The sequence below is a fragment of the Alnus glutinosa genome, chromosome 3 (genome assembly GCF_958979055.1).
Source record: "Alnus glutinosa chromosome 3, dhAlnGlut1.1, whole genome shotgun sequence".
NCBI classification, from domain to species: domain Eukaryota; kingdom Viridiplantae; phylum Streptophyta; class Magnoliopsida; order Fagales; family Betulaceae; genus Alnus; species Alnus glutinosa.
The window spans coordinates 25,738,613-25,810,701 of NC_084888.1; the positions used below are offsets into that span (position 1 = coordinate 25,738,613).

General features: G+C 36.4%; 6 protein-coding genes across 6 annotated transcripts; 1 reads left to right on the forward strand and 5 right to left on the reverse strand.

Annotated features, from left to right (window-relative positions):
* The first annotated feature begins 1,342 nt into the window (after positions 1-1,342).
* On the forward strand, positions 1,343-4,801 carry LOC133862535 (uncharacterized). Its single transcript, XM_062298367.1, has 7 exons — positions 1,343-1,535; positions 2,155-2,270; positions 2,356-2,474; positions 2,564-2,726; positions 2,816-3,042; positions 3,139-3,460; positions 3,541-4,801. The coding sequence occupies exons 1-7, from the start codon at positions 1,386-1,388 to the stop codon at positions 4,631-4,633; spliced, it is 2,190 nt and encodes a 729-aa protein (XP_062154351.1). The 5' UTR covers positions 1,343-1,385; the 3' UTR covers positions 4,634-4,801.
* A 1,411-nt stretch (positions 4,802-6,212) lies between these two features.
* Positions 6,213-9,485, reverse strand: LOC133862603 (pentatricopeptide repeat-containing protein At1g15510, chloroplastic). The gene has a single exon (XM_062298444.1). It carries the CDS (start codon positions 9,436-9,438, stop codon positions 6,799-6,801), a length of 2,640 nt encoding a protein of 879 aa, XP_062154428.1. The 5' UTR covers positions 9,439-9,485; the 3' UTR covers positions 6,213-6,798.
* Positions 9,486-12,142: 2,657 nt separating this feature from the next.
* Positions 12,143-15,284, reverse strand: LOC133862651 (root phototropism protein 3). Its single transcript, XM_062298496.1, has 2 exons — positions 14,442-15,284; positions 12,143-12,812 (listed from the first exon to the last, which is right to left on the reverse strand). The coding sequence occupies exons 1-2, from the start codon at positions 15,216-15,218 to the stop codon at positions 12,267-12,269; spliced, it is 1,323 nt and encodes a 440-aa protein (XP_062154480.1). The 5' UTR covers positions 15,219-15,284; the 3' UTR covers positions 12,143-12,266.
* A 1,576-nt stretch (positions 15,285-16,860) lies between these two features.
* Positions 16,861-23,101, reverse strand: LOC133862811 (plastidic ATP/ADP-transporter). Its single transcript, XM_062298684.1, has 5 exons — positions 22,061-23,101; positions 19,578-19,832; positions 18,249-18,392; positions 17,820-18,167; positions 16,861-17,507 (listed from the first exon to the last, which is right to left on the reverse strand). Exons 1-5 carry the CDS (start codon positions 22,823-22,825, stop codon positions 17,142-17,144), a joined length of 1,878 nt encoding a protein of 625 aa, XP_062154668.1. The 5' UTR covers positions 22,826-23,101; the 3' UTR covers positions 16,861-17,141.
* A 15,993-nt stretch (positions 23,102-39,094) lies between these two features.
* LOC133864011 (caffeoylshikimate esterase) lies at positions 39,095-40,251 on the reverse strand. The gene has a single exon (XM_062300193.1). The coding sequence runs from the start codon at positions 40,153-40,155 to the stop codon at positions 39,187-39,189; it is 969 nt and encodes a 322-aa protein (XP_062156177.1). The 5' UTR covers positions 40,156-40,251; the 3' UTR covers positions 39,095-39,186.
* Positions 40,252-61,595: 21,344 nt separating this feature from the next.
* On the reverse strand, positions 61,596-67,091 carry LOC133863816 (uncharacterized). The gene is made up of 7 exons (XM_062299924.1): positions 66,482-67,091; positions 65,421-65,728; positions 64,412-65,146; positions 63,710-63,838; positions 63,387-63,590; positions 62,221-62,421; positions 61,596-61,943 (listed from the first exon to the last, which is right to left on the reverse strand). The coding sequence occupies exons 1-7, from the start codon at positions 66,738-66,740 to the stop codon at positions 61,821-61,823; spliced, it is 1,959 nt and encodes a 652-aa protein (XP_062155908.1). The 5' UTR covers positions 66,741-67,091; the 3' UTR covers positions 61,596-61,820.
* Positions 67,092-72,089: the final 4,998 nt, after the last annotated feature.

Consider the following 72,089-nt stretch of genomic DNA (forward strand, 5'->3'; position numbering starts at 1 on the left):
TCTATGTTCAAACTACAATGATGAAAGATATGCCCCCTTTCTAATTTGCTTGTAATTGTTTTCAAATTCTCACTCTACAGTCCAAACAACCTTTGACCAGTTGGCCTCTCACTTTTGAAGCCTCAAATACTCATATATATGGCTCCTTTATGTAGAATGACAGCTAGAAAATGCTCATTTTTATTTTGAACGGTCCAATCAGCCGGAAAATGAAAAAGGCATTTCAAGGATCCAATATATAATTTGTCAATCATTTCAAGGACGATTCACCATATACATATAATAATAAAATAAAATAAAAATTATCATTCAATCTATAGACAGATTTAATAGTAAATTTAGATATCTCTTATACAAAAATAAACAAAAGATATGTAGAAAAATAAAAATAAATATTTCTCTAAAGAAGATTCATAACTCCCACCATACTTCTATTGATTAGTGTAATAGTTTAAAGGATATATAAAAAAACAAAACATAATAAATGGTGAACAATTTGGTTACAGACAAATTGATCAAAAGGAATTGGCTATAGGTTCGGCGAAGGTGGGGAATAAAGAAATAAATTTGTTCAAAACCTTTGAACGCTTTTGATACATTTTAAGAGGCCTACACCTCACAAAAATTGTTTTTTTGAAACCGTCTTGTGAGTTGTGACTCGTAAGTCTTGAAGTAAGGTTAAAATTCTAGTTCATATGTTACTAAAATCGAATACTTTTCATGTATACTTTGTACGTTTCAATATCATATGGGCATTCGTATACAAACATGTATATGTATGCACATAATTAACCTTGAATAATTTGATTTTTGTGAGACCTCAACTCTTTTCATTTCGGTGGATAAGATATAGTCGTATCAAGGACGGAACCAAAAACTGTTATGACAGGAGTCGGTGGTTAAAAAAATTTGTTGCTAAAGACCAATAGGCAAATTATTATTTTTTTTTTAATAAAACCTTACAATTTTTCTTTTTACTTAAAATAATTTTTGTTTTTAAGAATTAAAAAGGTCATGACCTATTCTAGCCCCATTCCTCTGTCCCCTCCTATCATGTACCAATCATAATTCAGGATAAAAATAAAAATCGAAAAATAAATAAGTAAAAACTGCTTTAGTATCTTTTCTAATCAAGACGTTTTCTTAAGAAGATTGATGATTACAATTCTTCAAACGAAAAAAAAAAAAAAAAAAAAAAAAGAAAAGATGATTGATTACAATGGCCCACGCTATCTAGCCGTTGCACCCACACCACCGTTTGCCCACGTGGCACATAGTTTGAAAATTGCCAGCATTTAAAAACCAAAGTCGACCGTTAGATTCTTTCTCAGCGTAACCAAAAGCCCTCTGCATCCAGGCTTTCTCCAAAGAAGAAGTTGGAAACAATGGATGCATTCACCGAAGAAGAAATGGCAGTCAGCGAGAGCGTCGGATACCCAAAAGCCTACGCGAAGCTCTGCCGCGACCGCCGTGTCAGTCCCTACAGTCATGGCCCTCCTTTCACTTACACCCCTTACAGTCTGGAGCAAGATGAGGTAAGAAAAAACTACCCTCTTTGATTCTCTGATTGCTTGCCTAGAAAAATAAAATGCAAGAGAAAATTGAATTCTGGGTTTTGTAATTTCTGCCTCGTGGTTTTCAGAAAATAGGAATGCTCAACATAAGCAAGCCAGCTTAATTCTGAGATACTGAAAATATTAATGTTTTCCATTTGAATCCTTTTCTCTGCAAACAAACAGAGAATTTACTGGTATTTTTAGTACTATTTTCGGATCTGGACATAAGATCATTATAATTCATCAATTCCGCTAGAAATTCAAACTTTTGAGATCTTACAGTAAACGAATTATGGGATTCTCATGAGTCAAACAATTTTGGGTCTAGAATGTTCAATGAATTACGGGTTTTTCATAGAATTCTGGATTTTGTTTTTCTCTCTTATAATTCTTAAACAATTATGGGTTTTGAGATATGCAATGTATACAAATTATGGGTTCCTCATGAATTAAACTAGTTTGGATCAGATTTTGGGTCTAGAATGTTGAATGAATTATGGGTTTTTCATAAAATTCTAGTATTTTTTTTTTAAAAAAAAAATATTCTCTTATAATTCTTATTTTATGCTGGTCTTTGTGACATCTTTTCGTATTGCAGGCCTTGAGGGCAAGGGATTTGGATCAGATGTTCCCAATTATTGACCCGAAAGCTAAACCAACAGCGAAGCCCAAGATCTTTGTCAGTCTCCTGTGGAAGCAGCTCAACCACCTTGGGTACCGCTTGGAGTTTACATATGAACTCATTTACAAAAATTCAATTATGGGGTTTCTGATTTTCGTTCTTTTTCTTCAATTTCAGGAATGCTGGCTTTGACCCTACAGTGATTCGAGTCGATCCGTATGGCAATGTTCTCTACTATCATGCTGATTTGGCTTCTCCTCTCGCTTGGGATATTGATCATTGGTTTCCTTGCTCAAGTATATAACTTGATTACTATTATACCTGTGTCTCTCTCTGTTTTCTCTCTGTCTCTCATATTTATTGGTCTATTTGGCTAAAAATGCAGGGGGAGGGCTAACTGTTCCAAGCAATCTGAGAATATTACAGCGTCAAGTCTGCAAGAATAAGCATAATAAGCTGGAGTTTTTGATCCCATGGTGGGAATTTCAACTGGGTATCTCTGTAAACCAGTTCTTGTCCATTTTCGCCTCCAAAAACTCAGATTTGAGGTGGGTCTGTTTCATTATTTTCCTTTCCAGGCATTTTAATTTTATAACAACCAAGGTGGATAATAATTTTCTTATTTCATACTTAGCAGGCACAGAACATTTTCATTTTTGTTTTCTGAAGGTGAAAATGAAGAATTGAATGCTTCGCAGACAGTAGATTCACATTCTTTTCCACAACATTTCATCGAATCCAAAGAGAGAATTGGCCTTGCTCCTGCCGCGATTGTTGTATCTAGAAGGGAACATTATGACACATTATCAGCCTTGAAACCACTGGATTACAATAGGCATCTAAGGCCACAGTCCCCTGCAATTGGTAAGTAGAAGAATGTCAAATAGGTGACCTGTTTCAGTTGTATATGAAGAGAATTCCACTCCTAACAACCCCCCCATATTCATTTGATTGTGATAGCTGCAAGAAAAGTAAAGCCTAATGTCTTGAAAGAAAATGAAAACCCGGACTTTGTTACGAACCCATACCAAGCAATTGTCATGGCTAGAGATTCCTTGAAACAAAGAGAAGAAGCTGTAAAGATGCAGACAGAAGTACAAAAGCTAGATGACGAAGTAAATGAACTGAAGCAAAAGAATGAGGAGGAAAAGCTCGCCATTCAAGACCTGGAATTGGTGCTGATAAAACGCAGGAGAAGGGCAGAAAAGTGTAGGCGACTAGCAGAGGCACAACATTCATATAGGACCATGCTAGAGAAGATGATTCGAGATGCAATGCACCAGTAAGATCCATTAAAAAAACATCTCTAATGTGCAAAGATTGTTGCTTTCAAATTCTCATATCTGAATTTGTTCCTTGTAGGAGTGTCATTTATAAGGAGCAGGTGAGACTGAATCAGGCTGCAAGTAACGCACTCATGGCAAGACTTGAAGCACAGAAAGCAATTTGCGATGCCGCAGAGAAAGAACTTCACAGGAAATATAGACAAAGAGATGAGATTGAGTTGCAGATCAGGCCTGACTGGGAGCAAGCAAGGAAGAGATCAAGAATGGATGATACCTTTTTTGAAGAGAGGGACAGTAGAACCGTTCTTTGTTTACCAGGAATCAAGCCACCAAGGACGCCTTTACACAAAGAACTGAGAGTGTTCCTAGAGGAGGAACAAAGGGCATCTGAAGCTGGTTTATCTCTTGAAGAAAAGGAAATTGAGGAGGAACTGAAAGTACCTGCAAAAAATATTATCAAGGAGAAGCCTGAAGAACGTAACGGATTAATTGTTGCCTTGGAGGATGAAAACACACTTGAGGATAAACTTCAGAAACTTGAAATAGGAGAAGGGAAGAAATTTATCATTCAATTCCCAGCTCCTCGAGAGCCAGAAATAGAGGAAGATGAAGAGAGCAGGAAGCAGCGTGGTAAAGGGAATGTAGAGAAATGGCTACAAATGCTGTTAGAGAATACTCAAGAGGAGCTGGATCCTCAAAATATGAATGAGAGCAAGACTGATGATATGATCAGAAAACTGAATCAAAAGTACCCACAAAAGGAGGTAAAGATTTCCAATCCTCCAGAATCTGTAGAGAAGGATGGTGGTGTCAAGAGGATAGAAGAAATCGTTGAGATAGAAGAAGCTAGAGACGGAGTACAGAAAGAAGAGAGCAATGTGGGTGGTATTGTTGAGGGAATTGGAAGTAGTAGCTTTGAGGTGAGGAGGGAGAGAAGGGACCATAATAATGGAAAGGAAAGAAAGCTTGTGAGGTCCGAGAGTGCCAGGGCCTTTGGGCGAATTCCGTCCTCTCCATCTCTGATCTTGGGTATGAGGAAGGGAGTGGACTGCATAGGCAAGAAGCCGATGGTAAGTGGTGATGATGATGATAGTGATGGAGAGCATGCTGCTCGGAACAGTTTCATCAAGTCATCCATAAGGACGATCAAGAAGGCAGTGAAAATATGAAACTCCACTTGGCATAATGCATATGTTTCTGTGTCTTTTTCTTAATTTATTAATTTTTTTTTTAAAAAAAGAGTGTTAGGGATTGCTCCTCAAGCTGAATAATTGTGTGTAGGTATTCGATTGTTATTTATTTGTCTATAAGAATGGATGTGGCTAGATATTTGATAACAGCTTGTTGTTCTACTACATAAATCAAGTTTCGCTTTCTTTGATGAATGATATAGTCAGTTTAAGATTGCATCGAGAAATGTAGCTTTTAAAACTAAAAAAGAGTTTTATCTTCATTTTTAAGTCTTTTTAAAAAGTGATTTTTGGCTATTTTTAGAGTAAAAAAGTCATAAAAGTACTTTCATAATTTTATCAGCTTTTTGTTTGACACGGCTTTTCAAGTATTAAAAGTACTTTTTAAGCTTTTTTGCGCAATTTCAAACAGGCTATTAGTAAAAGGTTTCCTAACTTCCAAAAACTCATTTACCGTCAGCCTCCCCCCTTGGTCACTTTTTATTATTATTATTATTATTTTTTATTTTATGAGCAAGAACAAATACAAACAAACAACATTGTTACAAAAATAAAAGAAAACTCAATTTTGACAGTGATTCAACCACATCTTCAGAGAGGATCCTCGAAGGTGAAGAAGGTAATGCTGTTAAGCTGCTAGCGAAGTTGGTTATAGCGGCCCAAGGTAGACGTTGTAAATATCAACGAAAGAAACCCATTTTAACTTAACTCCTCACTAACTTATTGGGGAGCTGAGAGAGAGTGAGAGGTAATTGTATAGTGGCAGAAGAGACATCATTTGGGACGGTGAGGCAGAGAACCACAAAGACCGGATATTTTTGAGGTCCAAATTCGAATATGAAATTTCTGGTAGGCTAAAACGGCTTTACAAAGATACCGTGATGAAGAAGATTAAAACAAGCAGCAGTACATGTGTGCTCCACAACGACGCGAGGGAGGGGGTCGAACAATGGTTGAGCGGCGGCTGGCGATGGAGGAGGTGCGTGCGGGTGGTGGAGGTTGTGGATTTTCAATAAACCCAACCTCTAATAACCGGGAATAAAAAAAAAAAAAAAAAAAAAAAAAAAAAAAAAAAAAAAAAAAAAAAGCTAGAAAAATTAAAGGAGAAGAAAAAAGAAAGTAACAACAGGAGACGGTGAATAGGAAAACATGAGAGGTTGTAGTGGGGTCTGGGGAGAGGCTTGCTTTTAAGAGAGAGAGAGAGAGCACCCGTCGGCAGACCCTATAATACACAGATTTACACTGTAAGGTAATGTGTGAGCTTGATAAGTATCTAAGCATTTTCGTTCTCCTGGAATTTCTCAACTGCTAGATTTGTCACAACTGTTCCTTCTAGCATATGCATATGGCTACACGTCTGCACAAAACAAGACACATTGCATAAAACAGATCACGGAAATAGGAGAAATAATTGGTAAGAACGACCTGGTGATCTTCAAAATCATGTAAATAAGGCTAACAAGTCATGTCTTGGTTGTACAGAAAATGCGTGAAGGTGAGAGGAACCGTTTGTTTACTAAAGACAACAGAGAATTGTTCCAATATCAATGCCCTGGCACTCTTTAGCGTTGATTACTTTCTTCTGACGACATGGATATCATGAGATGACAAATTTGGGAGGAAGAAGTATATTGATATTATATCACATCAATAATTTAACAAAACCATATACATTCAACAGTCAGTGAGCCCTTTCACAAGGGTGTTTTTTTTTTTTTTTTGTCTGTTGGACATTTACAGGGAACTACATCTATCAAATCCCAAATCCCGAGAATAAACCCACAGTTTAGCAACAACCATCATCAAGATAACAATGCCCTGAGGAGCAGGAGTTAACAAAATTTTCATTGGCAGCTTCCCTCAAAATTCCTATATCAGTTCTCCTGATCTGAAAAGCAGCAGCTTCTTTATTCAGTCGACCACCACTTGGAAACATATGTGTATGATGTTCAAGCTTTTCTTGAAATGCAAATTCTCATGGTCTATTCTATCTTTTCCTCCCAAGGCACCTTTAAGGATTTAAAGGGCCAATTCATGATCATGATCCTTTAGGCCCATTAAAGACTTGAGTGCAACCATCCTGAAGTCTGTCATTCCCTTTTTTATCACTAGTTAACACAAAATTAGAAATTCCTTCAGCACTCTTATATATCAGGCTTTCCCCAATAACCTTCATCTCCACAAGTACAGATGCCATCCTTGAAATGGTGGAACCGTTCAGTATCCCTAACAGATATCTCCCTGCGAACAACCTTAGAGATAAATTTGACAGTATTGTGACAGCTCTGGCACATGTATAGATTCTTGGTCACCAAAATAGGCACCCCAGGGGCAGTGTTAATGAGCCCAAATGCAATGGCCAGTCTCTCACTGTGCCCACAAAAAATATCAGCTTTTGAAGCTTCAACTTCATCCATAGAACTCTTTTCTGGCCCACTAAAACCGACTGCCTTCATTTTCACATAAAATCCCTCCAAGACTGCTTTTAATTCCTTTATTTGAGGGTGGAAATCATCATCACTAAGGAAAGCATGAACTTTTCCCTTTACCTCCACCCAACTGCACCCAGGATCTACAGTAAGCCCTGTCTGTCCCATCATCCTTCTCACTTTTGCAACTTCATCCCATTTACCACTGTCAGAATAGAGATTACATAGGAGAATATAATACCCAGCACTAGTTGTATTCGTTTCGAAGATATGATGTGCGGCGAGTTCGCCAAGCTCAACTTGGCGGTGGATCTTACATGCATTCAGCAAGGCTCCCCATATGGCTGGATCAGGTTCAATAGGCATTTTCTGAATGAACTCATGGGCATCCTCCAATTGCCCAGCACGGCCAAGCAAATCAACAATGCATGCATAATGCTTCAGATTAGGGGTGATATGGTACTGATATTGCATGCTATGGAAATACTCCAAACCTTCTGTCACCAAACCAGATCTACTACAAGCACACAACAGCGAAATAAATGTAATATCATCTGGACTAACCAGTTCCCCCACCATTCTTTGGAATAGTTCCACAGCATGTGCTCCTTGCCCCCGCTCGGCATACCCTGTCAGCAGAATATTCCATGCTGCAACATCTTTTTTGTGTCCATTAAATTGGTTCCATGCAGGTCCCATTCTTCCACACCTTACATACATGTCCAAAAGTGCGTTGGGTATAAAACCGTCAAACCCTACTCCAGTCCTCAATGCATGGGCATGAATCTCTTTTCCACACATCAAAGCTCCTATTCTACCACATGCAGATAGAACAGAAATTAAGGTCACCGAATTTGGCTTTAAATTGGGTTTCATTTGGCGGAAGAAAATCAAAGCCTCAAAGCTCCTATTGTTGACTCGGAGCCCGACAATGATTGAAGTCCAAGATATCACATTCTTGTCCGGAATAGAGTGAAAAACATCTAAAGCTTTGTCAATGCATTTACACTTGGAATACATATCAATGAGCGTGTTAGCAACTAAAGGATATGAGATGAGCCCTGTCCTGTTAGCAAGCTCATGAAGTTTAACACCCATATCTAAATGGCCTAAACAAGCGCAAGCAGATAGAACACTAGCTATAGTGATCTCATCAGGCTGGACATCCTCTAGCTCCATCAATTTGTAAGTTTCCACGGCTTTAGCAGGTAGCATGTTATTCTCATAACTTGAAATCATCGCCGTCCATGACACTACATCTTTATATTCCATTATAGAAAAAACTTTTTCCGCAACCTCCCATTGCCCAACAGTTGAGTACATCTGAATTAAAGAATTATGCACTGAAACATCGGCTCCAAACTCTGTTCTCATAACATAACCATGGACTTCCCTGGCTAATCTCACGTCACCAAGAAGCTGACAGGCAGAGATCACACTAGTCATGGTCTTCAAATCTGGATCAATAGAAAGTTCACGCATCAAAAGAAACAATCTTAACCCTTCCAAACACTCTCCATTCTCAAAATACCCAGAAATTATCGCATTCCACGAAATCCTATCTCTTCTCGGCATTCTATCAAACACCAACCGTGCAGTTAGAACATCCCCGCATTTCACATACATAGTAATCAAAGCATTAACCACGTCGACATCCGACTCAAACCCAAATCTTAACACATGCACGTGAACCTCCCTCCCCCTCGCCAAGTCTGGCACGCCCCCACAAGTCCTCAACACACAAGGAAAAGTATACACATCCGGCTGAATACCAACCCACAACATTCTGTGATACAAATTCAATGCCTCGTCGAAAAACCCCGCCTTGGCATACCCACCCACCAACACATTCCAAGAAAACACATCCCTCTCCTCCATCCTCCCAAACACATACCAAGCATTACCCAAATCACCAAACCTCACAAACATACTCAATAAAGCATTGCCAAGTCTAACACTTAATCGGGTCATCGAATTCGAAACGTGTGAGTACACTCTAGCCCCCTCATCATACGCTCTCTTCCACTCGCTTAGCCTTAATAAAGCAACATAAGCATCTTCTTCTACAAAAATTTGAAGCTCTCGCATTGAGTCTAGGAGCTTTAGAGCTTGTTCTAAGTTTCCAGTAAGGCATAGTTGACATATATCTGAATTTGGGTTGTGGGTGGTGACAGAGGAGGAGGAGAGGGAGGTGTTGAGGACTGAGACTTCTTGGGTTCTTTTGAAGGAGAGGTGGTGGTGGGCTTGGAGGTTCTGAGAGAAGCTGAGGAGTTTGGGGTTGTGGGTTTTGGGAATTTGATGATTAGAATAGTCTGGGCGGAGAGGGACCGGAGAGGTTTTTGCAAAAGCAGCCATTTTTGGAGGTGCAGAAGCAGAGCATGGTTTCTCAGAGGTTTTGGCTTTGGTTGAGGTTTAACGGTTAGGACGTACTGAAGTTGATGAATGATGATAAAGCCAAACGTTGTCGTTTCAGCTTTTTCTCCCTTTTTAAATTCTGAATTTTGCGTTTTCGAACTAATGTTTTCGAACTAATGACGTCCGTTTCATGAGGTGTAGTCTCCAATCGATTGAGCTTCCCCTTTGAAACATTTTGCGTTCTATCTATACTATTATGTGTAGCACATTTTTAATGAAAAAAATATTTTTCCTATTCCAATTTAATGCTCCGTTTATTTTGACATAAAATATTTTTTTCGTTGTAAAATATTTTCAACGAAATCATTTTTTTTCTGAAAATATTTTTTAACGTTTGGCTCATACGAAAAATCGCCAACAACGTCAAAAACCGTCGTCGTTGGAATCCGGCCAGTTTCACCAGAATCTGGTCTAATTTGGCCGGAATGCTACAGAAATTTTTAGATTTCGACCCTACTGAAAATTATTTTCGTTGACCATTATTTTCGCTCCCATCAAACACCGAAAAATGCTGAAAACATTTTTTAAAAAATATTTTACACCAAAACTAACGTTAATGAAAAAAAAATATTATATATATATATATATATATATATAAAATAATCTTATGATGCTAAGACTTCAAAAAGAATCAAAGCATCTATAACTAATAACTATAATTAACCAGCAAGACAATAATTATTTGAATGAAAAAATTAGCCTAAACTCACCAATGTATAGGGAAGTACACCTTAACCCCCAAGTTAATATATTTCACATCTTATCATGTTTGGATTTATAGGAAAACATTTTCTTTCGAATAAACGGCAATTAACCTATTGGTTTAACGGTATTATCTAGACAACAAATTAAAGCATTTTTATAACCGCTGCAAGAGTAATTCTATACACCACCGTTTTATTTTCTTTCCATCGTTCAAAAGTTAATGTAGCGTAATTTTTTCAATTAAAAAGTTCATTTTCATGTCCTAAATGTTATAAAAGACCACGCTACATCAACTTTTGGAAGACGTAAGGGGAATAAAAGGGTGAGTAGTATAGAATTACTCTTGCTCAACAAATATGGTTTATATTGGATCTGGTTTAGGTCCGATAGAAATAACAACAGGGCATCTCCAATTTAAAAATATACGGTCCACATTTAACTTTAATATTTTAACGACGTTGTGTAGAGCTAACAGAGTGTTTTGTGCAAACATTTACCCATCTCAAGGGGAAGGGAGAAACGCATCCATCCATGCCCCCGTCTTCTACAAGAATTTCACTATTATCTTTATAACTTTTCATTTTTTTCTCTCTATTTTTCTATTCAAGTCTTATTTAAAATTAAATTCCTATTATTTTCTCCAATTTCATTATTTTCCAACAATTCAATGTTCAATGCCTTAAAATCATTTCATAGCTGATTAGTGAAAAAAAAAAAAAAAAAAAAAAAAAAAAAAAAAAAAAAAAAAGAAAAGAAAAGAAAAGAAAAAAAATGAACTTATTTAAAATGAATTTCCTATCATTTTCTCAAAATTCATTATTTTCCAACAACTCAATGTTCAAGTCCTTAAAAATTAAAATCATCTCATAGCTAATTAGTGATAAAAATAAATAAATGAATTAAAAATATCATTCTTAAACTACTATCACATTGTCAATGTTCTTCTAAAAACTACCAATTGCTCTCGGTGCCACCCCGCCCCCAAAGACCAAAAATACCCTTCATAATTTTTATTTTTATTTTTTTTTAAAAAAAAAAAACTAAACTAAACTAAAAATTCTTAATAAAAAAAAAAAAAAAAAATCAAGGGGGTGTTGGCCGAGCCACTCTTTTTTCTTTTTTCTTTTTTTAGTTTTTTTTTTTTTCGAATTTATTAAGATATTTTTTTTCTGATTGAAATTTTTTTATGGTCATTTTGTCTTTTTGCTGGCCTTGGTGGGACATTAATATTTGTTAGTAGTTTAGAAGAGACATTGACACAATTGATAGTTTGGGAGAGACATTGACAATGGGGTGATAGTTTGAGAGAGATATGTATACTTTACCAAAAAGGTTAGTTATCAAAAACTCACTCAATCACTTTGTATTAATTTGTTTTATTTGATTTCATCAATTATTGGATTTTCATTAGAGTAAATTGTAATTTTATAAAGGATATGTTAAAAATTGCTCAAAATTTATACATAGTGATCATTTTTTATATTCCCTCGTATCGTGTTAGGCTTCAAAATTTATACATAGTGATCGGTATGTAATATGTATAGTAATAAGTAAAAATACAACATTAATATTTAAATATAAGAAAATTATTTCACTTAAACTTATCGTGTTAGGCTTCAAAATGTATCGAATCAGCCATGCCCCTCATATCGTAATAAAAATGGCGCACACGAAATGCCTCCATAGACCATAAATCTATTGGCTTCATGGATGTGAACAACTAATTAACTAAATTACCTTGGCTTAAAATTGAAACCTTGTTAGGTCAAGGATAATTTGCGAATTGATTGCAGTATATATAATATCCATCTTTAGAGCTTATATTAGAATGATAGGACAAATATTGCATTAGCTTTTTTTTTTCTTTTTTTCTTTTTCTAAATCAATATTGCATTAACTTAATTGGTATATACCGTACCCTAGCTAGTTAATTCTGAAATTGCAACAGAAGGAAATATATATAGATCTTATTTAAGCCTTACAATTATTTCAGAAAGTCATAAAATAATGCATAATAACAACATAAACTTGCTTACTAATTCCCCAGCCTTTGATCTTCACCTTCAAGACATGGATTTCCTCCACTTTGGGGGAGGCTTAGCACTTCGGATCATCAGCTTGGTTTTAATGTCATGAGGCGTTTCCCGCCCAGACTCCACCTCTTCTTCTTCAACCTCTTCAACTTTCTGAACCACATTAACACCCTTGAATGAAGGCAACATTCCAAACTTCTTCCACTTGAAAAACCCCTTCTTCTTCTCCAAAAGCCTCTCCATTTGCACTTGCATGGAATTGCACTGGCTTTGAAGCTTAATTACGTCTTCCTTCAACCTTCTTATCTCCATTTGCTGAGCTGTCATTTCACGCCTAGAGTGGCACCGGACAGACGGTTCAAGCGCAAGGCTCGGGCTCCGGTTGCCACTGAAGGAGCCACTCGAATCAATATGGCGAGTGAGCTTGTTTTGCTCCGAGAAGAGCACTTGGATGACAACTCGGACGGGCAAGCGTTCGTTTTGGGCTGCATGAAGAGATGCCTCTGGTGAGAGTTTTCGGCTGTCAATTAGTAGGCAGAGACTCTTTCTTTCTTGCTTTGATGCGCGAGGATGTGCCTGCCAAGATACAAATTAAGAGTACCGATCGACTTTGATTGATGAGCTGAAACATTCTCATTAACTAGAGACAACAATGTATTTTCTCGAAATGATTTATGTAAATGAAGAATAATTAGGGTAATCCATTTTCTTTTATGATTATTGGACCCCCATCATACCACGATGCTATCATCATACATGTATTGAAATTAGTTCAAGTTTATTTGAGTAGTAGTAGACGAACTGAAATTCACGGCAATTATTTTGTCCGAATTGATAGTAATTATTGGGAGTAAGGTGAGAGATTTCATATTATAACTTATTTATCCAAATAAATTTTGAGTTGTCCAACCATCTATTCAAACAGATGATTTCATGTGAGATCTCTTATATTATCTGTCAATATTATTAACAATTCAAACAAATAATTGCCGTCGATCCGTCTAGGTTTGGAAAGGAATCAATGCCCTTTTTTAAGCTAGAGACAGATTGTATCTTTAAGGAGGAAAGAGGTTTAACAATTGGGTGTGATGAGTTAGGGTTTAGGTTGAAAGTACACTTCCAAATCCCAATCCAATTCAAACCCTACCCTTACGCTACCTTTCACGTGCTCCATGAGAGGGGACCAAAGAAAAGCCAAATTTAGATAACTACGTACGTACCCCTAGCTAGGCTATTGTAACCAAGATAAAGGGCATTGATGTCATTTTACTCTCTGCCCTGCAAATTGCAAGGACCTGGCCACCTAACCCTCCAGGCTTCAACAGACGAGGAATCTTATGCGTGAGTTGTGACAACACATAAGAGGAATCATTTGACCTAGGCTCTTCTTCTTCTTCTTCTTTTCTTGTGGGTTTTTTTTCTTTCTTTTGAACATTAATTTGGGTTAAATAACTGATCATTAATTACTGAAGCCTGGGGTGATAGACAGTAGAAAATCATGCTAGATTAAATCATTAATTAAGCACTCTTATAAGGGTCAACACATATTTGTTAAATTATCGTTTATTTAAAAAGTTTAATAGGATAAGAAGGATTAATTTAAATTATAACAGTCTTTTTTAGAGTATTAACAACAATTTCTCTTAAATTTTTTTTTTTAATTTAAAAAATTAAACCACTTTTTACTTTTTTATTTAAATGAACTCCATAATAATTTTTATTATCATTTAAATTAAATACTAGGGAAAATATAAATCATTTAAATATTGTTCAAATAAATGTGAGAGGAATAAGAAAATTTTTTAAATTAAAATAATATTAAGGGATCTATTTTTGTTTTCTTAGATTTTGGGTATAACTTTTAGTTGATTGGTATTTATTTAGTTTAGAGAATATGAAAATCTGATTCAATGAGTTTTTTAACGGTTTTTCCTAAGAATGAAATTTACGAAATTGTTGGTAGTGCTCAAAATTAGTGATTAAAATGTGAGATAAATTATGAAAATAAGATTCCAACTCAATCTTTAATTATCTTGATAATACGTTAAATCACTAATTTTAAAAATTTAAGCCGATAATTAAAAAAAATGTGAATTTAATGATTTATTGAAGCTATGAATGATAGGCTCTCCCAAAGAAGAAAGAAATTTGTTTCCTCTGAATTCATCTAGACTCTAGACTAGATAGAAATAGCAAGTAACTTACTTTGAGATAAGTATCAATGGCTCGGTATAAGCCGTCATCGGTGGCGCGGGCATGGCCAGGGAGAGCTCCGGCAAGCGCCACAAAATCGGACAAGCTCAGATTGGAATCGACGGCTGCCTCGGCAAGATAACAGTCCACAAGCTTTGCGACCTTAATCAATGCAGCAGCTCCAGATTTGGCAGCCTCATCCAAATTCACAAACCTCTTCACCAGCCTGATAACGAGCTCAAAATCTAGCAAAGTCCCACAAGTGTGGCTAAACGACGGTATCATCAGTTCTTTCAGTGAAGCCTGGTCGAGCAGCCATGATATACGTTTCTCGAGCTCGGCTCGGTAGGTGGGCTCGACGCCGACCATGTTGGCGGTCCGGAGGAGGCGGAGGAGGAAGTTGCAAGGGATGGAATCCCTTTCGGGGGGGAGAACTCCCACGATGGTTTCCACAAAGAACCGCTTCTTCATCCACGAAGCCGTGACGCTTTCGGGCGATTCTTCAAAGTTTGTTAGGCTCTTCTCTGCCGCGTCCGCGTCCCCGCCACCGGATAGGTCTGGCAGCCATTTGGAGGCGTAGTGGGTGATTATGGAACCGATTAGGTCGTGTCGTACACCCTTGGCCTTAATGCCGGAGAGGGTTTTGACGAAGTAGTCCATATCGAGGATACATGCGTCGTCGAACCAGACCTCGGCCGCGAAGTGGGATGCTTTTCCCGGGAAAGTGACGGATTCCGGAAAGGATTGCCTCTTCATTTTTGGTGAACAAGTTGGAGGGAGTGAGTTCATGCCAGATATATGACATGGGAAATACAGGGTAGGAGTAGTACGGTACAAGTAAATATGAGATCAGTAAAATAAAAGAGGCATACCTATCTTCTAATTGACCAAGTTATCCTTGGGATTCTTGCACAATGAAAAGAGGAACAGAAACGTCAGCATGGGGTGTTTCGGGATAAATATTTTTCTTACTTACCGTTGGAGGGTTGTAGCTTGAGAGGATAGGAGATGAGCAGCAAAGAGAGAGAGAGAGAGAGATAAGAGAAAGACAGTCCTCTGTTTCTATTTTCTGAGTCCCTTTCGTGCTTTGGTGGTGTTATAATTAATTTTGTTCTCCACTTCTCCATGTCAGGGAATATAATGTTTTGCATTTAATAAAACTTGTCCTCTTTTCCCTCTCTGTCTCTAGATTTTCTTTCCCAACACCAAGCGATTGTGAGCAGGCCACGAAAGAAAACTGTTGGGAGAAATAATTAACACTAAAGACACGTGGGTGGGCCTAAGGTAGTATCGGGGGCCAAGCCCATCGGGTTGGCCCGGCCAAATTAGACCCAAGTACAAAATCATTCTTTATATCCAAAAAGACAGATATTCAGAAGAGTAATGATTCACTACCACCTAAATATACAACTTTTCACCACCTTGTCTATGTGGTAAGGTGGTCCCTCACCTTAATTTATTTTTAAAAAATAAAAAAATTCAAAAAGTAGTGAGGGACCACCTTGCCACATAAGCAAGATGGTGAAAAGTTGTATATTTAGGTGACATTGAATCATTATTCTATTCAGAATATATCAAAATAGGCTTCTATCCCATCAAATATGGGATAAGGTACCTAATAGAATGACATTGGCTAAAGGGGTAGTGTTCTATCCAGTTTGGACTCTACTACCCAATTTGAATTTTATGAAGATAAGATTCAAGACTATGTGATCTATGACTCAGACTCCTAATTAAATTATGCTCCAAGCACTCTAGCGGTTTTATAACTGTGAACTGTGAGCCTATAAATAAGACTACTACGCCAGGTATTAAAAACGAGTACATTCTCTAAGCTTTTGAGATTACAGATATTTTCCAGAAAATTAGTTTGAATTGACTTAGGCATCGGAGTGGGGGTCCGGTTGGCACCCCATAGTCCGAACGAAGATTACGAGGAGAGCGAAAATTAAGAAAAGAAGGCAACGAATTACAAGGCAACACGTCACCGTACCGAAAACTGTACCAACAAAAACTATATATCTTCGATGATCTTTTGTGGGATCTTTGATATCTAGGCCACTTCCTGCTTACGAGCAAAAGAAAAATCTATTTCCCTTTGATCCTCAAAATCATACAGATAGAAATTCATTAACAGGTCAATCAATTTATGGCAGTAATCTAGAAATGTACGAATGGTGGGAAGGAGATGGGATACCGCACGCATATGCCATAACCAACATGTGAACTTGGATTTTGTCTGTTTTGTTGCAAACAATAGCAGCTCAGCTACAGCCTACATTGTCCGTTTGCTTGGAAGAATTCATAGAACAAGTTACAATTACCCTTTTTTGCTTTTCAACTACAATGTCCGTTTGCCTGAACTGGTACATGATTTAATGATATGAGCATGCATGCAAAAAAACAGAGCATCAGCTCCGACAACATCACATTGCGTGGAAGTAACCCCCAGTGCAAGCTATCATCCATTATAAATTTGCAGCAACAAGTTTTTTGTAAAAATACCAAACAAATTCTACCCAAGTAGAGAAACTTAAAACCTAAACAGATTGTAAGCCCATTAAATATGGAAAACTGGACGTCAAAAACATTCAGTAACATACTTATTTTATGTGTAGAGAGATATTCTACAACCAATGATTCACCTAACACTGGTTCTCATCTGTGTTCCACTTAATCTTCCTGTTCAACAACCTGACGGAAGAGAACTTATCAAATATTTTGGGGGGTTGAGGTTTCAGATGAACTGCCTGCGGAGTCACTGGCCGTTGGATTCAGTGCTGAGCCACTTGCAAGAGAGCCATTCCCAGTTGAGTTTTCAGCCACAACTGGGATCTTGACGGCCGCTCTTTCCATCTCCTTCTCCAGCTCTTCCTCCTGACGCAATGCGGTAAACTGGGTATCCAAAGACTTGGCTGCTCCTAACCAAGCAAGAACAATCACCAGAAGTATCCCTCCTAGGTAAGGAGTTGAATTCGCGAGTGACCCGAAGGTTAAGATCATAAACTGCTGTATCAGAGCACCGCCAGACTTCCCCAATGGGTTGCAGACAACATCAATGGCTGCCTTCCCTTTAACCTAAAGCAAGCAATAAATAGGCAAAGTAAACACAACTGGCCTCACGAGACGAATATTACTGAATTGATGTTGAAATAAAATGTTATGACTTATCAAAAGTTGAAAAATTATATATTCAACGTTCTAGTGAAATTTATGAACTGTTGACATCTCAATTTCAGGCATAAAAATTCATAAAGTTTTTCCCCTTTCTTATTCGTATAAACTAAGCATTATGACAATTTTAATTTTCAGATTTTCAAACATCACTTAAACCAATCTAGGTCATTTTTAAGATTTAAGAACCCTGAAAAGCGACAAAAGTGTCCAAACCTTGGTTTCCTCATCTAAGGGAATATAGGCCATCTCTTTGCAAGGGTCAAATAAGCTGTACTTGGCACTCTTGCTGAAAATGTTTTGCAAGGCACCCACATACACAGCTGCAAGAAGAGGAGTCATCCCAAACTTCAAAAGAGCAGGGGCAAATGGATCCCCAAATAATAACAGGGAAAAGAAACCAACTCCTGTCAGAAGCAGAACTGTGGGTGTGATCTTGGCAGCAACTCCCCATCCATATTTGTTAAATATATATTGGCTCAGAAGCATCATCGTGAAAGTTGCTATTCCAGTGGCAGTTGAGAAGTCACCCATAAAGGAAGAGTATTCATTTGGGCTTGGAAACTGCACAACTTAGAAAGTCAGAGACTCATTAACTAACAATCAATTGAGACATCACAATGGGACAATCCATCGTTAGCTTACCTGAGCTTTCAGCTTAGATTTCCATGTAACCTCCACAAGGTTGATGCTAATACCATATGCAACCACCAAAGTGGCAAGATCCCTAATGTATCTTGAAGAAACCAAGAATTTCAAGCTCTCCATTGTACCCATTTTGGGCTTTTCCTGCAACAAGAGAAAAAGACCTGTCACCATATGTTGAATAACTGTATGAACAAGCAGGATCCAATCAGCCTACACATGCATAAAAGCTAGTGTTAGGGTGATTGAGACCTTGGGAAGTGTTCTAGGGACACCATAATATAGCATGCCAATACGCCATTTAACCCAAAAGTTTAAAAGTACTGATTAAATGATTAAATTTACCCATTTCTATTAGCTTAAGTTTATGGGATAAATGACGATTTAACACAACCAGATTCTGAATTCGAATCCTGTCTTCGTTAATTCACCCTCATTTCAATTAAATATTCTAAGTGTTAGGCCTTACCTATTAAAAGGGAGCTTGAGCTAATAAATGAGGGAGAGTGTTAAAATATTGATTCAATGATTAAATTTACCATTTCCTATTAGCTTAAACTTATGGAATAAGTAACAAAGTCTATGAGTTTTGATTCTAACTATGTTATATTAACCACTCACACTTGTGGCCTCTTTCCACTGTGGGACTTAACCATTTTACATTTACACGTATATACTCAAGAACCTCCTCTTCACATGAGTCCATCACCACATTGCTACACTCTCCCTCGAACAGAAGCTTTATTAACCATATAGGCCATCTCTAGGATCACTCCTATGCTATGTGGAATTGCACATGCCATGCACCCTTGCCCCTACTTTAGGGAGCCCACATCCATGCCATGCACACTGTCCCTGCTCTAACAACAAAAGGGACCACTACAATCCACGAAACTGCAAACCAGCATAGGTTCTAATACCAGATGTTAGGTAGATTGACACCTTGGAAAGGGTTCTAATGAAACCATAATATAGCATTTTGGGACTCCACTCAACCCAAAAGCTTTAGTCTATAAGTTTAGGCCTAGCTATGTAATATTAATCACACACATTTGTGACATCTTTCTAATGTGGGACTTAATCATTTTAGATTCACACGTATATACTCAACAACTAGCTTATTAGTAAACAAAGCTGATTTACAAATAAGACAGTGGCACATCATGTTTTAGTAACTTCCCGGCTTTTCAGTTCCTTAATTAAGAAAGACTGCCATGTTAAGCAAAAGTAAAGGAATAAACAGAAATTGGGCCAATATAAATGTTTACCAAACAAACACATTTAGGTAGACTAGGGATCAACAGGAGGTTCCTTGCAGAAGATTATTACCTTCTTCTTCTTACTACGGGTTGGAAGAGGAACATAACTGTTCACCCACCAGTAGAGGAAACAGATTGTAAAGCCGAACAACACCACAATGCTCATCATTCCTTTTAGGGAGATGGCCCAACCATCAACACCAGGGCCCAAATTTTGCCTCATTTGTGAGAAATACTTCACTGTTCGACCTGAGAATATAAGAGCAACATTTGCCCCGAGACCGAAAAGGGGATAAAATTGTTTTGCTTCGTCAACAGTAGTTATCTGCACAAAACGCCTGCAACATATTAGAGATTGACTGAAGGAAGACAGAGACCATTATAACTAACATGTAGAAAAAATATATACAATGCAATTGAATTCATATGAAATTGTCAAAGACTAATCATATAAAGAAGTAATCAACATCAGACTTTCTTTAATTGCGAGAAAAAGATATAGTGAAGATGAGAAGATTTACGAGGATATGAATGTAGTTGTAAGATTGAACCTCTTCCTGTTTCAGCCTTTTGCAGAATATATTTTTATTTCAGTTTTTTTAAGAGAGAGTCACAATTCAGCAACTATATTTCAATTCAAACTTCACTGAGACTGTCCAAACTCAGCCATGATTTTTCTGTTTCCCAAATTACTAGACAGAATCATACAAACCAGTGATATTTAGGTCATGCTTATGTTATCAAAACAGATGCAGTTATGTTTATAGGGAAAACAGCTAGGGACTTTTTCTACCTAGTCCCTTTTACATGCTCTAGAATGTGCATGAAACATACAATTTGCACTCCCAGACAGAGCAGCTGCCTGTAAGCAACCGCTTTATCACCAACTGTAAGAGTACCATGAAATATTTGAGTCAACCTCCAAAAATTCCAATGCCCATCAGCTGGCTAACCTTAATACTTAAAACCACCAGTTAATAATATCGGGAAAGACATATTCAGTGGGAATAGGAGATGCTTGTTATTTAAAAACTAAGACAATTAAGAGTAGATGGAAAAGGAAGGTACAGTGAGAAAAAAAAAATGCTTGTCATTTGTTGCACAATGAAGTAACAGGTCCTTTTAACAAGGATTTTATGGGTAAAATGCATGGGAACTTAAATAGAAAAATATTTCTGTGAACATATTGATCATTTGTTGGTCTTTCCCTCCCTTAATATGTCTGCCAATTATAGTATGTGTAGAATGTATGCACATCTTTTCCCTTATCCTTTTAAATTTAGAAGTAAATCATTCCATAAGCAAGAGTTGCAAAAGAAGAGCGCACTGTGATATGACCAACGGATCAATGTCATACATAATTATCTTCAAAAAAATAAAACCTCAAAATAATGTGCATAAAACAATCAATTGTTCCTAATAACTCGGTGAAAATATATAGTGATAATAAGTTTACTTAGAATCTTAGATACCAATCAAGTATGATTCAAAAGCATTAATCCCATAACATAACATTGCAGAGGGACTGGGTATTTCCACATTTTGTGTACCAAAATTACTCATGTTTCTTAACAAATGCAGAATCACACTTCAAGACTGATGCTGACCACGAGACATAACTTGGAAGCCAACACTTTGCGGGCCAAAGTATGTTCCTATCCAGTTCAGCTACAATAAATTACAGAAAGCCATAACATAAAAAAATGACCTTGTCTTTTTCTTTCAAAGAGGCCAATCTTAGAGGCAGAACCAGGCACCGCCCACTACTGCACAAATCATAGTCTCGTTTTGGAAGACATCAAATAGGGACAGAATTTTCAGCAAGAAAACATTATCATCAAGCCTATCATATCAAGCAAACTTCAGATTCATGCAACATAAGATATCCTAATTTATAATGTTATTCCAGCCTTCAAGCATCCTATACATTCCAAGAAATTAGCCATGTCCAACGCAGGAAGAAATTACCTATTTGTTGCCAGACGAAAATAAAAATAAAAAATAAAAAATAAATATATCAGTTGGATGAAATCATTCATCCAAAGAAAATTATTGAATATGAAGCCTTCATTTCAAACGCAGAGCATAATTGGGCAGTTTCCTTTCTACTCTGAGCAGCCAACTCGCGTGGAAAACCTAATTAATAGTATTCTACAGTGAAAACTCCCAATCGGAATGCATCCATGTAAAGATACTGATATTCCTCTCTCTTTTTTTCTGATCAAAGATACTGATATTCGCAAAAGCATAAACCAGCCCCCAAAGGAGTACATGTAAAAACATAAGACAACTTAATACTGAAAAAAAAAAAAGTGAAATAACGGTCTAACTAAGTAGAAATTCCATATCACACAATAGACAGATATCTTTTGTGTTTGAGCAGCCTGTAGAAAGAATAAATTAGGAAGCGGTAACAGAAGATACCTTCAATTGTATATAAGAAAATAAGATACCATACAACAAAGTTCTGACATCAAAATCTAAAACCAAAACTTCAAAACAATCAAGCAGAAAGATTATTTATAAAGTATACTTGGTGAGATAATTAATTACCTGATTGGCAAAGCCCCAAAACAGAACTGAAATCACCACACTACCCCAAAGTTCAGCCATGACATAGAACAAACAGAAGCTCCAGATCCTCATAATAGCAAGGGGACCGAGGAACCTTGGGCCAAGTATCCCGAGAAGCTTATCAGCAAACGCCTCGGGATGGATATGACTGCTGAGAGGATACAGGAAAAACCCAAATGCCCCAAAGAAGGCGATGAAAGGGAGAATAACAGAATAGAAGAGAGCCTGTTTAGACAACACGTTAGCCAATTTGGTGTACAACAACATGAACCCAATAGCCATAGGCAAGTTCACCCACGTTTTGAGAAATGGTATAATCTCTGCACTACTCCCCTTGGCTGTCACAACCAATACATCCTTTGTGTCTCTCAGGATTGTATAGTTGAAAAGAATACAAAAGAACATCAACCCAAGCGGTACAATCTTCTTCAACGTCGTAACCTCAACACCCAAAATCTTCGGCTTCTCGATTTCTGGCTCACCAAACAGTGGCTGCCCGTCAGCTGCCGCCGCAGCCTCAGCCCTGCAGATAAACAAGTTCCTCTCTTTTTGGCCAAAACCATGAGTTTTTGAGACAAACCCATTTAATTTTTGGAACCCATTCGAGGATAGAGAAAACCCACCAAAGGTTTTAGGTTTAGTGGTCAGAAATCTATGCTTCAAGCCCTGTGATGAGGATAAAACCCTGGGTTTGGGGTTTGAGGGCAGAGAGAGAAGCCCTTTTGCCTTTAGAACACCCTCCATGTCTCTCTTAGGTCCTTGAGAAAAACCCAAAAGCTTGAGCTTGGTTTTTCAAGAGGAGAACATGAAGAGAGACACAGATAAGAGAGATAAGGTGGCTGAAAGAATGATTATTTTTTCTGAGAGTCGACACAAAGTATGGTTTTATATCACAGCAAAGAAACCAAACTCACCAAACCCTCCGGCTCGAAGAAGTAAAAAACAAAAACCATAACAAAAATCTGAAAATTAAAAAGTAATAATAAAACTTAAAAACTCCTCTTTTTCCTTTCCTTTCCTTTCCTTTGTCAAAATTTCATTGGAAGTGGCATAATAAGTGCCAGAACAGTTGGTTTAAGTTCCAAGCTGTTAATAAAAAGACAATTATCTCGGATCAACTCCGAAAAATTGGATTCGGAACAGTGATTTGTGTGAATAAAGGAGGATTATGAATTACTGTGTATTGGAAGCAGTCAAGCATAGTTTAGGAAAAAGGAAACCCAAAAGGGATCCTACAAAAGTGTGCAGAGAAGTATGATTATGAGCTGAAAAGTCCAAAATGACACTAATAAGTTTGTTAAATGGCCGAAAACACCATATAGATATTTCGCACTTTTTTATGATTGTGGGTTACTAGGCACGTGACGTGACTCCTGGCCCTGGGATTCATGGCATTGAAAGTTACATGTGAGATGTGAGATACAAAATCGTGGAATGTGAACTCTTTTCTTTTTCTTTTTCTTTTCTTTTTCCTAAGCGAATGTGAACTCGTTCATTCCTGAATTTCCCTACCTACCCTTGATATCTTGTAATTGGATGCTCTTTCATTTGGGGTGAAATGAATAGAACTAATTTTAATTTTGTGTATTTAATGTTAATATTGACACATTTTTTAAAAAATAAATTTAATATGGTACTATTATGTACCCCATAAGATGCACCAATTATAAATTACAATCATAAAATAAAAGAAGTTTTGTTTTCATATTTATGTTGTAGGACAACCAAAAAGTAAAAATCATCATTTTAAAAAGTTGAAAAAAAAAATACACATACTTTCCTTATCATCTTATTGTCGATGTTTCTCACAAACTATTGAATGAGTTAATGTCTCACAAACTACTAAAATTTGTTGATTTTCCTCTAATGACAAAAATATCATTAATAAAATTTAAAAAAAAAATCTTAAAATCATTATTAAAAAAAAAAACTAATTTTATTTAAATAAAATGAAAAATCACCCCTGCCCATTTTGGGGTAGTCCACCCCCCATCGGCCATATCTAAAGGTGGTTCGACCACCTCCATTTGGCCAAATGGGTGGCTCGGCTACTCCCTTAGTTTTTTTTTTAAAAAAAATATATATATATATTTCTATGTTTTTTCTTTTTTTAATTTATAAGAGTATTTTTTTTTATTAACAAAATTTAAGGTCATTTTTCTCTTTTTACTTCTCTTAAGAGGACATTGACAAATTTAAATGGTTTGAGGGGAATAATAACTCTATCAATAGTTATTTTATTTGGGAGAAAGAAAAAAAAATATTAGCAATGTAGTGGTAATTTAAGGAGAGAATCACACAATGAGTGAAAACATGGAAGTAAATGTAACCTAAGTTTTATTCATGAGATAACTCATTCCAAGGCACTCCCATATGAAGAAGAGGATAGCCCATATTAGGAAAGAAAAGGAAAGTCGTAAGAAATCCTACAACCACAACAAATCACAGCAAGTACAGCCTGTACAGACAACATTGTAATCATTAGCCTAAATAATATGCATATATAATTGACAGGAAGAGGAACATACTTGTTGAGGTTGAGGTTGAGGTTGTAATTGAGACAGACTTTTCTTCTCCACCAAACTGTTTACAAGGTCAAACCAGGGAAACAGAAAAGATTATTCAGCCCCACTTGACAGCCAAACCAAACCAAGCCAAACCAATGTTGATGAATCAATGAGCACATGCTGAAAATAGTGGTGGGCTACATTGATGTTCCCTTTTTCCCATGAGGAACACGTAGTTTATTAACAATTAGTCTTCTCCTCAAAATACAAATACTAAAAGGAAAATTCAATCGTGACAGCAATTCATTTACAGTTTCAAAAATGAACTCTGAAGACAGAAAAGGCAATCGAAATTACTGTCAGCAAAGTTAGTTATAGCGACCCATGATGAACAGTATAAATATTAACAAATGAAACTCATTTTAACTTATAAGGGAGTTAGGGAGACTAAAAGATAGTTGTACAATAGTGAAGAAGACACCTTCTGAGGTGATAGAGCAGGGAACCAAGGTCGGATATTTTTTAAGTTTAGATTCGGATTTGAAATTTTTGATGATTTAAAAAAGCTCTACAAAAGAAAGCCAAAAGTATTACGATAGAAGAGATCTGCTGCAGGAAATTAAAAAGAGTAGCAACACGTATAACTCACGCGCTCTATAACCGCACCCACGAGAGATGATCGGTGAAAGGTTGGCCACATATTTTCATGACAATGTTCAGCAGCGGGCATATATACTAATCATTTTAGGCATGCACAAACAACTTCAAACTCAAAATATTTATAAAACATTTAGAAATTACTTTGAAATTTATATCACAAACAAAATACTTTTTCAACTAAAAAAATAATACCCTTTAAAAAAAATTTTGTATCAAACAAACCCATAGTCATCATTTCAATTTAAAACATCGACCCAAGACTACATCAATTATTACTTAATAGACTTTTTTATTTTAGAGGGTATTTTTTGTTTTTTAGTCGAAAAAAAAATATTTTTCATATGATATAAATTTGAATAATCAGTTGTCCCATGAATAGGAATGAAATTAGTTGGTGGCAGTGTACAAGTTCTCCACGTTTGAACCAAATAGTCAGAGTTGGTCTTCTTGACTCCTTTGTTATGCATTTCTTGGGGGGCAAAAAATTTTGTCAACAACATAGTTTATTCCACGCTTCTAGTTCCTAAGAAGGCACAAAAGTTCATGACTAAGACACCAGATCGATATTATAGGCTCTTTGGACCCTTATTTCTTCTGCTCTATTTATTTTTTCTTTTTCCTTTTTTTAGAAAATAAAATAAAATAAAGGAAGAAGAAATGAATTCCAAGGGGAATCCTTGATCTAAGCTGATGTGCTTGCAACTTATACGCACCACCCTTTTTTTTTGTTCGCCCAGGATAATCGATTTGAGGCAGAGATTAGTGCCTTTCATGAAACGCAACACCAAAATAAAGTAACAAATGCTAATTACGGCTCCGTTGTTTAATGTTTTTAATAAAAAAATGTTTTGAGAAAAATATATTTCCCACTAAAACATATTTTGGCGTTTTACGCGTAAAGAAAATCACAAAAAAGAAAAATTTATATTTTCATTTCTATTATATTAACATATAAAAATCAATTTTTATTCACAACATAAATATATCAATATAAAATAATTAAAAAAAAATTAACCTAATAATTTGAGTCTCAGCAGTGGCCGACTATGACCCGCTGCCGCTGGTGGTCAGGTGCTAGCCTGGTGTTGGGTCAGCGGTGGCCTGAGGGTGGTCCGACTATGGTCCGAGGCCAATGGTGGTCCTTTGATGGCCCGGCAATGGTCTAGTGATGGTCCGAAGGTGGCCTGGGGGTGGCCCAATCATGGTCTGGGAGTTGCCTGATTGTGGCTTGGTGGTGGTCCAGAAGTGATCCAGTGGTGACTAGGCAGTGATCCATGGTTGTTCGGTAGTAGTCCGAAAGTGGCTCAATGGTGGTCCACCGGTGGCTTGATGGTGATTTGGAGTGGTTCGATGGTGATTTAAAAGTGGCTCGATGGTGGTCTAGGGTGGCTTGATGATGCTCCAGCAATGGCCCATTGTTGGCTTGGTAATGGTTCGGGAGTTTGAGAAAAAAAAACTCAAATTAAAGAATTTACATAATTTATAAAGGAAATTATTTTCCGAAACTAAAAAAGTCTTTTTAGTCAAATCGAAAATATTTTCAATTTCACAATTATTTTCATTCGTGCCAAAAATCGAAAAATACGGAAAACATTTTCCAGAAAAATATTTTACGTAAAAACAAATAGAGCCTACGTTTGGGTTTTTTTAATGAATAATGTTATTTAGTAAAGTATTATACGGTTGTCATATAATTGAAGTGACGTGATAGAGATTATTTTTATAAATGTTAATTAAAGTTCTAATTTTTACTGTCGCATCATGAAATTGTATAGCAGTCGTATAAGAGTCTAGTAAATACCATTACTCATGTTTACTATGATCGGTTGTGTATGGTGACTAATTGAGTAATGAGTTGGGCATGCAAGTGGGAAGTGAAAAAAATGTCAATCTAACCCGAGTATTAAATCGATTAATCATTATGGTACTGTAGTATGTACTTAAATTGAATAGTGAATATTGTTGGGGAATTATTATTCCTCGACCCAAGTGAACCCGCATTGGGGGGGGGGGGAGGGTATCCGAATGACCAAGTGGATCGAATACAAACCGTGCGGTGACCCGTGGAAGCTTGACCTTGATCGGATACCCTTTTCGGACATCATGCTTGCTCGGGGATTGGGCTTTATAGATTTTATCAAAGCGCTTAGTTAGTGGAGTCAAATCAAATCAACATCTGGTTAGGTGACCAAATTCCAAGAAATTCGGGATTACTACACGTCTTACTTGACCTCCGCACGTCGCTTGGTGTCTAATTACCATGCTAATCACTATTTAAAATGTACCTGAACACTGTTCATACCATGCCAAAGTGATTGGAATCCCCTAAAAACTGGAACTTCCTTACCTTTCAACCATTTCAAGGGACCTATAAATAGCAAGTCATCAAGTATTCAAAGGATCTTTTTCCTTCTCTACTTTCACTATCACCTACTACCCGCCTAACTTAAGCATTAAAAGAGGATCATCGACCAATTCTCGACGTGTCTTTGCTGTTTTACAGGTTCCCAAGGTCGCATACTATAAAGAAGAAAAAACAACCCGACCCAGAAGAAAGAGAACCAATTTTTTACAGCTACCAACCAGAAGTCGACACGTCATCATATCGGAAACTATCTCAACAAATATTTGGCCAGTATATAATGTTTCTCTAACCTCTTTGACCTAATGCCTACGAACCTTATCATGCTACACTTATAATTACTCTCATGATGTGCATTTAATTCAATATTTTATTCTTATCACATCCGCGTTTTTAATTTCTTAAATCCTATATTTTACCGGGGTGTTACATGTACACATGGTGCGATTTATAGCAGTGACGTGGCCTCGTGTACAGTTGATGGATGACTTTATTGTAAATTAAGTTTTTGACTAAAAAAAAAAAACTTGAGAATTCGATTATATCTGGCTTGAAGTCAATATATGTCCTAAGTTGAAACAAAAGGGCTGCCATGAAAATTAGACTCTTATAAAAGGAAAATGCTTGATTAATTAGCCTCTTGGTGAAATGAGAGGTTCTTCAGTCACCTTGCCTATGTTATTGGTCCAAATTTTGAAGTTTCTGTGAAAAGCATTGATGGATTGATTATTTATTACAAATGGGACCTACAGCCAATTTTCAATTGATAAATGATGTGGATGAGGTTCTTACCATCATAAAAGAATCATCTTAAGGCCTCCATGGCTTTTTCTTTTTCAAATTTTTATTGTAAAGTCTTACTTTAATATTTATTTAATTCAACATAATGTAATACAATAACACATATTATCAGTGATGTGGACTCGATCTAATAGATATATTACCACATTGGTAATCATTGAAGATTCCACCTTTGTATGTTTTGTCATGTACTTTCTTTTTTTTTGTAAGGTTTTTTGTCATATACTTAGACTTAAGAGGGTGTCCAATGATTTCTTTTTTAAATGGATATGCTTCACAAGTACAATTTTAATTGCAAATCAAAAATCGATCAAGCATACCATTGTACGTTAATATTATGCTCAAGCAAATCATGGTGGGTTCATACTATTAAAAAGGTATGTTTGGCAAAGAACTTGCCAGAACATGATAGTGCTCTGCCACTATTCTTATAATTTTTCTTACTTTTTCACATTTTTCAATAATAATTCAAATCAAAACATTCTATTTTTTTCACTTTTTATATCATATCAATAATTTTTTATTATTATTTAAATAAAAAAATTTATTACAATGCAAATTTTTTTCACTTTTTCTATACAAATTCTTTTTACTTTATATTATATCATCACTTCTTACTAATTCCAAAATTAACAACTCACTACTCTGTTCTGTACAAGCATTTGTCAAACATATCCTTAGTGTATGAAGGCAGAATAGTTAGATGGCCGACTTGTCAACAATATAATTAATTGCCCAAAAGTTGGTAATTTGGATTGGCGGGTCAACTTGTGGATCAATTCTAATACAATCCGTTTAGTAAACGGGTTAGATTCTTTAACTTTGGCATGACCCATTGAAATAAGCGGATGACATGACAAGACTCACTAATCCGTTTAATAAGCAGGTCGTGTGGGGTTGACCTAACCTGACCCGCATAATTTATTTAATAAACAAGTCGTGTTGAATTAATCTACCACAAATCATTTGACTCGTTTGACACATTATTTGAAAACTAGCTCTAATAATTTTTTATTTATTTTTTGGTTGTATTTATCCATTGTCCAATTAAAGTTATGCCCATTCGAATAAAGAATTAATAAATAAATAGAAACAAAAAATATATATATTTGATTTATACAGTCAAACAAGTCACCAAATGGATTAAGTATGTTGACATGGGATTAACTTATTTATTAAACGAGCTAGTTTGAGTCAATCCGATTGAGCAAAACCCGATTATAGAAAATCATAACTCCTTAATTTTGTTTTCAATTCGTGAATTATGAAAAAAATTGTCAATTTTAATTAAAACCAAAGTTTAGGGAAAAAAAAAAAAAAAGTTAATAAACATAGGACAGCTACTGCCTACTATAGGGAAGAAACCAACGGTTTAAAACAAGGTGGATATAAACATCAAGAAAAGCATGATTAATTAAGGCTACTAAAATTGCATCAAGCCTGTCCCCCTAGTCCGTCCAAAACCAATTTTGATTGCGGTGACACATATATTCTCTAACCGTGGACGGGACTCGTGGTCCCCACGATGAGCGGTGGAGGATGATCCACGTTTGAAGAAAATGTGAAGGGGGTTACGTCACCGGCCTCGAGATGTGAAAATCCCGAAAATCCACGCGTAATCGTCCCACCAAGTACACTCCGACAAAACGGTGTTTAACTTGACTGGCAAATCTCATTTCTCCGTGTGCAGTTTGGACACGTCATTGAATCCTGTGCCGAAATCTTCGCTTCTAATTTTTGATATTTTGCAATTGAAAAATACTAAAATTACAATACTCCATTATAATTTCTCGTTTAAATCTGTTAAATTTTTTAAAATATTATAAGGATTTATAAGTGCTTGTTGGAATTTAACAAAATTTATAAAAATACACATGTCTAAATATTTAAAAATTTTCATAATTTTTTTTTTTTTTCTAAAAAATAAAGGCATAGGTGTATTTTGAGAATTTTGATAGGATTTAACGAAAAAATTTATCGGAAGGTTGAAATAAAAAAAAAATAAAAGATAAATACTTTAAATTGACATTTTTAAAATTTAAGTGTTTAATTACAAAAACGATGAAAAATCAAATGTTATAAGTGAAGTTTTCTATTTAAAATACTTTTTAAATGATAATGAGTCATCAAAAAACTGAGCAACGTTACTGTCACAATTTTTTTTTTATTATTATTATTATTTATAAACATTTGACAAAATTCATCTCAAGAATAATATTCTATTTGTTATTATTATTTTATTAAATGATAAAGACTGGATTTTAAAGAAATAATTTGTGGGTAACACAAATTCTTCAAAATGGCAATGCATTGGGAATTATGTATTCCAAAATTGAAAATTAAAATACCTTGAATATATTCCATCCTTCCAAGTGGATTCTTATAACTTATTTGAATTTTCACAGTATGAGCGATTTATTTCCATTTATAAAATTGTCAAATAAATTATAGGGAATATCTTTTCAGTCCTATATATATATAAACATACACGAATTCAATTCTTAATCATCCTTGGTTAAAAAGGCGAGGAAATATTAACCCATAGGAGTAAAAAAATTGATCAAATCGACGGCTTAAGGAATTACATATTTTAACCTAAAAGCTTAAGTTCGTTTAATCAATACTTTAACACTTCCTATTATGTGTGACTCTGTAAATTGCAGAATTAGAATTTAAACTCAAGACATTTGTCTTTAATATCATATTAAATTACTATTTATTTCAAAAACTCGAGCTAATAAAAATGAATAAATTTAAATTATTTCATCAATATTTTAACACCTGAAGAGGGGCTTACAACGCAATAAACAATTTGTTTAAGAAGTTTAACAAAATGCTCTGATTTGAGCAAAAACATAGGATGCATTAAAAGATAGTATTTCTTTTTAATTTTTTTTTTTTTTTTTAAAATTTAGCAAACAATGAAGAAGAATAAGTGTCTTGACATTTTGTTATTAAATTTTTAGAGAAATTATATAAATACATCTTCTCATATCTCATGTTCAAATTTACAATTGGATTTATGGGACCCACATTATATCTCACAAATTCAACAATAGATTAGGAACTTGGTCGTATGAAGATGTGTGGACATGTATGTGTATCATTTCTCAAGTTTTTAACTCTTTTTTATTCTTTTTAGAAGACAGAGAATCAAATATTTTATTTTTCTTGTTAATATTGTGTATAATTTCTCAAGTTTTTAACTCTTTTTTTTTTAGAAGACAGAGAATCTAATATTTTATTTTTCTTGTTAATATAGTGCCGAAAATTCTTTTAGTGCCACGTAAATGTAATTGTTGAAGAGTAATGCTTCTTGAATATAAAAAGTGTGTATGAGTGCGTTTGGGATTGCAATTTCATAGAGAAAAAATGCGATTTTAAACCAAATCGCAGAAAATGAACCGTTTAAAAACTACCATTTTAAAAAATTGTGATTTGAAAAAGCAGAAAAGTGCTTATTCAAATCGCAGACAATATGATATTTTTTTGAAAACGCAATATTTTAAAAAGCTAACCTGAGATTTTAAAGGTCAAACTGTAATTTTGTCAAACGCCTAACTGTGTTTTTAAAAATCACTTTTTTAAATCACACATTTTAAAATCATTATTTTTAAATCGCACTTTTTGAAATCGCAAACTCAAACGGACCTTATCTCAAGTAATTTTTTTAAAAAAAATTAAAAAAAAATAAATCCAAAGAAATTGTATACACAACAAGCATTACTCATTGTTGAATAGGATAAAGTAAACTCTAAGGAAATCTAAAAAGCTAACAAAATAATATTCCCATCGCCAATTTAATTCAATAGTGCTACGCAATCACTGCAATCCAAAAGGAGCCCAAAACAAGAAAAAGCTTCTGACGTGGACGCCACTCCCTCCTCCCTCCTCCTCAACACTCAACTTGGGCCGGGCCCATTCATATTTTCAACTGTAGGTCATTTTCAACCGCTTTCTTATAACCATTTTCCTTCCCTACATATATAGAAAAATGTTAAATTTACAACACCAATACAACAACCACACAACGATCCCTCACATGCGGGTAGACCCCACACACTGGGACCCACCCTCATGTAAGGGGTTTGTTGTGTGGTTGTTGTGATGATGTTGTATATGAATCAAATCCCATATATATATATATATAGGGAAAATGTTAAAAAATTCACAAAAAATCACCCACAACAAATACTCTATGACTTTATCGGCTTCCTAAGCATTGAAAATTCTACCCAATGCGTAGGGTACCAAAAGAGCTTCCTTATCCATTATTTTACTACAAAATATTTATCTTTCATCTCTCATCTATTTGCTTTTTATTAGGGATTGTATTGAAATTGTGTGTAAAATGTGAGGATAAGTAGGAATTTATATTTGCAAAGAAAGAATATTTAATTGATAGAGAGAAAAATAAGAAAAATTATTGTAGAGTGTATTTGGATAGAAAAATAAAAAGTAGTTTTGTTTCCTAAATTTAAAGAAAATCAAAGGGAAGCTATTGTGAATGCTTAACCTAAAAACTTAAACTCTTTTAATCAATACTTTAACACTTCCTATCACATGTAACTCTGTAAATTGTGGAGTCAGAATTCGAATTCGAGACATCTGTTTCTGACATCATATTAAATTACTACTTATTCTAAAAACTCGAACTAATAAAAATGAATAATTTAAATCATTTTATCAATACTTTAACACATGAAGAGTGACTTACAACGCAATAAACAATTTGTTTGTGAAGTTTAACAAAATGCTATGATTTGAGCAAAAACATAGGATGCATTAAAAGATAGTATTTATTTTTAATTTAGCAAACAATGAAGAATAAGTGTCCTTACATTTTGTTAACAAGTTTTTAGAGAAACTATATAAATACATTTCATTTTTAAATTTACCATTAAATTTATGGGATTTCCATTAGATCCCACAAATTCATAGTGGATTAAAAACTTGGTTGTATAGAGAGGTGTAGAGATGTATATATATCATATCTCAAGTTTTTAAGTTTTTAAGTTTTTTTTTTTTTTTTAAAAAAAAAAAAATCAGAGAATCTAATATTTTATTTTTCTTGTTAATATAGTGCCGAAATGTAATTGTTGAAGAGGTTCAAGTAAACTTTAAGAGAATCTAAAAAGCCAACAAAATAATATTCCCATCGCCAATTCAATAGTGCTACGCAAACACTGAATCCAAAAGGAACCAAAAACAAGAAAAAGCTTCTAACGTGGACGCCACTCTGTCCCCTTCAACACTCAACTTGGGCCGGGCCCATTCATATTTTCAACAGCTTCCCAATAGTCATTTTTCTTCCCTAGGCCCTACATTTTACATATATGAAAAATGTCAAAAAATAATAATAAAAAAACCGCCCAAAGCATATACTCTATCGGCTCCCTAAGTATTAAGAATACTACAGTTCTGCCCAATGTGTAGGGTACCAAAAGAGCTTCCTTATCCATTATTTTAATACAAAATATTTCTCTTTTCTATCTCATCTCTCATCTATTTGCTTTCTAATGAGAATTGTGTTGAAATTTTGTGTAAAATATAAGGGTAGGTAAGAACTTATATTTGTAAAGAAATAATATTTAATTGATATAGAGAAAAATAAAAAAAATTATTTTGGAGTGTATTTGGACAGAGAAGCAAAAAATAATTTTGTTTTATAAATTTATGAAAAATCAAATGGGAGCTTCTGTGAATGCTTTTAGAACACTAGCAACAGCTTCCGTATAGCCTATTCCGTTCCTCAAAGATATAAAAAAATTTCAAAAAATCACAAAAAGTCACTTTAGCTTCCATATACATTTTTTTAAGATAAAATATCTTTTTCCTCTCTCCGCTCATCACATATGAACGGTCTTGATTTGAATCTGAACTGGGCTTAGAGCAGGCCCACCAAATAAGCCCCACACATTTGTTCATTTTTTGGTAGAGATTGGACAAGATAAAGGCCCAAAGATCAGCGGCCTTATTTCGATGGTTGCCAATATTGAGTACAAAAACTGCCCCCAACAAGGGCTCCTTTGAACAATAACCCAATTTTCAAGCTAATTTGAATTGCTTATTATTCCTTCACTTATCTTATTGCACACTCTACTAATCCCCTCTTCACCATCAGCAGTGACTATCACTATTCACAATTACTTGCCAAAACATAGAAAGTGATTATTCACGATTGCTGTTGGGAAATATTCTCAAAAATTAGGAAATGGGCTTATTTAATTAACGCAAGCCCATTTACTTATATTGGTCCTGAAAAACCAGCTACATTACAAGGTTTATTCTAAGGCCCATCAAAAAATAATTTTATAATAAGCCAAGAGTATTCCGGAAGCATCAAATCTCGGGATACTCAGATTGGATAGATCTCGGGTAGGCTGAGAATAAATCTTGGAGTCAGGGAATCGGTTCCCACATTATCTGGAGTGAACGATTAAAGTCTCATCTATAAATAGGTGCAAACCATCATGTATTCTTCATATGATTTTATTATTATACAGACTTGATTTGAATCCTCTCCAAAAGACTAATTTAGGCATTGGGATGGATTCGGCTGGCACCCTTAGCGAGCTTATTTGATATTTGTTATTTTGCAGAAAAGAAGGAATGACTTTACAAAAGCTTGTGTCACTATACTAGAAACTGTCTCAACTATTTTCCAATAGTTACTTACCCCCCAAAAAAAAGAAAAAAAAAAAAACTAACAATATAAAAATGTGTGATTTTTTTTTTAAAAAAAAAATGTGCAATTAAGTGTTTGGCTTTTATAATCGAAATTTAATTTTTAAAAGAGTGCGTTTTTAAAAACATATTTTCTTGTATGTGATATAAAAAAAGATTTTTTATTTTTTTATTAAGTTTTTAAATTGTAAAATTTTTAGAATGCACTCCGAGACAACATACTTGATGCGATTGGGTTCAAACTCACTCTAAACCTTAGAGGACAGTAAGGACAATGATATCAAGATGCTGCCCAATGAAGCTGTCTTTGGTCCAAGGGATTGCTCCCATGCAGAAGGAATTCACCGACCATAAATCTAGGAGTACGTACTGGTGGAACCTGTATGACTATGAATGCGTTTTGCTTCTGGGGTGTAAATATAATAATGTTACATACGCAGTTGTTTCTATTTTTGAACAAATAGCACGTGCTATCATTAATTCTTCAAACAGTTAAGAGGCTTACAACTTGAAAGTAAGGGACAAGATCCCCCAACTCTCTAAGCCAGAAGAATCTGATTTAATAAAACAGTTGCCTAAACAGAAATACAAATTTTACAAGAATGACACTTGAACCTCTTTTACAATAACACTCACTTTTTAAAGAAAGATGGCTGATCTACCAATTAGCCAACAAATATTCTCATAAAATTTGATCCAAACACAAGTAGGCTATGACCGAAGAAAAACAAGATAATATATAACACAAACACAAAAAAGCAGAAACACCCAGAAACAAGCTGCCGGCAGTGGAGAAGGAGGCCAAAGACGCCTGATGGTGGGGCGTGTCACGTGTAGGACACGCGTCGTCACCAGAACCACATAGATGAAGATCCGACGCCGTAGAACCGGATGCCACCGTGCACGGCCTGAAAAAGACGAAGCGTGGCCTTCACGCGCACCAAGGAGCAGAGAGCTCCCAGGCGCGTGGGCACCACGCGCCGATCATAATGATCGACACGACCGGAGCTTGCGGCAGCAAGGGCGGAAGACTGCGGGGAACGGGTTTGGGGGGCACGTGTCAATCAGAATTCGGCGGAGAAGTGTAGATCTGGCTTCCAAAATCAACGAAAAAAAATGTGAAATAACTTGCCAAAAATCATCCCGTCGACTACACGTTGGATCGGCCACTCTCCCATAGAAGATATCTTGAGATGAACAATCCTGCCAAAACGAAAGAAATAACAAAGAAAAACAAATAACAAGCCACCATAGTCCAAAAAGGCTAGGGGAGGGTTAACCACCACCGGATCTAGTTAGGGGGAACAAAAGCTCCACAACCCTAGAGATTGGGAGTAAACTAACCTTACTGGACCAACTCAGGAGGAACAAAAAAACAACCTGACTCACAAGAAGCTAGAGGAAAATCACCACCGGGAGGGGGAGGCGTGAGGTCACCCCCTCCCGATGAAAACCATGCTCACAGGGGAGGGGCTCTAGAGGAGAGAAGAGACAGGCTATTCTCCCCTATGATATTGTTAGTTGTTTCTACTTTCTATGCATATCGTAGACTACTCAACCTATTTTCTTTTTTAATTTTAAAAAATATAACATAATTGTTTATATTTTTTAAAAAAAGTTCATATAAATATAAAAGAAATGTTCACACGTACCTTCCTCAAATTACAACTCAATTGACAATGTCACATCAACTTTTAATCGAGACAATGCTCTTTTAAACTACCATAAAATTATCAATGTTTGCTCAAGGCCAGCAGAAAGACAAAAATGACCTTAGAATTTTTTCAATAAAATAAAATATCCCTATAAATTAGAAAAAAGAAAAAATTTGAAAAAAATGAAAATTTAATATTAAAAAAAAATTATTTAAAAAAAAAAAAAATTTTAATTAAAAAAACTTAAATTTTCTTTTATTTTTTTTAAAATTTGGCTGCCCTTGATTTTTATGTATTTCTTATTTTATTTTATTTTTTAGTTTTAGTTTTTTTTTTCTTCAATTTTTAATTTTTAATTTTATTAAGGGTATTTTCGTCGTTAGAGAAACATTGACAATTTTTGGTAATTTGAGATAGGGATGTTCAACCAATTGCGGTTTTTACCAACCGTCGGTTATTCGATTATTTTAAACTAGTTATTAACCGGGTACCAAGTTTTCATATATTGTGGAATATTTCCAATTTTTTCAATCTAATATTTGAATTTCAGTTACATAAATATTTCAGGGTTTGGGCTGCAATCTGCATAAGCCTTGTGTTTGGCCAGAGGAATAAAGGCAGATTGTTCAGTTAATCTGAGATATTCTACTAACAAAGAAAGTTGGCACTTAATATATGAAATTAAATGCAGATATCATGGAAATCCTTTGGAAAAGTTTTTAGCAGCAATGGCTGCATATGATCAAACTTAGTGGGGAGTCTTTCCTTACCAATTTTTATGTTTGTGTGAAAATGTGGTTGTACATGGTGCTTTTGCTTTTGAGAGTAGCGGTCCTTGCACAATATATACATAGGGGAGTGATCCTTACACTCTTTGTGCACAACAATAGCATAATATGTGGACCCCACCTCAATGTGCATTGGTGTTGTGTCATTGTGAGTGTTTTGATCATTTCTCATATACATAACCATAAAAATATGGGGTGGAACCAACTTCTGGGTCCTACCCCATGCACATGTATGTTGTGCATTTCTCAAAAGTCACTCTACACAACAATTGTATACATATTATACAAGAGTGTATAGTAGACAAAAGAATTTGATTTTTGTATTACACAATCACAATAATTGTACAACAACCTCTCACATGAAGATGGGCCCAATGTATAGGACCCACCCATATGTAACATTTTCCAGAGACAAATAGGCCGGTATGCAGTTGTGGACAACTGTGATACAAGGATCACTCAATTTGCCTTTTCCCCATGTAATCTTTGTGCGCCCGCACTACTGTGTGATTTGTGAGCTGACTGCTGTTTGTCACCTTTGTTTTATTATCCATATGCTTCTTTTCTTTTGTACTTCTTCGTTTCCTTTTGTCATTTTATTCTAGCTTTTTCATTTTATTTTTTGTAATATAATAATAATAATAATAATAATAATAATAATAATTGGTTACTCAGTTATTAACCGATTTTTTAGAATACAATAACTGGTAACTGCAATCGGGTACCCGGTTATCCGATTATTGTTATCTCCGGTTATTCGGTTTTTCCAGTTAGCGGTTGTTACCGGTTATTAGCAATTTTCGGTTATTTTCGGTTAATAACTGTCCCGCTTGTACACCCCTAGTTTGAGAGGATATTGTCGATTAAGTAGTAGTTTGAGAAAAATATGTGGACTTTATCCTAAATATAAATTAGAATTGTATTACAAGAGTGTTTTAAAAAGATTTGATTACACACTATGATTCCATTCACCGGCATATTGTATTGTATTAAAGAGTAATAGATTCTATTCCAGTGTTACTTCCAAACTAATGAATATGAATAGTTAATAATTTTTCAGTTTTTCAATAGAATATTCATTCGACGTACAACTATCACACAATGATGATGTGGCAATTACAACCAACTATTAGATCAGTTCTTGTTAAAAATATAAAAATAAAAATTCAAAATGATTAATTGAAACTGCACCATAATATTATAGATAAAAATATAATATATATAGCATTACTGCATCTCTCATACTAAACAATTTATAAATTTAGTCACAAATCTTGAATATCACATGCATTAACCCAACCAAGTTAATATTATTCAAAAAAAAAAAAAAAAAAAAACCCAACCAAGTTAATATATAAAAAGAGTAATGCTACACATCATCTCCTTGTCCTCCCAAATTTGATGTGGCTCTTAAAATCACCATTGAATTTATGATAGATCATTATTGAATTTTGATCCAATGGTGATTTTAAGAGCCACATCAATTTTGAGAGGATGAAAGGTGGACAAGAGGATGATGTGTAGCATTACTCATATAAAAATGTCTTAGGATATAAAATAATAATAATAAAAAAAGTAATATTTCTTATTCGTTTATGATCAAACCTTTGACTTCTTAACAAGGTTCCGGCGAGTGGCATTTTATTCAAGCATCTCTCTGGCCGGAGCCATACCTCTCAACCCTGGAATCAATCCAGTCCCTCATATCCCTCAACACAAGATTAGCGTTGTCGTCGGGCTCCCCTTGTATCAACGAGTGGTACATCCCCTCGTAAAGCTTCAAGCTCTTATCCTCGCTGCTCGCCTTCTCGTACAGCAGCTTCGACGATGTCGGACACGTCACTCCGTCTGAAGTCCCGTGCACCGTCAAAAATGGAGCCGTCACCTTCCCGAAATTATCCTGTATGTACTGGCAAACCCTAGCAAGCTCCCTCATGGTCCCTACCCTAGGCTTTCCAGTGTACCTCCTCGGATTAGACGCTATTATCTTTAGCTTCTCCGGGTCCTTGATCGCTTTCCCGACCATCTTGTTGTCCGGCATCGCCGCCCACGTGTCGGCGATCCCGAACAGCATACCGTACATGAACAACCAGGCCTTACTGGGCTTCATGTTCTCCGGCATGACGAAGAGCGGGGCCGAGAAGATTAGCCCCGTCCACGTGTTGGGCTCCGACTGGAAGTACATGAGCATAGTGGTGGCCCCTCCCATGGATTCACCGAAGAGGAATGCCGGGAGGTCTCTGTAGGATTCGCTGCGGCGGACGTGCAGGAAGAAGGACAAGGACGTGGCGGCGATCTTCTCCATGTCGCCGAGGTAGCAACGGAGGCCGTCGGATCGGCCGTGTCCGGGGAGATCGGCGGCGAAGACGGCGTAGCCCCAGGAGGCGAAGCTGATGCAGATCTTCTGGAAGAGCCAGCCGGTGTCGGAGCCGTAGCCGTGGGTCATGAAGACGGAGGCCTTGGGTTTGTCGAAATCCAACGGCAGGAAGCTCTGCGTGAAGAGCTTGCCGTTGGGGGTGTCGAAGTAGGACTTGGTGTTGCGCACGCCTTGGGAGGTGTAGTACTCCTCCTCGGGGATGTGGCCCCAGAAATTCGGGGGCGTTTCGGGCGGCATGGATTCGAAACGTCTCGGTGCGTTCGTTTTGCTTTCTTTGTAGTTGTAATAAAAGTTGGAGTGGAAATGATGAGGCGGTGGAGCGGTGGTATATAGGAGTTGGTGTTTTGGAGAGGGAGAGAGACGTCCGGTACAAGGTAATCCTTCACCAACAACGTTGTGGGGCCCCCTGGGTGGGGAGTGGTTGAACCATGAGAGTTGGTGGATTGACGTTTTTCATATGTTTCTCTTTTGGGTGGGGTCCGCCACTGAGCGGTTGGTTTGTGAGTGATGATTAGATGGGGTTGGGCCTAGCTATGTGAGGTTGGGTTGGGTCAACTCTTTTTTTTTTTTTTTAAAAAAAAATAGTCAATTGTAAACCATCTGTTTTTATGTTTTTTCTAAAAGACAACTAAGTTTGAATAGTAAGTGATGACACATTAAATAATCACCCTAATTAGGGACATAACTTTAATTTTAGGAAAATGGGGAGAAAACTAAAAAATAAAAAATTTTAACCCAATTTTTTTTAGGGGGGTGACTATTTCATAAAAATACATAAAACTTAGAAATTTTTTTTCAAAATTTTATGACATATCGTAAATTTTGGGGTGGCTTTGGACTTTCCAAGGCTAGAGGTAGTTTCATCCCTGACCCTAACAGCCTTTCATAGAAGTTAATTGAGTCATTAGATCACAATCACCTTTATAACAAAAACTTAATACCATAAATATAGGAAGTTACGCTCTACAAGAAAAATTACTTACCATTGACATTGATGCAATCATTTTAGACTATAAACCTCTCACATTGAAAGGGGTATACCCACGGCCGAGACAAATTATTTATTCTAAACTCTATATTTAGTTTTTTTTTTTTTTCAAAAAAAATCTACTGACATAAACATAAGAGATTTCTTGTCAGCCTCTCATCGGTCGACATATCTCTTGTAATTTTTTCTTTATTTTACAGGTGACCCGTCCGTCCGCAGTTGAACCATCCAAAAAAAAAAAAAAAAAAAAAAAAAAAAAAAAAAAAAAAAAAAACTGCATCAACAGTAACAATGCACAAGACCCTGCAATGATTATAACTTTCATATTTCAGTAAAATTGAAATGGTATTATTTGTTGTTCTAAAGAATCTAAACCAACGAAAATAGAGAGGAGTTGACAACTTAAGAGGGATTACGTGCAGCTGATCATTGCTTGTTTGGTAAGTAATTAAGGACCCAGTCCACCTACCAGCGGGAACCACGTACCTTTCAGAGAGGTAACCGTTTCAGATTAATGCTAAAATGTAAACGGTGCTAACAGTGAGGCTCGTACCACTCATCTTGTTTGAAATTCCAAAAATAAAAAAATAAAAAAAAAAACATTGAATGAATTGCACAAATTATAAATACAAGGAACAATTTGATACTAAACTAAAACTTAAGAATTCTCAATGATTTATGTATATCTCAATTTGAAATAGTTAACTAAAATTTACTTTATTTAATTTAGCTAATAAATTTTAAAATGCACTATATATCCGATTATCAATTTTTAACTCTATATTATTTTTTATTACTTTTTCATTATCTTATTTTTTTTACTATCCTTTTTTTTTTTCCTTTTCTTTTTCTTTTTCATTCAAACGGTCATATTTGTCGATTATCATTGTGTTAAAACAGTCATTTTTCTAACGCAAATTTTTCGACGGTCATTTTTTTTCTCAAATGGCCATTTTTCTAACGATCCTATTTTCAACTATCGCTTTGTTAAATCTGTCCTTAGATGGTCCATAATCTTCAAGAATGCAACAAACTAAGAAAGGATATTTACGGCAGATGAGAAACAGTAGAAAGAAGACTATAACTCCAATCAGAAACAGAAACAGAATCATTAGATTACGATCCTCTAACAGCAAGCCAGCCGCCGATCGAACTGCCATGCCATTTCACAGATCTCTCTGGTGCCGGCCACTAAAGCAGATAGCAGCATGGCCATGTTGATCCGGCCAGTTCTTGAATATGAGACCTATTCACCTCTGATTCCATTGCCCAATTAGCTAATGCCCATGCAGCAAAAGGTACAGCAACGTGTTCACAATTACATTTTACATATATTCAAAGTAAGTGCAGATTTGCATGATCTGGATTTGCTGCAGGCTGCAGCTTGACTGGAACTTGCCTTGTTGAGTTCTACACGGTCGAGCCTACTTTCGTTCTTTGTTTTGTCAATGAACCCCAATTAGGTCAAGTACAATTACTCCACCAAAAACATTAATAAATGAATTTCTCATTTGCAGGAGCTAATTAAAAACTAACAACGCTAAGGTAGCGGCACTAATTACGGAATTAGGAAAAATTTACTCTAGCTTTTTGTTTAGATAATTCAATAAAGTGGGTTTTTAATCTTTTATTTAGCTATTTAAGCTTAAAGTTGTAAATAGGTAATCTATTGGGAATGCTCTAAATTGATAATTTTTATTTTTTTATTTTTTATTTTATTTTGTTTGGTTTGGTTTGGTATTGTTTTGTTTTTTTTGAAAATTTTGCTTAGGGGTGTAAAATTGAACCTAAAAATCTACTTGATAATAATTCAAAGTGTAGAGAGAGAGAGAGAGAGTAATAAGATAATTTAGATAAAGTTAAAACCTCTTCCATCGGAAAATGGCTTAAAACGCAAGAATCTTGATGTAATATTTTCTTAATTTTAATTAACAAAGACTCACCAATAATAGATTATTATGCTTTTGAAATTACAATATAGATATGAATACAAGGGTTAAATACTTAATTGCCTCGTGTGGTTTACAAACTTTATTTTTTGTTCTTTGAGTTTTCTTTTTTATCATACGAGGTACCTGTGCTATGGAAAAAGACAAAAATTGTATTTCCGTTCATTTTTTCGTCCAAAACTAACATCCCGCCATGTCATCTTACACGTGTCGGCTTACCTATCCGACACCTATCCCAGAGCCATGTCAGCGCTGACGTGGCTACTATATATATATATATATATATATATATATATATATATATATATATATATATATATATATATATATATGTATATGACTTACAAAAAAAAAAAAAATCTATGGGTGGTTGGCCATCCCCATGGGCCAGGAGGGTGGCTCAAAAAAAAAAATTCTATGGGTGACTGGCCACCCCATTTTGGCCTAGGAGGTGGCTGAGTCACCCTCCTGGCCCATGGGGATGGCCAGCCAAAACTTTTTCTTTTTTTTTTTTTTTTTTTTTTTTTTTTTTTTTTCCACTTTTGCCCCTGAGGGTGGCCGAACCACCCCCGTGGCCTATATCGGCCGATCTAGGGGTGGCCGAACCACTCCCGTGGCCCTTGGGGGTGGTTCGGCCACCCCTAGGGGCAAAAGTGGAAAAAAAAAAGATTTTGGCCCTTGAGCCATCCCTAGGACAAATGAATGGGGGTGGTTTCGGCCACCTCCTTGTGGCCCAAAGGGGTGGTTGAGCTACCCTAGATTCTTTTTTTTTGTTTTTTTTTTTTAAGTCCTTAAAATATATATATATATATATATATATATATATATATATATATATATATATATATATATATATATATATATATATATATATATATATATATATATATAGTAGCCACGCCAGTGCTTACATGGCTCTGGGGTCAAGTGTCACACAGGTAAGCCGACACGTGTAGGATGATATGGCGGAACATTAGTTTTGGACCAAAAAATAAACGGAAGTACCATTTTCGTCTTTTACCATAACACAAGTACCTCCTATGGTAAAAATAAAAACTCAGAGAGCAAAAAATAAAATTTTTAAACCACAAGGGTGTGTAAGGTATTTAACCCTGAATACAAAGAAACTATGGTTAAATTTTAATATTTTTTATGATGTCATTTTGAAATTTTATTTATTTGTGTGCGTGCCTTTTGTCATTATGATTTGTTTAAGGAGCTTACTTTTGTTCGTTTCTTTTTAGATAAACGAAATTTAACTTTTAACAACTAAAACATGCCTGTTAAATCAGATTGTAGTTATTGGTAACTCCAATTTCTCAACAATTCCAAAGTGTAAAAAATGTGCCATTGGCATAGATTGTTGAACTACTATCACAACTATGAAGAGGACAAAAAAATAAGGGATAATTGTACTATTTGTTGGGTTAGCCTAAATTACAAATAACTTCCTGTGGTATAAAAAGTTCATGGATGGTCTTTATGGTAAACTATAATTACAAATCACTCCTTGAATCCGTTTTCCGTTCACCAAGTTAACAGAATCTGTTAGTTTGCTACGTCATATAAATAGTGAGATAACCTCTAAATATCATGTGTATTGACAATATTGTAATTCATTAACGGATTCTGTTAACTTGGTGGACGGAAAACAGGTTCAAGGAATGATTTGTAATTATAGTTTACTACAAGGACCTTCCATGAACTTTTTGTACCACATGGAGTAATTTATAATTCAAGCCAACCTCAGGGACCAGTGGTGCAATTATCTCAAATAAATGATAGTTGTACCACTAATCTCTGTGGTTGGCCTAAATAAATAAATAAATTATGAATTTCACTGTGTTACCCATTAAACTAAGCACCATAGTCTATAGAATCTATTTCTTTTCCTTTCCTTTTCACCCATACATTCAAATTAAGTAGGTCGGCCTAGGCTTGCCCATGTAGCCCATTTTGTTATCATGGATTTTCAAAGACTGTTTTCAGGATCCTGGCCTATGGCCTCACTAAGAATTCTTATACTTCAGAAATTTGTTCATAAACATTTTTTTTTTTTTTTTTCATTTGGATTATATTATTATTATTATTTTTTGGGAGTTAATGTCTTAGACCATTTCTTTACAAGCCCAACCAAAACCACAACGTACTCTTTTTTTTTTTTAATAATACAATAACCTTTTTATAAATCAATTAGTAAAATAGATTAGATTGTTCTAACAAAATAATATCACAGATACATTCAGAAATTTCTTCGATCCAAACCTGATCTATGAACTGTTGTGTGTATAGTTCATTAAACCGATGAATTTGACATTTTCTACTAGGATAACTAATGGAAATAGAATCCTTCATATTTTAAGTGAAATACAAAGGGTTAGTAGTTGGACCTTGTATTCTCCAAGTGGTAGCTCAATCAGCTGGGGACCACGCCTTATGAAGCGGAGGTCATTAGTTTGAATCCCCCCCCCCCTTTTGTGTGGACATGTCAAAAAAAAAAAAAAGTTGGACCTTGTATGCCCACAGTGGGGTAGGTCTAACCATTACCATAACCCTCCATAGCTAAGCCAAGAGTTGTACCTCTTGGTTTGTAACTGAAAAATAAAGAGACTTCTAATTTATACAAGTGTGTGTGAACAGTGTGCAACAAAATATTAAATGCAAAAATTAAAGGAGACAAATATTTTATTGATGAAGTGGAAACTCAATTAAGAGAAAAACCACTCCGGGGCAGCCAAACCCAGGATATCCACTATTCAGAAGACAAAGCTAGTTACAAAGTAGTAGCACTCACATACCCCTGATTCAGTGGTTGTACCTTGAACTCCAACATGTAACCCAACACGAACGCCTCCCAACTAGGTCTCCTATCTGAAGGGGTCTTCAATGGAATCCTTTATCTTAGGGCCAACCCTTAAGATAGACTTCACAGTTGATCAAATCACACACTGGCAAAAGCTAAAGAGCTAGTAGATTTTCAATGTCTCTTTAAACACCTTCTCTAAGCTATAAGGAATTCACCACCAAATTTTGTGCCGAATGCATGCCTCGAGCCTCTTATTTATAGGCTTTAGAAGACCTAAAACAGGTCAGAATCGGAGTCTCTGGCACGCGCGTCTGGAAGGTAGCCTTGGCCGTCTAGACGGTCTATTGTTTCCGTGTCCGAAAAGCAATTCTGGAAAATTCTGCAGGGCCGTCTGGACGCTTGATGTTTCTGTCCGGACGGGGACCATCCAGATGATTATAATGGCCTTCCGGACCATCAATTTACATCATTTTTCGTTAGGTTTCCAACGACGCCGATTTCGTCCCAATCCGATATTTGAGTAAAACGTTATGTCCAAAATACCGGAGGGTGTCCGGACGGCTTGGCCGAGCGTCCTAACGGTAAGTTGCAACTGCCTTTCCAAAATAGCACTGAAAGCTTCCATAACAAGGCTGCGTCCGGACGGTGTTGCCCCTGCGTCCGGACGGTGTTGCCCTAGCGTCCGGACGGTTGCACTTTGGCTGCACGTAATTACCATAATAAGGCTTTGAGAGTCCAGACTTTGAAGGCTGATGTGCGGACGGTTGAACTGGTGCACGCAATTTTCATATATGATGCCTGATCGTTCGGACCATGAAAATTGACGTCCGGACGGTTGAACTTTGTATGCACGACTTGCCTTATGGAGGACATCGTCCGGACAGGATCACACATCGTCCGGATGGTTGTAGCCATCTTCCCATAACTGTGTCTTGAGGCAGAAACCCTAATGCTTGTCAAACACTGAATGGTGTCCGGACGGTATAACCACGTCATCCGGACGGATGCACTTGAACGCTGGATTCTTCTCGAACTCTAAAGAGCGGCCGGACGATTTGCCATTACGTCCGGACGGATGCAACCTTGAACTGTTCGAAGCTTCTAGACACTGCTAGGCGTCCGGACGGAAAGTTCTCGTCGTCCGAACGGATGATGCTTTGACAGATGAGCGTCCAGACGGAATACCACGTCGTCCGAACGAAAGCTTGGGATCCGACTTCTCCGAGTTGGAATCTGCATAGAATCTTCCTTGAACATTGAAATAGCTTTCTTGAAGCTTGTGACAGGAGCAACTTGTCATAATGATGGTCTTTCCATTTCAGAGAAACAAACTCTGAATATCTTGAAGACTCTGAACTAAACGACATCCCTGTGAAAGCAGCAACATTACATAGAAGTGATTTTGTCCAACAGAATGCAGCCAACACAACAACTAATAGGCCTCAAAGAAACCCTGATGAGGCTAGGGGGCGGTAACACGAGTAAACCTCGACCAACGTACATTGACGCAAGTTCATCGATATATTATTTTTAACTCGGACGAGTTCCTTCAACTGCGAGCGTGAGTTATATATATATATATATATATTTTTAAGACATCTTACTTCGGCTTAAACAGACACTTATGAATTCTAAATGTGGACTGCAAACATATAGGATTCACCTGGATGAGCTGAGGCACGGCTCCAATAGGGGCCAACTATTGGACAGAGAATTGCATCGACAACATAGAGACACATTTTTTGATCGGTACCTTGACTATATAAGAATTTCTTATGGTTTATAAAATCATGATGATCATTTTAGTGTATATGTAATTTTCAACATCCCCCAACTATAAGCAATGTTATCTCAAATTGCAGGTCAACCGAATGGATCAGACACGCAGAATGGAACTAGGGGATAAGCTCGTTTGGCATTCTAAAGGGCCACTCGAAACAGCCCTCGAAAATAACCGATATGTGGTTAACGGCAATCTGTTTCGCACTGTGGCCCAAGATGAAGGAAAAACAACCCAAAACAGTGGCGTGTGTGTGCCGACAGTTGATGACGATACCTATTATGGAAAGCTAACTCGAGTAATCGAAGTAGAGTACTATGACATGACGAGGTATGTGCTATTCAAGTGTAATTGGGCAGACATTAGAAAGGATAGGGGATGGTTGGAGGATGAGTATGGTATAACACTTGTGAATTTCAAAAACTTGATACATACGGGAGAGAAGATTTCGGATGATCTGTACATATTATCTTCACAAATATCACAAGTATACTATGTCTGTGACGATAGGAACCCAGACTGGTGTTACGTATTAAGGACTAAACCAAGAAACGTGTATGACATTGGTCAGGGGGAAGGGAACAATGATGAAGGTCTCAACTATCATGAGAGTGAGCCTTTGAACTTGAACGTTAATCAAGATCCAAATGATGTTGACTATTTAGATGTTCAATGTGCCCGTAGCGACGTACCTGCAATCGAAGTAGTACAACCACAATAAAAGTAGCATGCATGTATGACTATTTATTTTTCAATAAACATAAACTGATTTCAAATTATATTAAACATGTTGAGCGGTTTTTATATTTCCATGTGATCTGACACTTTATTTATTTGTGTATTTTGTAGACTGATATGGCACCATCACCTTCGAGGAAGAGACTTTATACGCGGATCCCAACACGACTTTTTACACCTGAGGCACAACCATCTCAGTTTGTAGATGAGATGACACAGGACACTCGCCCACCTTTTCCAGGTGCATTTATTGAGGAGCCCGTACTTGACAACCCACATACGCCGTCGGATACAGCCAACATTGGATTTGCAGAGTCTCCTCGTGATCTTGATACTCCAATAGTGCCACATGTGGATGACATGTGATGAGTGCCAAATATTGTGTATTTGGACCCCTTGATTTACATCAGTTAGACCTTTAACCCTGTTATTTTCTGATACTTTGGTTAGTTTTTGTGTTTTTATGTTTTGTAGGTCAATAAGTGAGGAATGGCAAAATTCATGTGGAATTGTTTAGAAAATTCGGAAGTTCTGAAGAACTCGATCGATCGAACTTAAATTCAATCGATCGAATTTTGCCTGAAGTTGATTGATCGAATAAAAGTCGATCGATCGAAATTTCCCAGAACTTACTTTTGCAGAAGCGCGCCAGAACACCCAATCAGGGGCTTCTCCATGACAAAAAGTAGTTCTCCCTCTGATTTTCGCAGCAGAACACGCTGGTTTCGTGACCTTGGTTGTCTCTAGCAAGAGAGAAACCCTAGAGGGGGTTAGAGGAGTCATTTTACATGGGTTTCTAGCCCTAATTTCCCTCTATAAAAGCCATAGCCATGACTCCTTGTTGGAGAGTTCAGAGAACAGTAGATAGGTTTAATTTCGTGCATTTTGTAGTGTATTCCAGTAGCTTTTGTTCTTAGACACTTTCTCTTTATAAAGCTTTTCTTTTATTTTCATGATTGTTCTTCATTTTCTTGTGGTGTTCTTAGTCATGGAAGGCTAGTAACCTCAACTAAAGTTGAGGATGAAACCTTTCCATTGATGATACTCACACTCTTGTTATACTACTTACACATTTGATGATATATCATATTTGTTGTTCAAAGTTTCATTCATTTAAATGCTTTATCTTTTGCAATGAATGTGGTTGTTGGTAGATATAGGACATTTAATGTGTCTCAACCGATGGATACATTGTTTTATCGGTTTGAATGATGATATCCATTGTGATTTGTTCACTAAATGGATACATTGGATGATTTGATTTCAAATGGGTACTCTTTCTGATTTATCTTTGAGTTGGATTCATTTAATGGTTCTAAGGTTTATGGTTGAGAAACTTGAATGACACCCTAAGCTTAATGTTCTTTGGGTGTTCAAGTGGAAACCAAGAGTTTGAGTTGTTGGATTCGGTTTGGTAGATTCATTAGCCTTAGTTTCTTTTAATTTGCATATTTCATTTCATCTCGTTTATTTAGTCTTTTGTTCTTGAATCAATCCTCAAACCTTTGGAACTAGGTTAAAATGAGGTTGATTAAACAAGACACCAATATTTGACCATTTCCTTGTGGATTTGACCTCGCACTTGCACACACTATATTGCAAATGATTCGTGCGCTTGCGAGTACTCATTAAAACACATATCAAGTTTTTGGCGCCGTTTCCGGGGAAATCGGCTCAAAAATTGGTTTTTGTTTGATTGATTTTGTTTTTCTACTAGTTAGATAGATTTTTGTTTCATTTTTTTTTTCCTGTTGTTTAGCTTCTGTTCTGTATTCTAAAGTTCTTTCTTTGTTTCTCCCGGATTTGTTCTGCAGCTTCTGCAACTTACTGGGTGCCCTGAAAAATCGATCGATCGAAAATAAATTCTCGATCAATCGAGTTAGCATCTGCCTAACATAAAATCGATCGATCGAAAATATATTCGATCGATCGAAATAGACTTCGATCGAACGAACTTTCTGCACAGCAGCAGCTCGGAACAAGGTGAGTATCTCTGTCCCAGTATTTCTTTTAGTCCATTTTGTTCATAATTTGTTTCTGTTCAATAGTATTTTGCTGTTTGTTTAATTTTCTTTAAGTTCATTATAATTTAGTTCAAATCCAAAGTTGCAGTTCCATGAGGGAAGTTCATCAAATGCAGTGCATGGGCTGGAGCATGTGCAAGCTGTTGTCACACTAAGGTCAGGGACACAAGTAGACAACCAAGTGGTTCACCCTGAGGAGAACCCTGCTGCACAAGAAGGACAACGAAGTAAGAGCGTAGAGAAAAGAGATGCTGAGCCATCTACATTAGCTCCGACCATAGAAACTCCTCCTAGGTCGTTCATACCTAAGGCGCCATTCCCTGATAGACTTCTCGCGCCAAAGAAGGGAGGAAAGTTCGAGGACATTCTGGAGGTGTTCAAACAAGTACAGATCAACATCCCGTTCTTGGATGCCATCCAGCAAGTGCCGTCTTACGCTAAGTTCTTGAAGGATTTGGTAAATGTAAAGCGAAAAACCAATGTCCCGAAAAAAGTTTGTTTGACCGAGCAAGTCATCTCAATCCTCCAGTGTAGGCTGCCTATCAAGTATAAGGACCCCGGATGTCCTACTATTTCCTGCACAATAGGCATCAGCCACATTGAGAAGGCGCTGCTTGACCTTGGAGTCAGTGTCAATCTCCTACCCTATTCAGTTTACCTGCAATTGGGGTTAGGAGATTTGAAGCCCACCTCCATGACACTGCAGCTAGCTGACCGGTCAGTTAAGATACCACGGGGAATAGTGGAGGATGTTTTGATTAAGGTGGACAAGTTTTATTTCCCCGTGGATTTTATCGTGCTAGATACTGAGCCGGTACAGAATGCTGGAGTTCAAATACCGGTTATCCTCGGGCGACTATTCTTAGCTACCGCTAACGCCTTGATCAACTGTAGGATGGGGGTAATGAAGATCTCCTTCGGCAATATGACAGTGGAGCTGAACATCTTTGACATCAGCAAGAGGCCGAGGGAATGTGATGAGATCGGAAGAGCCTGCTTGATTGAGGAGATCATAGAGGAAGAATCAAGCACCAAAGACCCCCTGGAGGCATGCTTTGCTCATTTCGGAGAAGATCTGGACTTGGATGAGTTACTTGAGCAAGCAAATGCCATTTTAGAGTTTGCTCCTCTGGTGAGCAAGGAAGAAGAGGAGGCAACAGTACCTGAGCCTTCTCAAAAGGAACTTAAGCCCCTGCCGGACAATCTTAAGTATAAGTTCCTAGGTCCAACCGAAACTTTGCCTGTAATCATAGCTTCGGATCTACATGCTTCTCAGGAGGAGAAATTGTTAGACGTGTTGAGAAAGCATAAGGAAGCTATAGGCTAGACCATAGAAGATATTAAGAGAATTTGCCTCTCAGTGGTTATGCATAAGATACATCTGGAGGAAGACACCAAACCATCAAGGGAGCCACAGAGAAGGATAAACCCGACCATGCAGGAAGTCGTCAGAGGAGAAGTAATCAAGTTATTGGATGCAGGAGTCATCTACCCAATCTCTGACAGCAAATGGGTAAGCCCCATTCATGTCGTGCCCAAGCGAGCTCGAGTAACGGTCGTGCAGAACAAGGAAGGCGAGTTGGTCCCAACTCGAGTACAGTCTGGATGGAGAGTCTGCATCGAATGGTGGAGCGGTTGGCCGGGCACGAGTATTATTGTTTTTTAGATGGTTATTCTGGATATAACCAGGTCCCTGTGGACCCTGAAGACCAAGAGAAGACGACCTTCACTTGTCCATTCGAGACGTTCGCCTACCGATGCATGCCCTTTGGCTTATGCAATGCACCCGTTACTTTTCAGCGATGCATGATCAGCATCTTTTCTGACATGGTAGAGCGTTTCCTGAAGGTATTTATGGATGACTTCTCGATTTTTGGGTCATCTTTTGAGGAGTGTTTGCACCACCTCACGTTAGTCTTGGTGAGGTGTAAAGAGAAGAACCTGGTACTCAATTGGGAGAAGTGCCATTTTATGGTACAGCAAGGAATTGTGCTCAGGCACGTCATCTCTCGTCGGGGGATAGAGGTAGATAAGGCGAAGGTAGACCTGATATCCAACCTTCTGCCCACACGGACGGTAAAAGAGGTTCGCTCTTTTCTGGGCCATGCAGAATTTTATCGGCGATTCATCCAGGACTTCAGCAAGATCGCCCGGCCCTTGTGCAAACTATTGGTGAAGGAGGCCCCTTTCATTTTTGACGAGGACTGCAAGAAGGCATTTGGGGCCTTGAAGGCAGTTCTGACGTTCACACCCATCATTCGGCCCCCGAGCTGGGGTACACCTTTCGAGATCATGTGTGACGCGTCCGATTATGCCGTTGGAGCTGTGTTGGGGCAGCGCATTGACAAACTTCCCCACGTCATTTATTATGCAAGTCGAACTCTGAATGACGCCCAGCTGAATTATTCGACCACTGAGAAGGAGCTGCTGGTAGTTGTATTTGCTTTGGATAAGTTTCGATCCTACCTACTAGGATCGAAAGTCATCATCTACTTGGATCACGCGGCATTGAAGTATCTTTTCTCCAAAAAGGATGCTAAATCTCGGCTCATTCTGTGGATTTTGCTCTTACAAGAGTTCGACATTGAGATTCGGGACAAGAAGGGTTCTGAAAACGTGGTGGGTGATCATCTCTCGACTTCACGGAAGAAGCCGTCCCTATCTCTGAGACCTTCCCCGATGAGCAGTTGATGCATATTGCTCATGCTCACTCACCGTGGTTTGCTGACATAGTGAACTATCTTGTCACCGGTTAAATGCCTTTGCATTGGGGGCGGCAAGATAAGTCCAAATTCATGTCCGTGGTGAAGAATTTTTTCTGGGACGATCCTTACTTGTTAAAGTATTGTCCCGATCAAATAATTAGGAGATGCATTCCCGAACCTGACCAATCCAGTGTCATCTCCTTCTGTCATGATCATGCCTGTGGAGGCCACTTCAGTGCAAAGAAGACCGCTGCAAAGATTTTGCAGTGCGGTTTTTACTGGCCGACCATCTTTCAAGACGCTCACACGTATTGTGTTTCATGTGAGCGCTGTCAGAAGCTAGGGAGTATTTCACGTTGAAATATGATGCCCCTCAACCCCATTCTTATTGTCGAGATCTTTGATGTGTGGGGCATTGATTTCATGGGACCTTTCCCACTCTCCTTCGGCTATCTGTACATTCTGGTTGCAGTGGACTACGTGTCCAAATGGGTGGAGGCGGTTGCCTACAAGACCAATGACCACAGAGTTGTGGTTTAGTTTTTAAAAGACACTATATTTGCTCGTTTTGGTACTCCTCGAGCAATTATTAGTGATGGTGGAAAGCATTTCTGCAACCGGGTCTTCGAGCAGCTGATGAAGAAATATTGCATTACGCACAAGGTTGCCACTCCCTATCACCCTCAGACGAGTGGACAAGTGGAGGTTTCAAACAGAGAGATCAAGAGGATTTTAGAGAAGACAGTGAACCCGTCAAGAAAAGATTGGTCTCTCCGGTTGAACGATGCATTATGGGCGTACCGGACAGCTTTCAAGACGCCGATTGGCATGTCGCCTTACCGTATCGTGTACGGGAAAGCATGCCACCTGCCTGCGGAGTTAGAGCACAGAGCCTACTGGGCCATTAAGCAGCTGAATTTCGATCTCACAAAGGTTGGCTTACAGAGGAAGCTCCAACTCAATGAATTGGAAGAGATGAGGAACGATGCTTATGATTGTGCTAGGATATACAAAGCACGGATGAAGAAGGTTCACGACCAGAACATATTGAGGCGATTTTTTGAGCCCGGTCAGAAAGTCCTTCTTTACAATTCACGTCTGCATCTGTTTCTAGGGAAGCTCCGATCTCGATGGACAGGCCATTTCATAGTTCGATCAGTATTTTCTTATGGGCTATTGAGATTGAGGATCCAAAAAATGGCAGCACGTTCAAGGTGAACGGGCAACGACTAAAGCCATTTTTGGAGTTACAAAGCTCGGAGGTTGAGACGACCCTTTTAGAGGATCCGAGTTACTCGGAGTGGTTGTCGTCAGAATGGAAAGTCTGGCTGAAGACTGAAAACTTAGCGCTTGTGGGAGGCAACCCTCATCATTTTTCCTTATCATTTGATTTTATTTCTTGTGGCAGTTGTGATTTTCAGGATAGTGTCTGCCATTCAAGTTTGGGGGAGCGCTTCTCTTGCAATGTGCCCAACTTGCATCACCATTTCGGTATTTTATCTCTAGCCACATTAGGGACAATGTGTCATTCTAGTTTGGGGGTGGGGTAAACATTTCTGTCTGTTTTCATTTAATGTTTGCGTTGTTAATACTTGTTAATATACACACCTTATTGTTAGTTGAGCATGGTTACATCTTACTATGGTTTGCATCTCATTGGTTTGTTTAACATGTTGAATTTTGCATATCATTAAAATCTGAGATCTTGACTCATTTTTAGATTAGAAAGACTTGACATGTTTAAATTGTTTATCACAAGCACATTAGCATTGTGTCTGTGGGGTATGAGATTTGAATTAAAAATTATATGCCTTGAGATTTGTAGGATGACTTGTTGATGAAACCTTGGCTTATATATATATATATATATATATATATATCAAAAAAATAAAAATAAAAAAATCTCTGCTCAGAATAATATCACCAATTTGATTTCTCATTGAGTAACCAGGCCCCTTGCCTCATTAAGCATTGGGTGTTCGCGTAAAAAGATGCGAATTTCAGCTTGGATGTTTGTTTGGCTAGTTTGACTTCGTAACCTTTTTTACTTGAGTAATTAAGCCCTTAGGGATGATTTTACATCTAGTGCCCTAAAACCATCTGGTTTGGGAGTCACTGGCCCAACACTCGTTACATGGGTCAATTAGAAAGCTTAATGGAGTCAAGCATTGCACAGCCGACACAAAAATAATAAATAAATACTAATAAATGTAAGATAAGCCTTGGTTATTTGATGGAAGTCCTGCGAATTTTTGGATATATGTGCTTTGAGGAAAATCGAAACCCCATGACTCAATGTTATTCACACCTTACACTTTTGAACATGTGTTGTCTCAATTTTCCATCTATGAGTTGATCGATTTTTGATAACATGATAATATGATATTCATTTTGTTAAATATACTCATGATGTGTGAACCATGTGTTTGAATGATGATTTTTGCTCAATTAATAATTCAGTACTTCAATGTTTGTGGGTATCATTTCTGACAAACCCTCATGAGACTTCACTCGTCTACTAGGGAGTCCTAGGGGTTTAAAAGGCTTGTTGCATATGTTAAATGCAATCGTTTCTCCCACGAAAGAGGATTTATGTTTCATGCTTTGATTTTGTTTTCCATTTTGTTTTTGCTAAGGGACTAGCAAAATGTAAGTTTGGGGGTATTTGATGAGTGCCAAATATTGTGTATTTGGACCCCTTGATTTACATTAATTAGACCTTTAGCCCTGTTATTTTCTGATACTTTGGTTAGTTTTTGTGTTTTTATGTTTTGTAGGTCAATAAGTGAGGAATGGCAAAATTCATGTGGAATTGCTTAGAAAATTCAGAAGTTCTGAAGAACTCGATTGATCGAACTTAAATTCGATCGATCGAATTTTGCCCGAAGTCGATCGATCGAAATTTCCCAGAACTTATCAGGGGCTTCTCCATGACAAAAAACAGTTCTCCCTCTGATTTTCGCAGCAGAACACGTTGGTTTCGTGACCTTGGTTGTCTCTAGCAAGAGAGGAACCCTAGAGGGGGTTAGATGAGTCATTTTACATGGGTTTCTAGCCCTAATTTCCTTCTATAAAAGCCATAGCCATGACTCCTTGTTGGAGAGTTCAGAGAACAGTAGATAGGTTTAATTTCGTGCATTTTGTAGTGTATTCCAGTAGCTTTTGTTCTTAGACACTTTCTCTTTGTAAAGCTTTTCTTTTATTTCCATGGTTGTTCTTCATTTTCTTGTGGTGTTCTTAGTCATGGAAGGCTAGTAACCTCAACTAAGGTTGAGGATGAAAACTTTCCATTGATGACACTCACACTCTTGTTATACTACTTGCACATTTGATGATATATCATATTTGTTGTTCAAAGTTCCATTCATTTAAATGCTTTATCTTTTGCAATGAATGTGGTTGTTGGTAGATATAGGACATTTAATGTGTTTCAATCGATGGATACATTGTTTTATCGGTTTGAATGATGATATCCATTGTGATTTGTTCACTAAATGGATACATTGGATGATTTGATTTCAAATGGGTACTCTTTGTGATTTATCTTTGAGTTGGATTCATTTAATGGTTCTAAGGTTTATGGTTGAGAAACTTGAATGACACCCTAAGCTTAATGTTCTTTGGGTGTTCAAGTGGAAACTAAGAGTGTGAGTTGTTGTGGTAGATTCCTTAGCCTTAGTTTCTTTTAATTTGCATATTTCATTTCATCTCATTTATTTAGTCTTTTGTTCTTGAATCAATCCTCAAACCTTTGGAACTAGGTTAAAATGAGGTTGATTAAACAAGACACCAATATTTGACCATTTCCCTATGGATTTGACCTCGCACTTGCACACACTATATTACAAACGATTCGTGCGCTTGCGAGTACTCATTAAAACACACATCAACATGGCACAAGGTCCCAATTATGGCATATTATTGGACAGTCGACAAGTCCGTACGATAGGAAGGTGTGTGTATATATATATATATATATATATATATATATATATATATATATATATATATATATATATATATATATATATATATATATATATATATATATATATATTGTTTCTAATATACACATGTAATATTGTTTCTAATATTTGGCATCTGTTTAATTTAAATACAGATATGGATGGCAATTTTCACATAAGAGATGTAGGCTCTCCAAATGCCCTTTGGACAATACCCATCGGAGAGAACATTATAGTCCCATTATGTTGCAGCCAATTTGCACGAGTGGGTTGAAATTTCGCCGGCTAAGAGCGACATATGTCCGAAGTGGGAAGTTTGTGGGGCTAAGCGCCCCAAACTAGAAAACGGTAAATCCTCAAGCTAAGGAAGACCTGTGGACCGCCCTGATGGTATGTAAAACAAGTTAATTACAGATTTGTTGCGTTGAACATATATTACCTGAACATAGTATCTAATTGGTTTTTTTTTACTAATTTGTAGAAAAAATTTTACATCATGCCTGATGCACCGATTGATGCGATCAAACGGATCGCAATGATGGACCTCGAGCATAAGCGAAAAAGTTTTAAGTACAGAGTGAAGAAAGGTTTTAATATACAAAACAGTGATACTCGCGAGTCAATTATTGGGGCGACGCCCAACGTCACAGAGTTTGATGCAGAGGACATCGAGATTACCATCGACACATGGTTGACTCCGGGAGATAAGGTAACTATAACAATAAATGTCACTAATTATTAATATCATATGTCTTTCAACTTTCAAAAATGCATGATACCGTATTTGTTTATAAAAAAAATTGTGTAGGTAAGGGCTGAAAAGAATAGACAAATCTCCAAAAGCAACAATAAGATATTTCATACATCTGGCTCGAAGAGCTATGCCAGAGTCGCAAAAGAGCTGGTATGTTTAGTGATAGAATTTGGGGTTGATTTCACGTTCTCACATTCATGATTAACTTTGGTTAATTTATAATTTTTGTTTTCACAGTAGATATCAAAGCAAACGCCACCCACCTGAGCTGAAGTTTATGTAGTAACCCACACAAAAAGGGATGGGGCGCCTAGCACTCAAGTAGCTTCGGAGACGATTGTACGTGCTTAACGTAGTGATTTAATTTGTGTTTTGTTGAATTTATTATATATATTGAAGTAGTATAAGTATTTACCGAGGCAATTAAGTGTTTAATAATTAACACATTTAATATATATATATGTTAGGACAAGCTTAAGGAGTTGATAGCCGATGACACTGCAAGAACGAACCTTGTATATCCGCAGGGTTCAATCTGTGGGCCGAAGATGATGCGCTTGCAATGGCAATGCGAACAGCAGAATACTTAGTTGTGTTTGTGGAATGGGGCTTGGGCCACTACCGGTTAGACCCACTTTTCGCTCACCTGCATCATTAGCATCACACTTGTCCCAAGAAGCTGCATTCAATAATCGAATGAATGAAATGATGGAAAAATGGGAGGAAGAAAGGAGAAAAATGAATGAACGATTGGAGGAAGATAGGAGAAGAGCGGGTGAAGAGAAGAGAAAAGTAGATGAAGAGAGGAGAAGAGCGGATGAAGATAGGAGAAAAACAGATGAACAGATTGCAGTACAGAGTCAAGTGATAGAGAATATGCAAAAGATGATTGAAAGTTTTGCGTCTGACAATGCAGCACTAGTGGGCAACACTTCGGCTACGCAAGACACTGAGTCACCTAATGTCGTGAGGGTGAAACCTTCAATAGCCAGTCAATCAGGTTAGCTCCCAACATGATTAACTAATTAACAAAGTGTAATTTTTTTAATCTATACGGTTGAAAATGTTACGTGTATCGTTACTAGTTTCCTATATATATATATATATAGTTGTGTAATGTACATTTTATCCGAATCACTAATGTAGGTGCTGTCCCTTCGACCCCGAATGATGATTCGCATGAGCGACCGTCGTCACATACATTATCTTGATATAGTAAGTGACGATATTGTTACTGTTTTGTCATTTAAAGCGTATTTCTTATTCTATAGACACATAAACTTTTGATTTGTTTAATGTATTTACTTATATCTTTTAAAAAAATTTGTTTGAGGCTTCTAGGCTGTTTGAGCATGGTTGTGTAATAGTATGGTAGACTTATATAGCAGCTCTAGTAGTTGTTGGGACCATGTTACAAGTATTTAGCAATGCGATTGTTTTTATGCTCATGACATTCTAGGTGCTTCGGCCAATAGTAAAGAAGTTGTATGGTAATTATTACAATATCAACTGTGGGTGCTCTTTGGGTCGTATAATGTATTTTGAAATTCTGAAGGAGATGCATGTTGTAGTTGTTGAAATTCTGAAGGAAGTGGAGTTTAATACTATAAGTAGCGCTTTTATGCAGCATCACATATTGATTTGCTTAAGTTTTGTCATGTCATTCTAAAATATACTGTGTCACATGCATGCAACTTTATCTGATATTCTCAGGCTATTTGCTATGGTTAGCCTTTGTTTATTTGTGGTGATGAAGATGGATGTGGAAGGGACTGAGTTCGATTTGATTCCGAGGTTGTTTTGAGACCGGGGCCATTTGTTTGATCGACAAGATATTTCTAGAGTGTCTTTACAATAGGTGGCAGAGATGTTGCCCTAGTGAGAGGAGTTCCAAGTATGAAAAAACCTATGGCCAATGCTTGGAGCTTTTCACTTCCTTGAGGCAAAGTGGGAGTTTTTGTTTATCAATGGTGACAATAGCAACTGTGTCATTCTCTTGTGACATATTTTTTCTTTGTTTTTTACTATTGAAATGTTGTAGTTTTCTTGTTTTTTCAGATTTTGATGTCAAGGGTTGTAGTTGAAAATGAAATTTATTTGTACCTGAACACAATTTGAAAGTGCTTTTTTCTTTAATTAAGCTTTAGATTTCCTTATAACATCCATTTTGTTCATGTTATAAGAACGTTGTTTTCTGCATTATATTACACCTTACCATCTAGGAATTGGGGTTGAAGTACCAAGTATTAACAAAAGTGAAAAAAATAATGATTTAATTTTTTTTAATTTTTTTTTTTTAATTGTTTCGAGTCGTTTTGAGTCCTAAACGATTCCAATCATTTTCAGTCATTTTGGACCTAAAGCGTTTCAAAATGATTTGAGCCGTTTTGAGTCCTAAACGAGTCCAATCATTTTGAGTCGTTTTGGACCTAAATTTAGACGCAAAACGGCTCTAAACAGTTTGAACCGTTTTAATAAAACCGTTTCAAATAACTTTGAACCATTTTAGCCAAAACGTCGACAAACAATTGGAATCGTTTTGATTAAAACGGCTGAAAACGTTTAGAGTTGTTTTAAACAAAAACGGCTATAATCGTTTGGAGCCGTTTTGGATCTAAAACAACTCAAAACCGTTTGAGCCCTTTTTGTTTAAAACGGCTCCAAACGGTTAGAGTCGTTTTAGTCATTAAAGCCGTTTTAACAAAAACGGCGCAAAACCTTGATTTCCATACCCCATGTTCTAAGCTGTTTTCAAAAGGCTCAAAATGGTTTGAGCCGTTTTTAAGCCTTAAGACGACTCAAAAAAAAGGGCTCAAAATGCCTTCTTTTTTTTTTCTTTTTTTTTTTTTTTTTTTTTTGTAGTGGTAACAGTTATTTTACTGAACTGTTAATGGATTTTTTAGGGTTTGGTTGATGGAATTATGAATATAATCGTAATGAAAATGAAGAAATGGAAGTAATTTCAGTAATGAGAGAATTGATGAACAAAACAGTAATGAAAATTACAAAAATGAAATGGACTCTTCAAAATGTTCGGTCTCCAGAGCATTCGAGGTGTTTAGCTTCCAATTTACCAAAGTAAACAAATCACTAATCTCATCTCCTCTACAATTAGGCTAATTGGCCTTTATATACACATAACTCAGACCCATTACCACTAAAGGTAAACTAAGCTCAGCCCACTAAGCTACTAAGGCCAAAGCCTATTATTCACTAATATACTCATGACAATCTCCTATACAATTAGGTTATTGGCCTTTATATACACATATCTCAGGCCCATTACCACTAAAGGTAAACTAAACCCAGCTCATTAAGCTACTAAGACCAAAGCCCATTATTCACTAATATACTCACGACAATCTCATACAAAATTTTTATTACAGAAGGTAAAATTGTTGTTTAGAAATAGTGAATTATCATTAGCTTTAAAAATGCCTATTCCATACGTTTATTTTCTTTCTTAATGATGTCTTTTTCTTTTTTTTTTTCTTTTTTCACTTGAGCCCGACTCAATCAAAGCATAACCAAACATATTGAATAATTAAAATTAAAAGAATAAAAGAGTACGGAAGATAAGTTATATTTAATTCATAGAACATTCTATTTGCATTGTGTCATACAACGTGAACGCCTCTACGAGTTGTTCATAGTTTATTCAATTAAACTATGAACAAGGAGCTGGACATGCTCTGGCAGTTTTTTCTTCTTTTTGGTATGCAGTAATGGGCCTAACCCCCCCTCCCCTCAACCAGCCTGTCAAATTCTAAGCCTATGGCTAAAGCCATTGGTGCCTTCATAAAATAATTACAGGGGTAGTTTGTGAGACAAAACCATGCTCAAATGCATGAATTCCCAATGTGTGATACATGTACAAATATATGCTACCTTCCACAACCATTTATGAACCCCCCCCCCCCCCCCCCCCCAAAAAAAAAAAAAAACCAAAATTACAAGTGAGAGAGCCCTAAAACCCAGGACGACTAGCGCATCAAAAATACCCAAAAGAAAATATGGCATTTTGCCCCTTTCTCTTGGGGTAAATTGACTGAAAGAAAAGAAAAGAAAAGATTTAAACAAAAAGGACGAAAAAAGAAGGAAAAGAAAAATAAAAGCAAAATGAAAATAAGAAAGGAAAAAAGGAAAGCCCCAAAAACAAATAGCGACCCCCTATTACAAGTTAAAAACGTTTCCTATTGGTTTTGCAAGTCTGGATTAAACAAGAGTCTGCTTATGAAGGGTGATATAGCTGCTAGCAGTGCCTTGGGGCACTCCTCATGTGGAAGATGGCCACAACCAGATATAGCAACCAGTCTCTGCATGGCAATAAATCATGGTAAAGATCAGATCAATTGATTAAAGAGGTAATTATTTTTATCATTTTGAAAAAACAAAAGTTTGTGTATATGATATTCAAGGATTTCTAAAAACTCTCCCAGCCCAAGAAACCGCAAAAGAGAAGGCATTTGCTTAGGATTTTTACCACTATAATATTGTTGAAGTGACACAACAGGATTTATTATCACAAAGTTTGGTTGACTTTAATATTGGTGAAGTAATAATAGAAAAAGGAAATAGTAGAAAGATACTTACAGAATTTACAAATTTTGAAGCCATGGCTTGAGAAGATTTGAGAGTGACAAAGGCATCTTCAGCTCCGTTGATAACCAACACGGGCATGGCTTCAACTGCTTTTAGCAATGATTCTGCATTTTGTGGTGAAAGGACTGTCTCAGATGACAGTCTACCTATCTCATGGAGTGCTGTATCCCAACCTTCTACACATAGGGGCGCCTGATTGCATAAAAAGCAGTTGTCCAACTATGGTTAAACAGACTGAAGTTATAACCACTAATAGTACAAATCACTATGCTTTGGAGCTGTGCACTGTATGACACCCTAACCCAACTATAGTTCAAGTGCAGCAGGACAAGGATAGGTGAAAATGTTGAGGATGAAGACAACAGTTTGAACCACATTATACTATGAAAAATAGAGGGGAGTCTTCTGAAATGCACAATTTCTCATTTACGAAGAAACGCAAGTTTTCCAAATTAATATATGAAGATGGGAATTGCAGGAAATGAAACCAAAAGTTGGCCAAATTTTTCATTCCTCAAACACATCCCCCACAATATTGATTAATTATTGTTTTGCCCTCAGATTCATGAGGAAAGATATTAATCTAGAGTGTTCTATTTTTCTTTACAAATCAAGTACTATTTTGTATACAATCTTGAAGGAAATCTCTTTGCATGTCACTTATTAACCAGGGAAAAAAAATCCTAGCATCATTTAGGATTGATGTATAGAAACTAATATGCTAATGACTTATATTTCCCTTTAATCAATAAGTAATCTGTGAGGAAGAGACTGATCCCAAAAGCCTAGATAACTTTGATGAAAAAGTCTACAACATCAAAAGTTGTGTATATCATAAAAAATTCCCTTCCCCAACAATTTACTTTCATTCCCACACTACTTTCCTACAGCCAAATGAAAACTATCAAAACAATGCTACCAATCTTGAATAGCTAAGTGTATTCAGATTTTCTTTTGCTGATTCAAGTCCATGAGAAGCGTCTGTATCCTATAATAGTAGAATGCTAATAAGTTGCTGGAAGATTTAATGACTGATTTCTTCCACAGAAAATGTTTATAATAAATACTGCTTTAACCACATTATGTTTATTCTACCGTTTTTAAGACAGTAAGATGCATATAAAACTATGCTATGATTTAAGGAGATGCAGACATACCTTATGGAGGCTTAAGATCTCTGTTGTTAACTTGGAAGCATCATACCATGCACGCCGATTAATCACTTGAGTGATTTCTGTACGAAGTAAAGGACGAACCAAGTGCTTCTTCCCAAGTGAAGTGCGCAAAAGAATCCTTGCAAAGGCTGGAACCACTTCTCTCGTCAAACTAACACTAAGCAGTACTACCCCTTGAATTACAACCTGAACGATGAAAATTAGCCGACAAGGAGAAGTTTCAGTACTCTAATAAAAGTTTTCAGATATTTGTACCAAATGACTGAAACACAAGAGGCATAGAAAAGGAAGGAGGGTGTACTCACATTGAAAGAATTCAATGATGTTTGGACTCTTTGTGCAGCCTTTAAAGCAAGTAGGCCTCCGTCATCATGCCCAACAAGAACTACTGAAGAAAACCCCATCTCAGAACAGAAAGAAAGAAGCAGGTCTACCTGAAACATCAAATCATAAAAATCATAAGAAAATTAAGAGTTTCAAATATAAATTAACCCCTACAAAAATGTGTGGAGAAAAAGACCATAAAAACAACCAGAACAGGATCAATAGATCAACATAGTGGAAATGCCCACAGTACAATTCAAATGGCTTTAAGTTTACTTCAAATGGATCACTCAACCCAGCACACTTCATGCTGCATTTGGCAGCAGGAAATGCAGGCTTTGGATTTGAAACTGGAGACTCCTACACCATGATTGATGCTAGGACTCTAACTGCATCCAAGCCCAATCCCAAAACTCCAAATATGTTGACAAAGCCAGCACCGAGGGCATTTGATTTAAATTCCCACCTTTCCCATACAGCACTACTATAAATAACAATAAAATAACATCTATTAAGAGTAGATACCCGTACAACCAGCATTTGTAGCCTCAGTGTATCTCTTCCCCTTCCAAAAGAGAGAGATATCCAAGTTGAACCCATAATAATGAGTGGGGGACCTACCCCATGTGGTAAGATATGAGTATGATTATCAGGAAAAGAAAGGAATAATAGCATGCAACCACCTGAGTATCAAGCTTATAAGGATTAGGCAATTCTTTTTCCTCCCAATCCTCCCGGCGTGGTCTTGAAGTTAATCCCCATCCAGGCCGATCAAAAGCGGCAACCATGCAACCAACCTGCCTAGACAGCACCCCCATCACATGCCTCCACGAGAAGACCCCACCCCCAAATCCATGCACTAGAACAACTCCAAACTGACCATTGGCCTGCAGGTCCTTCTCTAAAATCCCAGAGTTCACATTACTAACTCCACCCTCCTCACCAACATCATCTAGGCTCAAGACAGGGATTTCTTCAGAAAGAACAGGAGTTGAGGAACCATCCAATAACGGAGCATATAGCGAAGAGCTGTGAAATTGATTGCTATAGCTCCTGTGAAGTGGATGATAATGGCTTTTTGACAACACACTTAATGGATGCCTCTCAAGTTTTGGCCTTCCCCCGGCCATTTTTGGTGAGGTGCAACTAGGACTTGGTTCAAGAAAGGTCATGGAGGATAACGAACGAGGTGGAGAACCTGGCAAGTTGAGCTTGTAATGCAGTGTAAGCCCTCGGCATATCATGAATAAACTATCAATGTCGGAAAGTAATCTGATCGGAATTTCCCCTTCATCACGCACTGAGCCTAAAGGCTTTCGCCTCATTTCACTATCACTCTTTGGGGTCTTTCCTCCAGAGGGAGTAGGAGATCGCGGTACCTTCTGGAAGCCAGAGAAGACATTTTTACATGAAAGGACCTATCAATTTGACACAAAGAGTGGTCAGCAAAAATATATATCCATAGAGAGGCAATTGAAAAATTGACGACAATTAATTAAGACAACATAGTTGGCATAAAGTAGTTTTATAGAAGCAAGCACATGCACCAACGTAAAGGTCTAGCAGGAAAGAAAGCATACTCATATAATTGCTTATAGGACTGCACATTTACAACACTTTACACAAGTATCTTACTATAAGCAATCCACTTTGAAATTAAAGAAACCACAAGATAAAACTACCCAAACTTACTGCTTCAGGGTCAACTCGGTGAAACAGGAGCTTTCTCCGCGCTCTGCAGCTTGTTCTGTATGCAACCACGGTATGGCCAAGGGCAAAGACTACGGATGAAAGAAACAAGACGGGCATTCCCCATGACTTCTTCAAATGAAGCTTCTGCCTAGAAAGGGAAGATGAGGCTTCAGCCTCAATTTGAGAATTCACAGTGAAAACACAGGCCTTAACTGAGAGTAGAAGAATTGAGACAAATGAACACAGGGTCACAGTTCCAAGGTATGGACCGTGGGAGAGAGCAGGGGCATCACACATTGAATAAACACCTGCAGTCACAAAACACTGGCTAAGCACATAAATGAAATGCATAAAAAATAAAAATAAAAAAAGAACCAAAAATCGGAAAGAGTATGGGTCCCATCAGTTTCTCTACCATTCTATATGTGAAATCTATAAGATTTGGTCAAGGAAATATCTTGAAAACTTGCATTAAAAAAAGAAAATTGAAGACGGTATGAAAAAATCAGGTTTTACCTCTCCCGAGAATTATAAATTTTCTTTCATATGTTCGCATAGAGAATTTAGCAAACGGGAAATAAAAAAGAATCATAGAGTTTATGTTATTTGAATCTTAAACAATTATAAAAAAGTCTTTTTAAAAAAAAAAAAAAAAATCAAAGAAAAACCCCACCGAAGTATAAATATGATTAAAAAATTGATGTTTTTGACATAAAAGAAAAGATGAAAAAAAGGTTAAAAACAGTTCTAGCTCACTTGAAATGAACTTTTCTTTTCATCTGGATCAAGCAGACCAAAAAAATAAAAAGAACGAAAGAAAGAAGTTGTCCACAAAAGCTTCTTGTTTCTCTTTTTTTCATCTACTTTCCCAACAAGTAAACACAAGCTGAAATTCAGCGAAAACAAGTTTCTGAATAAATAAATAAATAAAATCATAGCCTGAATGAATACACATGATAGGACAGAAAATGAAAATCATAATTCCTTCAAAAAAAAAATTCCTTCGAAAATCTTATATATACCGAAAAGGGAAAAGAGGCGAAGAAAATAGAGAAGCATACAGATAATAATGAGAGATCTGACAACGGAGACGAGAGGAATATCGGTCAAGGAGCTCTTGAACGCGTATCGACGCAAGTGCTCTTTGAAGCCGTAGCACCGCACACACGTAAAGCTCGAGATCAGAACGCAGGGCACGAGCACGTCCCCTACGGCCACCAGCACCGCCAGCGACGACACGAGCAGCGACGCCACCATCGCCACCATGAAGAAAACCGTCCGCACGATCCTCCGAAGCCTCTCCAATCCCCCCTTCGCCATAACCAATCAGACGGTCCTCAACGAATGTACGTATCTATAATGATATGTACAATTCTCTCTCTCTCAGTTTGATCCCACGGTTGTGGCTTCTCTATGTGGGGCTCAGAGAGCGCGCTGAAACCCTAGACGATTGAAGAAGAAGGTAATCCACCGGCGGCGGCTTCTCGGCCATTTCCGCGGTATCTCCGGCGAGGCAGGGGTCTGAAAGGTAATTTCAGAGCTTCATGGAGGGATTGGGGCCTAGGGTTCCAGAGGTCTCTCAGAGAGAGAGAGAGAGAGAGAGAGAGCCTTGAAAACAAAAATTCAGAAGACTTTGTTGGTGTTTTTGAAAGTTTTTGAATTCCCTTGCTGTCTTTTGATGTTTCTCTGTTTTTTACATTTTATTTTTTTATGTTTCTTATGCTTTCCTTTTTGTTTTTCTATTTTTTGTTTTTAATTTTATTCCCTTTTGTTTTCGCCGTTAAATCCCATGCCCAATTGGAAATCACTTATCTGACGACCGCTTGATTCAGCCTGGTGCAAACCTGTCAGATTTTTTTTTTTTTTTTTGTTGACAGAATTACCCCTGATTACGGGGTATCTGTTTTTGTTTTTCAAATTGACCTGATTACCCTTGAATTGTTTTCCTTTTCTGGAAAGATGGTGAAATAATTGCGAGATGCTCTCTGTAATTACCAAATATAGTTCTCATTGACCCCCAAAAAGAAAAATAGATTTCATTTCCTCTGAACTAAAGTTTTTTTTTTTGTTTTTTTTTTTAATTAAAACATTGTCTCCATTTACATAAATATTTCATTGAAAAAACTTCACTTTACTCCAGGAAGTATTAAGAGTTGCAATGGTAACTTCAAATTATCAAAATTAACTAAAGATACAAATTTATAAAAATATAAATTTATCCTTAATTGAAAATTAAAAAAAAAAAAACAAAACAAAAGAAAGTAATGGGTGTGGGTCAATAGAGAAAATTGTTTTTTAGAAAAACAAAATAGGGTATTTTAAATTAGGCATTTTAATTGGCATCCTCCAATAGAATTTAACAGAAATTTCTAATGAATTTGAGAAATTAAAAAGGGGCTTTAACAGAAATTTAATGCCTAATAGGTCCTTTTAACTGTTTGACTTTTTTTTTTTTTGGGTCCAAACAAGCTTTGAATCTGATACTTTCACAGATCATTCCCTTCCACTGCTTTCGAATGTTCATAAGTTATATTTTACTGATTTCCTAGTATATAGTTATTTATTTATCTTATTAGAGTTGTTAGAGAACCTTCAAAGTGGTGGCCCTTTGGTTTTTCTTTTGGACAACAAAGTAATTCTTCCTGGCTCTACATATTATCTTCAAATACTATCCTCCATTTAAATGCCAATAAGAAGCAAAATAATAATAATAATAATTATGTTAATGCTTTTAAATAACTTGGATTGACCAAATTAAGGTGACCTTAACTATTATATATAATATTTTATTTTATTTTTTGTCAATTTCCCTTTCACACTACTGAAAAATGAGATTTTTGTTGAATTCAAGTTTGCATAAATTCATTTTAGTGGTTTTTTTGTTATCTATTGTAGGTATTAAAGAAAATAATCTCATGCAATACATACACCCAAAGAGTTTTAAACGCCTCATTAGAATCACAAAAGAAAAAGAAAAATTTTGCTTGTGACAAAAATAAAGGTAAAAGAAATGAAAATAAGAGATTGTACATTAACTACATAACATTATATCTGTGGCGGCTATAAATAATTCATGCTTTTTATGAACCGTTTCAACTCGGCAGATATGAGCTCATTTAAATAAAAGAGTTAAGCTCGAATAATAATTATTGCTTGAATATGATGAGCCGAACTAAAATAAGCTCAACTCGACTCGATTCGATTCAAACTTAAGAATAATGTTTTATAAACTCGATTCGGTTCGATTCGTTAAAGCTCATATATATGTAAATATATGTAAATATATATATACACGCTAATATAATGTCACATCAACTCTTGAATTAATCATTGTTAAAAAAAATTAATTATCTAATATGTGAGTATTTTAGTGTGTGTGTATATATATATATATATATCGTATGTATATTATAACATTTATATATGTTCATAAGTATTATTAATAATAAGATATATTTAATATTTATATATGAAAGCTAACCAAGTAGACCATACCTATGTGAGTCAGGCGTTGTCCGTCAGCCAATGAAAGATAACCAAGTAGATCATTCCTATATCAAATAACGTATTTTACCTGATCTAGAAAAATCACAAAAAAAAAAAAAAAAAAAAAAACCCCGAGAAGGGTAATCCGGGAAGAAAGTAAACAAATAATTTATTTTGTATTTTTGTTTAACACGGGTGGCGAGGAGCAACAAAATAGGGATTTCAAAGTAGCGAGAACCCCGATAAGGTGACCGTTAGACGGTGAAGGAGATCGTGGTCGGGACCAGAAATCTAAAAACAAAAAAAAAAAAAAAAAACCCACCTAACCAGCAAGCCCGCAGTCCTCACCCGCGGGTCACGTCACAATCACCACCACCACGCACATTGGTCAGCGAGCCCCGGGTCCCCCACCTTTGTCACTTCCCCCCAGCCTGTGTCCTCTTCTCCCTGCACGCCACGTGTCAAATACGGCAACTCAGCACAGACTGTAAAAGATGTACTGTTTGTTCGTGGGACCATGGGAGTGGGAGGACGCAACGGTCGGATTTATTTTTAAAAGAATTTCCGTCTGACCGTACGGGCACTAGCTGACAGTGGAGGTTTCGGTTAGGCCGAAAAGGGTAGTAGGGTGAAACGTTTCGGGACATAAAAGTAAAAAGACAGTTTGCAAGGACGAGGATGGGCCTATTTAGAGGCTTACATATGACTGTCAGATTACGCAGGTTCCACTTTTCAGTTTCTAACTTCCAGCACCACGCGTAAGTGCAGGTTTTTTTTTTTTTGTTAGTTATATTAAAAAATTTGCAGCTTTTTCATATTATTTAATATTGTTAAGAATAATAAAATTTCTCTAATATTAATATCATCTCTAACATAAAAGAGACCAATCACACATTAACACACGTTAATAAGTGATAAAATAGTTATAAGTGTAAAATTATTCTTTTCATTAGAAAAATGTTAGACTTACAATTCTTTTATAATTTGTTGACACATGTTAACATGTAATTAGAGTGTTAACTCTTTTTTTTTTTTTTTTTTTTTTTTTTTTTTTTTTTGTGTGTAGTTGTTGTGACTTCATTCACATGTTGATATTTTTTAGCAAGTTATAAAAGAGTTGTACCTATATCATTACTCATTTTAATAGAAAAATACTAGACTTGCAACTCTTTTACAAGTCTTTTGTAACTTTTTGACTCATGTCATCATGTGATTGGATGATGTTAATATTTTTTTAGTGGCTTATGTAACTCCAATCGCATGCTAACCGTGTAAACAAATTCTAAGTGCAACATTACTTTTTTCATTAACAATCTTGTCATTTCAAATTTTATTATTTATCTTAGGATGAAGAGAATTATTATTATTTTTTTATTTATTAGTTCGTAAAATAAGTAATGATATTATTCATACTCATTTATCACACAAATTTCACACCGGCTAATATTACGTATTTTAAGTGGTGTTAAAATAATTTAATGTCTATCTTAAAAAAAAAAAAAAAAAAAAAAAAATTTAATGTCTGATGTGGCTTCATTCACACATGACAACGTGTGGGATAGTTGTAGCATTACTCCTTTCATTAACTGTATTATTTACTTTAGGATCAAAAGAATTATTTTTTTTTATTTTATTTATTGGTTTGTAAAATGAGTAATAATTGTTTTCACACCTATTCATCATACTTATTTCATACCGGTTGACATGACGTATTTTAAGTGATTTTTCATGTTAATCATTTACCTAAAGAAAATAAAAGCTATTTAAAACACACCGCATTAATCAAAATGAAATAAATATGATAAATATATGTGAATAATTGCATATAAAATGTTCTGGATTGTAGGGTCCCGTAATGAAAATTCTGTCAAGATCATGGTGGTAAATTGACGGGATTGTATGGTCAAACTATTTTAGGTGAGAGTTTTTTTTTTAGTAATAAAAAATGACTGATGTGATATAAAGTAGAAAGAAGTTTTAAATTTTTTATAAAAATCTGAGACAAAATTAAAAAAAAAATGATAAAACTTGAGTATAATTCAAATTTAGCAAAACAACCTAAACATGTATTTCAAAAATAATAAAATATAATAAAAACAAATGTGTCATCCTAACATGTTCTTATGTTTTGTAGTAAATTTTTTATTTAAAATAATATTAAAAGTGGTTGATATAATATAAAAATTTTAAAAAAAATAAAATAAAATGAGACGGGAGTTTTCTCACATGTTTTTTTTCCAAGACCTTTAGGAATATTTTCACAATGACGTATTACTACATTTTTGTTTAAGTAATTTTGAGAATATAATATCACATCAATTTTCAGAAGACAGGGCCTGATTTTTCTTCAGGTATTAGGTAAATACATGTCACTGGACAGTGACCGTAGCAAATTTATACAGAATATGGATTTAACTAATTCATTAATAGATTTAATTCACTTTTATTTCAAGTGAAAACATTAATATAAATAATTATATTTTTTTTTTCCTCATAGCATTTTTCTATTTAAAACGAACAGTATGAATAAAATATATTACACCCAGCATAATATTATTGCATGGGATCTCAATCCGTCACTGAAAACCTTGTCTGACATGCAATGGTGGTCTAATCTTTTTCTTGCTTTGAAAAAAAGAAAAAAAGAAAAGAAATTTATGAAAATAGGATGGATGGGAATTGGGCAGTAAAGGTTTGTTCAAACTTTGAAACTTTTTTCGGGGCTTGTTAACTTATTGGAGAAAAGGGTGACATAAACATGAAAAATGGGACATAAAGGCAAGATAAAAAGCATGATATATTGATAATGTGTGAGTGACCCCTGTCAATTCAACAATGGTGCTGATGTCGCATCGGCCCTCCGTGTTCCTTCCCAAGTAGAAAATCTGAACAAACAGATTGCTACGAATTCCAGAAAAATGAAACATCTCTCGATCTTTCTACTTTTCTTCCATCTCACCATTTTTTTTTCTCTCGGCTACTTGCGTATGAAGATACAACCAATTTAGAAGAGGAGGGGAAATTTTGATACCCATTTGGACTCAGGCCACGATCAATCACTATAGAAATTAAATGTCAGTTTTCAAATGGAGATGCTCTTACATGCGTCAGGAATTCTGGATTTTTCTTTTTTTTCTTTTGGATGTTGATTTTGTATTGTGACTTATTCAGCATTTAAAGCTC

Coding starts and splice junctions, on each gene's coding strand:
- LOC133862535 (XM_062298367.1), top strand. CDS start 1,386: ATGGATGCATTCACCGAAGAAGAAATGGCAGTCAGCGAGAGCGTCGGA. Junction 1,536..2,154: donor ACAGTCTGGAGCAAGATGAG/GTAAGAAAAAAC, acceptor TTCGTATTGCAG/GCCTTGAGGGCAAGGGATTT. Junction 2,475..2,563: donor TCATTGGTTTCCTTGCTCAA/GTATATAACTTG, acceptor CTAAAAATGCAG/GGGGAGGGCTAACTGTTCCA.
- LOC133862603 (XM_062298444.1), bottom strand. CDS start 9,438: ATGGCTGCTTTTGCAAAAACCTCTCCGGTCCCTCTCCGCCCAGACTAT.
- LOC133862651 (XM_062298496.1), bottom strand. CDS start 15,218: ATGAACTCACTCCCTCCAACTTGTTCACCAAAAATGAAGAGGCAATCC. Junction 12,813..14,441: donor CCATTGATACTTATCTCAAA/GTAAGTTACTTG, acceptor GTATCTTGGCAG/GCACATCCTCGCGCATCAAA.
- LOC133862811 (XM_062298684.1), bottom strand. CDS start 22,825: ATGGAGGGTGTTCTAAAGGCAAAAGGGCTTCTCTCTCTGCCCTCAAAC. Junction 19,833..22,060: donor TTTGGGGCTTTGCCAATCAG/GTAATTAATTAT, acceptor CGTTTTGTGCAG/ATAACTACTGTTGACGAAGC. Junction 17,508..17,819: donor CCTTAGATGAGGAAACCAAG/GTTTGGACACTT, acceptor TGCTTGCTTTAG/GTTAAAGGGAAGGCAGCCAT.
- LOC133864011 (XM_062300193.1), bottom strand. CDS start 40,155: ATGCCGCCCGAAACGCCCCCGAATTTCTGGGGCCACATCCCCGAGGAG.
- LOC133863816 (XM_062299924.1), bottom strand. CDS start 66,740: ATGGCGAAGGGGGGATTGGAGAGGCTTCGGAGGATCGTGCGGACGGTT. Junction 65,147..65,420: donor ACCGAGTTGACCCTGAAGCA/GTAAGTTTGGGT, acceptor TCAAATTGATAG/GTCCTTTCATGTAAAAATGT. Junction 61,944..62,220: donor CTTCAAAATTTGTAAATTCT/GTAAGTATCTTT, acceptor ATTGCCATGCAG/AGACTGGTTGCTATATCTGG.